Genomic DNA, 72089 nt, shown 5'->3' with positions numbered 1-72089 from the left:
ATTTAGATTTTCTGTTCCCGTCTCTGAAATGGGACTTGATCCACCGCAGTCAAATGTGGGAGAAATAACATTGGATCACCACTGGTGGATTATGGGTAGAACTAGTGGGAATGCTAGAGATGACAGGTGAGTCAAGGATATTATTTGAGGAGAGAGTTGGTGACGTCATTTTTGACAGGGAGCGATTAATAATGTCAGTTGGCATGGGGGCCAGGAGATTCACAGGTGGTCAAATGGGTATGAAGTGGGTCTCATATTAAAGGGGAAAGAAGGAAGCGCAGGGAAGAAGATGTCAAACTGAACCGGGGATTAGGGCTAGAGTGAGGGTCTAATGGGGAGGGGATTAGCACAGATCACAGATTATCTCAATCTCAGCAAAAGGCATATCTATGAGCACTCACAGTGTAGGTTCACATCTAACTAACATACACTAATACCAAGTACCACCTCTGCTGTCTCAGCGAAGTGCACAACTTCATATGTGAGGGAAGTCAACAAGCAATTCATCTGTAATAGGCATCGCAGTCAACTAAGATCCTTCCCTCATCAAATATCCATACAACTGTCTCCAGCTGTCACTGGGGAACCATTGGAACCAATAGCCCTGGCTGACTTGGTTCCATATTCAGTGAGACCAAATGTAGCCCTTCTACCCTTGCCCCAGATGCAGTGATCTGCCTTGGTTAGTACAGACTAGAAATGGGAACCAGGGGTCAAGGGCCAGAGACCTCCCTGGTCTGCTGAAAGACCATTTGCTGCAATGTTATTCATCTGATATTTTAAAATTATATGAATTTCTCCTTTTGTCAATCCCCCTTCTCCTTTATGGTTTATTTATTTTGTGACTCCTCCTCAATCCCACAGAGGGAACAAACTCCTCGAAACAAGCTTGTTGATCATCAGGTAGCAGGCAAATTCCCAATCCTACCCTGCCTCGCTTGAGGCTTGCTGAAGATGTCAGATTCTAACAGAACAAAGTTGGATGCCTTGACCAGAGGGGAGCTGTTTCTTCACATCTGCCTGGTGTCAATACTCTCAGAGGGAATCTCCACCCAACACAATGCGTTTAACACCAACACCGTAGATTATCTTTAAAGATAGACCTGTATGAAGATACTCACATGAGAGTTCCCCTCCAAACCACACACCATCCTGACTTGGAATTATGTCACCATTCCTTCACTGTCACTGGATCAAAACCCTGGAACTCCATTCCAAACATCACTCTGGGTGTACCTAAACCTCAGGAACTGCAGAGTTTCAAGAAGGTGGCTCACCACCACCTTCTCAAGGGCAATTAGGAATGGGCAATAAATGCTGGCCCAGCCAGCGACACCCACATCCCCTGAAAAAGATATGGGTCCTGACAATATTCCGGCGATAGTAGTGAAGACTTGTCCAGAATTTGCCATGCCCCTAGCCAAACTGTTCCAGTACAGCTACAATACTGGCATCCACCCGGCTATGTGGAAAATTGCCCAGGTATGTCCTGTACACAAAAATCCAATAATCACTCCATCAGTCTACTCTCAATCATCAGGAAAGTAATGGAAGGGGCCACCAACAGTGCTGTCAAGTGGCACTTGCTTAGCAATAACCTGCTCACTGATGCTCAGTTTGGGTTCCATCAGTGTCATCCAGCGCCTGACATCATTACAGCCTTGGTGCATACATGGACAAAATAGCTGAATTCCAGAGGTGAGGTGAGAGTGACTGCCCTTGACATCAAGGCAGCATTTGACCAAGTGTGGCATCAAGGAGGCCAAGCAAAACAGTAGTCAATGGGAATCAGGAGTAAAACTCTCCACTGGTTGGAGACATACCTAGAACAAAAGAAGATGGTTGTGGTTTTTGGAGGTCAATCATGTCAGTCCCAGGACATCACTGCAGCAGTTCCTCAGGGTAGTGTCCTCTGCCCAACCATCTTCAGCTGCTTCATTAATGACCTTCCTTCCATCACAAGTTCAGAAGTGGGGATGTTCGCTGATGATTGCACAATGTTCAGCACCATTTGTGACTCCTCAGTTACTGAAGCAGCCCACGTCCATATGCAGCAAGACCTGGACAATATCCAGGCTTGGGCTGACAAGTGGCAAGAAGCATTCATGCCACACAAGTGCCAGGCAATGACCATCTCCAACAAGAGAGAATCTAACCATCACTCCTTGACATTCCATTGTTGAATCTCCCACTATCAACATCCTGGGGGTTACCATTAACTGAACTGGACCAGCGATATAAATACTGTGGCTACAAGAACAGGTCAAAAACTGGGAATTCTGCACAGAGTAACTCACTTCCTGACTCCCCAAAGCCTCCACTATCTTTTTTATTATTCATTCATGGGATGTGGGCATCACTGCCCAGCATTAATTGCCCATCCCTAATTGCGCTTGTTCAGCAGGAATTTAAGAGTCAACCACATTGCTGTGGGTCTGAGTCACATGTAGGCCAGACCAGGTGAGGGCAGCAGATTTCCATCCCTAAAGGGCATTGGTGATGAGTTTTTGCAACAATCAGCAATGGTTTTAATTTTTACTGAATTCAAATTTCACCATCTGCTATGGTGGGATTCAAACCCGGGTCCCAAGAGCATTACCCTTGGTCTCTAGAATACTAGTCTAGTGACAATACCACTAAGCCACCACCTCCCCATCTACAAGTTACAAGTCAGGAGCGTAATGGAATACTCTCTACTTGCCTGGATGAGTGCAGCTCCAAAAACCCTCAAGAAGCTTGACACGATCCAGGACAAAGCAGCCCACTGATTGGCACCCCATTCACAAACATTCACTCCCTCCATCACCGACGCGCAGTAGCAGCAGTGTGTACTGTTGACTCTGTCTTTGAGTACAACTGATGTATGGACAAACAAGTCTTACTACCGGTGGTTCGTTTTAAGTCGACTTTATTATATCACACAGATTTACTTAAAAGCTTTTTACCAAAATAACTCTAAAAGCTTGCACAGTTTGGAATGTAATGATACTACCCGTTCAAGGAGAGGTGATCAGTTTCTGTGGCTTGGCGGTGGATCTTTTCGCTGAGTCCCTGACTCAGGGTCCACTTTGCGAGGGTTGTTCATGCAGGTCTTCACTGTCGATATCTCCGAGATTCTGTCTTTAATACAGTTGCACCCAGCATTGAGAATGTTCTTAATCACATACTCACATGAGTCGTCTGTTTACTTAGCGCTAAGTGTAAAACAGGTAACAATTGTTACATTATTCCGTGTGATTAAGTTAGTTTCTCATTTGTGTTGATTCATCCAATGGCGGGTGGTGGTGGGTAGTTACTTTCTGTTCCCTGCAATCAACCGCCCCTTCCCCTTTTGCTAATTGTACATATTCCATTCCTGTGCACTGCTTCTATGTTGACATCATTTACCATCATGCTCCACGAATGTTGCAGCTTGCTTAGCCTTTCTGGTTACTGGAAATGGATCACTTATATACACCTTCTCTGAATAGGCAGTATCATCACCCTCCACCCTGCATAGTACATGGATGGTTTACAACAGTTACATGATTCATGGCTATTTATCGATAGACCAGACATTTTCATTAATCAATTGCTCCCTTTTCAGCACATCTAATTACATATCTAACTTCTTTTCCATTTCAGTTTTCCACCGTTTGAGCATTAGTACAACATACATTAAGTATATCAACGTACAAAATATCAAGATTACAGCAATGTGAGAAACAATTCTTATCCATGGATGAATCTGTACATTTGTCTCCCAATCCCCAACATCATCCCACCAATTACTCTCCTTAATATTGCTATTGCCCTTAGCTATTCCTGCGTTATTTTGTTCAACTTCTAGGTAGGTCACAAAGGTTTTGTTAACTCCTCCTTTATTCTTGTCAAATGTTTGGGCAATAACATGATTTCAACTTCTTGTCTTTTGTGAATATCTACTAACTCTATCCTCCCTATTCTAGTTGGGACTTCCGGTTGCAAACAGAAGGTGGCCCCATTAATTGGGCATCTTAGGTGCCTATATTGAAATATTGTTTCTTTGGCGGTTACACAGTACACTCCTCTGCCCAAGTATCCTATTCGGATGGTACTACCTATTGTTCTTCTCACTTCCAAAGTGCAATTCACCATTCTCTTTGCTTTAAATCCACACTGGGCTCACTTATTTGGATGTATCAGGTAAGGACAAATGGTTGTTTTGTCTGTTTCCTCGGACCTAAATAACTCTGATCCCACTGTAGTTGCATTCATTTCTATCACATAGGCTTGTGTTGCTTCTTGTCCTATCCATACCCCATCTATGATGACTCCTATATTGTCCATGGTGAAGACTCGCTTCCCCTTCATATTTTTTGACACAATTGGAAATCCCAGCACTTTCAGTACTTCCTCTGCAATCTTCATCAAACCACACTTTGGTTAGTTCTCTTAACTCACAAGTCGTCAGGTTAGGATTAGATTCTCTGTTCGTTAAATTCTGCAATTGTTCATTACTTATCCACGATGGGACTCCTCCTTCATTAACTTGTTCCAAATTTTCTGTTAACTATTCTACCATCCAATTTCCGTAGATACCACAAAGAGTTCTGTTTTGGCCCCTATTGCTGATGTTTGCCTGTCCCATTATTAATTGGTTTATCGTCTCAGCATGTCCTTTTAGTGCTCTAATTATTCCTTCACTCGCCAATGTTTCTTTCTGTTCAGCCTGCGAACTTGTCCTCTGATTTTCATTTAACCTTTCCAATACCCCTTTCATTTGCCTAGTCAGCATTCTCAATTTAGTATCCAAATTTACTCAGTCAAGGGTGTTTACAGTTGACATCCCGGCACCATAGACTGATAGGCTGGTCTCTATTAGGCCTCGCCTCTTTCTGCTTTGTCCCTTCTCCGTTAAATTCTTGTCCTATTTCTTGGCCCAATAGTATTTTAGTCAATGACAGAAACAGTTTCCTCTCGGTGTCCGGACATCAGTCAGGCAGTTGGATAGCATTAATATTCAACACCACTGATATCAAATCATGATGTACATTATCATACAGCCTCTGTTCTGTTGCTCTTAACACAATACCACTGTAAGGTCCTGGGGGAAATTTGTCGGAGTGGCCCACCACATAAACTACCGCTGCTAATTCGGCATTCTGAGCACTCATGTTTTGCTGGCAGTTTTAAAGCTATCTCTGCTAGCGGTGTACCCTGCATTGATGCCACGTCCTGTTTTCCTAACTCCGACTTCTACCATGGAGGTTCCGTCAAAAAAAAAATTTCAGGGTCTGACAAGTAATATCGTCCCCAAGCCCAGGCTTTTTTGTTTTGGCACAAACGGTCCCTTGGGATCATTTGCTGTCAATACCTGACACTCATGAGGCTCCCCACTATAACTGAGATTGTCAGCGAGAAAGGTCGTTTGACTGCAATATCTCGACCCTGCAACATCAGAGTCCATTGGATTTTGTTGATTTGGTTTTCATTTAAAAGATTATCAGAGTCCATTGGGCTGTATGATTTTGGTTAACGGTACCGTCCTTGATGTGTCTGTCCAGCAACAGCTGGATGGGTTTAAGTTCCGTGAGGACTGTTAAGGGGTTCAGGCCAATTATGTAGGAGAAATGTTGTACCACCCAAAAGACTGCCAGAAGGTATCGTTCACAGACAGAAAACCCTTGGGTTAAGAGCCGGGATGCATGCGCAACTGGTCCGAGTCTCCCGTGGCGCTCCCTTTGCAAAGGAATAGACCAAACACCATTACTAATATCCAGAATGGTAAAATATCGGGCTGGTCGCCACCGTAGGCGCGGTCAGCGGGGGAGCCTTATTTAACTCCCGGTAGTTGATCGTTAGTCACCAAGAGCCGTCTGGCTTCCTAACTGGCCAGACTGGTGAGTTATTTGTTGATGCCACAGGGCACAACACTCCCTGTTGTAACAAGACTTTGGAATTTCACTTTCTGCTTGCTTGGGGAACCCGTATTGTTTCTGTGGTTTTGGACCGGGGCCATCTATGGCCCCCTCACTTATCATCCGACCGCAGTCGTGTTTATGGGTTGCAAAGGTGGACATATTCTTGCCAATAAGTTCCCCACCTTGGGATCATCAAACATGTCCGTAGGTTTAACCCAAACTTCCCCGGCTGTGCTAATTCCCTCGGGGTACACCCCAGTGGGGACTTCCACCGGCAGCTCCGTTACTTCGCCCATTTGCCAAATGCAGCAATTTTACTGGATCAAATGACAAATTAAACTTTCTCATTAGGTCAGAGCCGAGAACGTGGTCTGCTTCGGGGTGTAAATTCACTAATACTGCTGAGTGCTATAGGGCTAGTCTCGAATCCCTTCTGAGAGTGTCCGGTGAAACCACTCAAGATTATTGTTCTTTTAGTGCGCCACGAGAATTCTATTCCTTTGGATATGTTAAGGGTGGTGCGGGAGCCCCCGGTATCCCATAAAAATTTGGTGGGGCGGCTTCTTACCTCACCTTCCACCAGACGAGGTCCTACACCCTCCCACTTGGCCCTACATACTCATACTGGAGAGGCCACATGTCCGTCCTTGGCCTGCTGCATTGTTCCAGTGAAGCCCAACGCAAACTGGAAGAACATCCTCCGACTAGGCACTTTACAGCCTTCCGGACTGAAAATTGAATTCAACAACTTTAGGTCTTGAGCTCCCTCCTCCAACCCCACCCCCTTCCTTTTGTTTTTTTCCAATAAATTATATAGATTTTTCTTTTTCCCACCTATTTCCATTATTTTAAAATATTTTAAAATCTTTTATGCCCCCCCACCCCCACTAGAGCTATACCTTGAGTGCCCTACCAGCCATTCTTAATTAGCACATTCGTTTAGATAATATCACCAACTTCGACACCTATGTGTTCTTTTGTTCTGCTGTCTGTGACACCTTTTGATGATCTGCTTCTATCACTGCTTTTGCCTACAACCACACCAACCCCCTCCACTTCTCTCCCCCCACCCAACCCCACCGCCCCTTCTCTCCCCCCACCCAACCGCAACCCCACCCCCCCTTCTCTCCCCCCACCCAACCCCATCTTAAACCAGCTTATATTTCACCCTTTCCTGGGATTCGCCTAGTTCTGTCGAAGGGTCATGAGGACTCGAAACGTCAACTCTCTTCTTCTCTGCCGATGCTGCCAGACCTGCTGAGTTTTTGTTTTGGAGAGGCCTGACACCATCATGCGCTTGGACCTTGGTCTGGACACTGAGGGTATAGGTGATTGGTAGGCCAGTCTTCAGGGACCGTGTGCATTGGATCCCTCCCTTGGGGTCCTTCTAAGGGCAAGACCTGGTTCTGGCTAGGCCGCTGTGCGCTCCCCCCCACCCCCGGTCTCTGATGCGGGGCCCTGCATTCCCTTGCATAGTATCCAACCTGACAACAATTATAACACTGTCCCCGGCCGCTTTGATTTCCCTGTCCTCCTCCTCTACCTTGGTTCTGATCCTGACCGCGGCGGGGGGGTCCCCGAGAAGAGTTTCCTCTTCCCCTGCTCTTACCCCATCCTTCATTTCTCCGTATCGACCCTTGGCTTTGATTTTAACCGAGTTTTCATTCGCCCTTCTTTGTTCGTTTTTGATTTCCCGACCTCCTTTCCCCAGGTCCGCACATCCCAATACCCAGGTGTCTGTGTGCGTGGCCGTGTGGATGTCGGGTCAAATGCCTCACACGCCTTTTTGCTTCCCTCAGTGGAATGGGAAACTAGGATTCTGGTCCATCTAGTGGTGTGGGGTGCCTGCAAACCCTGACTATTCAATCCTGGTCCGTATGCTCCATAGGCGGCTGGCGAAAGCCGTCGGGGGCTCCCCTTTTGCCTACATTTATTTAGACTCTCAACTGGGTCCCCTTTGTCACTACCGACCGCTGCCAAAATGCCATTGTTCATTTGTGGGAGAGCCCCTCCCCCAGCGGCCTGAGGGTCTGGTAGCAGAGCGCACTGCAGGGCTCAGACACAGCAAGAGGACTTCTTGCTCTTCGGTGTCGGCCGGGCCGTGAAAGGCCCTCTGCTGATGTACGGGGTCGTAGAAATCGTGGGGGTCATCTGTACACCGGAACGGATTAATTTTCTTGGCTATTCCCGACAATTGAGCCACAGTGAAGGGCGGACTGTGGTTAATCGGCTCCTGTCCGGCAGCTGCTACTGGATCTCTTCGCTCCGTAGTGACTGGGTTCATGGGGATAGGCTCTGGTGGCGCCGAGGCTATCCGACCCTCTGTCCAGGGAGGTGGAGGTTCCCAATCCCATGAGCCTTCTCCCTCTCTAAACTACCCCAATCAGTGTCACCACGGCCCCATTGTTTCCGTCTGGCTCTATAGCTCCGAAGGCGCACATACCTTTCCGAGCTGAGAGTTGTGATTTTATTTGGTCGATTTCCCGCTGACCCTCGGTGTGGTCGGCAGTTTGGTGTCTATCCTCTCTGCCTGACTTACGTAGAACCTTTACAGCTGCCTGTAAACTAGCGCATTTTTCGGTCATTTCTGCAATCGCCCTATGGGCGGTGTCACAATCTCTGACGACCTGTTCCTTGTCCTGGTGTGCCTCTTCACACTGCGCTTGGAACTCAGTAACACATGGCTCTGATTTTTCTGTTTCTCATCCGACACTTCTTTCTGTAGCTCAACTACTGCTTGCTTTGCAGCTCCTAGTTCTTGTTTTAGCCTTGCGTTTTCTGTTTCCCTTTCACATAATTCTCTCATGCAACTGGCTATCGCTGTAGCCTTACTGAGCTTAGAGGTGCGTTTTGCCTGTCCCTCTCTAGCCTATTCCCAGTGCTTCTATCCAGCGCGACCCGGACCCTCCTCCAATGCCTGATCGGCATTTTCGACCCATTTGGGCCATTTGTGATTTAGGTATCTTCTCCCATTTTGGCATTTTCCCTCCATTTGTCCGCTACATCGGTGGTTCGAGCGCGGTTGTGACTTTAAGGCGATCACTTAACCGTCCCACCCAGGGACGCCAAAATGTTGACTCTGTCTTTGAGTACAACTGACGTACGGACAAACAAGTCTTACTACCGGTGGTTCGTTTTAAGTCGACTTTATTATATCACACAGATTTACTTAAAAGCGTTTTACCAAAATAACTCTAAAAGCTTGCACAGTTTGGAATACAATGATACTACCCGTTCAAGGAGAAGTGATCAGTCTCTGGCTTGGCGGTAGATCTTTTCGCTGAGTTCCTGACTCAGGGTCCACTTGGCGAGGGTTGTTCATGCAGGTCTTCACTGTCGATATCTCCGAGATTCCGTCTTTAATACAGTTGCACCCAGCATTGAGAATGTTCTTAATCACATACTCACACGAGTCGTCTGTTTACTTAGCGCTAAGTGTAAAACAGGTAACAATTGTTACATTATTCCTTGTGATTAAGTTAGTTTTTCATTTGTGTTGATTCATCCAATGGCGGGTGGTGGTGGTGGGGGGTGGTTACTTTCTGTTCCCTGCAATCAACCGCCCCTTCCCCTTTTGCTGATAGTGCACATTCCATTCCTGCGCACTGCTTCTATGTTGACATCCTTTACCATCATGCTCCACGAATGTTGCAGCTTGCTTAGCCTTTCCGGCTACAGTACCATCTACAAGATGCACTGCAGGAAGTAACCAAGGCTCCTTAGACAGCACCTTCCAAACCCACAACTGCTACCATTTAGAAAGACAAGGGCAACAGACACATGGGAACAACGCCACCTGGAAGTTCCCCTCCAAGTCACTCAGCATCCTGACTTGGAAATATATCGGCTGTTCTTTCACTGTCGCTGGGTCAAAATCCTGGAACTCCCTCCCTAACAGCACTGTGGGTGTACCTACACCACATGGACTGCAGCGGTTCAAAAAGGCAGCTCACCTCCACCTTCTCAAGGGCAATTAGGGATGGGCAATAAATACTGGCCCAGCCAGCGATGCCCACATCACATGAATGAATAAAAAAAATGTTTTTTTAAGTATGCGATTTGGAGGGGAACTTGCATGTGGTATGTTCCCATGCATCTGCTGCCCCTGTTCTTCTAGGTGGTCGAGGTTGTGACTTGGAAAGTGTTGCCGAAGGAGCCTTGGTGAGTTGCTGTGGTGCACCTTGTAGATGGTACACACTGCTGCCACTGTGCACTGCTGGTGCAGGGAGTGAATGTTTAAGATCGTGGATGGGGTATCGATTGTCCTGGATGGTGTGAAGCTTCTTGAATGTTGTTGGAACTGCACTCCTCCAGGATAGTGGAAAATTTTCCATCACTCTCCTGACTTGTGCCTTATAGATGAAGGACAGACTTTGAGGAGTCAGGAAGTAAGCCACTCGCTGCAGAATAATCAACTTCTGACATATTCTGTAACCACAGCATTCATGTGGCTCATCCAGTAGAATTACTGGTCAATGGCGTACATCAGGATGATAATGGTGGAGGATTTGGCCACGGTAATGCTGGCTCTCTCTTATAGGGTGCGATTGTTCCCTTCACTTACAAAAGCCTGGATGTTGCCCAGATCTAGCTGCATGTGGGCATGACACTTGGTACTCGGATGGGCGGTGGTGACACCACTTCCAAGTAGTAACTCTGTACCACAACATGGGGATTTGAAGCTGGATCTACAGGAAAGGAAATTGTCTTGTTTTGGAATTCTGCAAGATTGAATAGGTTACAGATTGATAGTGAATGTTAAGAGTTGGATTAAGGAAAGGGGAACCAGGAGTGCAGGGAGAGAGGGATTTGGGGCTGTTAAATGTTTCTGATGATTGGAGAATATAGTACAAAGATGTGATTTGAAGTGAATATAGATAAGCACCTCCTTGGGACTGACACTGATGTCAATAAATTGTAAATATTCTGGATGCATGATCAGGAAACACAACTCCTGGGTTCATCACTTTCTACATGAGTTCTCACTTAATGTGCCTGCTGGATGCATACACTTATGGACTGTGGGAAGCTATCAAACGTTCTGATTTCACAGCTGCCATGGAATGCAATAAAACCAGTTTGAAAATAAAATGCAAGCAAAGTGGGTGTGGTAGCTGCAGAATGTCAAAATCTGTGCCTGATTATTATTCTCTAGCCTCTGATGTCTGACAGAAATACTATAATAGACATTTGGGAGTAGTGCTATCAGGCAGTTAGTGACCATAAAACCGCACCCCAAGGAGTCGACATCATCATGAGAGGAAAAATATCCATTAAGGAGTTGACCATTTTGGACTGAGACGAGGAGAATATTTTTCACCCAGAGGGATGTGAACCTTTGGAATTTCTACCCCAAAGGCCTTTGGATGCTCAACCAATGAGTATGTTTAATGGGTATTTTGGGGCACTAAGGGGATCAGTGGAGATAAGGATAGGACAGGAAAGTGGAAGACCTTTATTCTTACAGGGGATATGGACATCACTGACAAGGCCAGCATTTGTTGCCTAAACCTCATTGCCTTTGAACTGCATGGTTTACTTGGCCCTTTCAGGGAGCAGTTAAGAGTTAACCACATTACTGTGGGCCTGGAATCACATGTAGGCCAGACCAAGAATGGCAGATTTCTTTCCCATTAGGAGATTAGCGAACGAGATGGTTTTTTTTTACAACAATTGATGATAGTTTGATGGTCACAATTACTGAGATTAACTTTATATTCCAGATTTATTAATTGAATTCAAATTCCACCAGCTGCCATGGTGGATTTGAAACCATATCCCAAAGCATTACCCCTGGCCTCTGGAAAACTCCTACATTATCGCTACACCACCCTCTCCCCTGATCATCCATGCTCTCATTGAATGGTGGAACAGACTCAGGAGGCTATATGGTGTACTCTTATTTCTTATGTTCCTATGATCTCTTACGCACCCCTTCACATTCCCTTCACCCCTGTGGTCCGGATCCTAAGCTCTGGAATTCCCTTCTGAAACCTCTCACCCTTTCCTCTCCTCCTTAAAACATATCTTTGTGCAAGACTTTAGTTGTCCTTCTTAATATGTCGACTTTTGGCTTTCTGTTCATTTTTTGTCTGGTTAAGCTTCTGCTAAGCGCCATGGTTCTATAGACACATACACTATAGAGCGTACTATAGACCCCCAAATAGCGAGAGGGAGATAGAAGAGCAAATATGCTGGCAAATTTCTGAGTGCAAAGACAATAGGGCAATAATAGTTGGAGACTTCAACTAACATAATATTAACTGGGATATGAACAGTGTAATAGGCACAGAGGACACAAAATTCTTGAAGTGCATTCAAGAGAGCTTTTCTAACCAGCATGTAACAAGCCCAATGAGAGGGAATGAAATTTTAGATTTAGTCTTAGGAAATGAAGGTGGGCAAGTGGATGAAGGTGCAATGGGTGACCATTTTGGAGATACTGACCAGAATGCAGTTAGGTTTAATATAACTAGGAAAAGGATAAAGATAGAATAGGAGTAAAAGTCCTAATTTGGGGAAAGAAAAATTTTACGAAGCTGAGAGGTGATCTGGCGAAAGTGGACTGGTTACAGCTACTTGAAGGGAAATCAGTGACAGACCAGTGGGAGGCATTCAAAATCAAGATTCTACAGGCATGTCCCCACAAATAAAAAAGGGTGGTTCTACCAAATCTAGAGCCCCCTGATTATTAGAAGCATACGGGTAAGATAAAGCAGAAAAAGAAAGCTTATGAGTCACAAAAAGCTTAATGCTGTAGAAAGGCTAGAGAAGTATAGAAAATACAGGGGTGAAGTAAAAAATGTAATTAGGAAATCAAAGAGAGGATATGAAAAAATATTGGCAAGTAAAATCAAAGAAAATGCAAATATGTTTTATCAGTACAGTAAGGACAAAAGGATAACTAAGGAAAGGGTAGGACCTATAAGGGATGCACATGGTAACTTGTGTGCTGATGCTGAAGATGTGGGCAGGGTTCTCAATGAGTACTTTGTCTCTGTCTTCACTAAGGGAAAAGGATGAAGCAGATATTCTATTTAAAGAGGAGGAGTGTGAAATATTAGGTACAATAAGCATTATGAGAGAGGAAGTTCTGGATGGACTGACATGCTTGAAGGTAGATAAATCACCAGATCGATTGTATTCTAGGCTGTTGAAGGAAGCTAGGGAGGGAATAACGGATGCTCTGAGGATCATTTTCCAATCCTCACTAGGTACAGTTGAGGTACCAGGGGATTGGAGGCCTGCAAATGGTGTACCATCATTTAAAAAGTGTGCAAGGGATTGACCAAATAATTATAGGCTGGTCAGTCTGACTTTGGTAATGAGTAAATTATTAGAATCAATTCTGAGAGATAGTATAAACTGTTATTTAGAAAGGCACAGATTGATCAGGGATAGGCAGCATGGTTTTGTTGGGGGAAAGTCACGTCTTACTAAATTAACTGAATTTTTTGAGGAAGTAACAAGGAGGATTGATGAGGGTAGTGCAGTGGATGTTGTTTACATGGATTTTAGTAAGGTATTTGACAAGGATCCACATGGCAGACTGATCAGAAAAGTAAAAGCCCATGGGATACAGGTGAGTTGGATTCAAAATTGGCTCAGCGACAGAAAACAAATGGTAATGGTTGATGCAAAAACAGAAAATGCTGGAAAAACTCAGCAGGTCTGACAGTATCCATGGAGAGAGAAAAACGTAGTAACGTTTTGAGTCCGTAGGACCCTTCTTCAGAGGGTAATGTTTGATGGATATTTTTGCAAATGGAAAACAGCTTCCAGTGGCATTCCACAGGGCTCAGTGTTGGGTCCCTTGCTGTTTGTTGTATATATGTTAATGATTTGGACTTAAATATGGGTAACCTGATTGGGACATTTGCAGATGACACAAAAGTTGGCCATATAATTTGCTGCCTGGTTTGGTAGTGGAGGCAGAAACCCTCAACTCTTTTGAAAGGTACCTGGATCTGCACCTAATGTTGTGTAACCTTTAATTTATTAATGGAATGTGGGTATCATTGGCTATCATTTATTGCCCATCCCTATTTGAGAGTCAACCACATTGCTATGGGTCTAGAGTTGCATGTAGGCCAGACCATGTAAAGATTGCAGATTTCCCTCCCTAAAGGACATTAGTGAACTAGATGGGTTTTTATTTTTAATTCCAGATTTTTTATTGGTCCCCTGGTCCCTGGAGCATTACCTTGGGTCTCTGGAATAATAGTCAGTGACAATACCACTATGCTACCACCCTCCCGAACCTGCAAGGCTACCAACTGGGTGCTGGAAGGTGGGATTAGAATGAGTGGCTAGTTTTTCATTTTCGGCAGGTGCAGACACGATGGCTGAATGGCCTCTTTTCGTACCGTAACTTTTCTATGATTCTCTGGGACATTTTCTACCTTAAAAACTTTGTATAAATGCAACCTGCGGTTCTGAAATCTGGCAGAACCAATATTTAAAAACGATTAGTATTAAACCAGCGTTGAGACAGGAATTGAAATGGTGCATTGCAAAAACCGCTCGTTTCTGACCTAGAAGCTAAACTGCAGCAGCCTCCCGCCTGCCCGGGACAGTGAGTTTGATTGACAGGAGCAGGAAATACACCTGAGCTCTCACTCAGGCCAGGTGTGGCTTCGCGCAGCCGCAGAGAGGAGACGAAGATAATTAACATAAAGGCGTGCCCCGCCCCTCCAGCATTGGATTGACGCCGGTCTGGACCAATCATTGTCCAGGATCGTCACCATCCCACCAATAAGTGGCAGAGGAAGGCAGTTCCAGCGGCAGCGGCGCGGCTTGCCGATGATTGACGAGGATCGAACCAATGAAAATTAGCGTGCGCGATTAGATTGACAGCAGCCTGATCCAATGGGTGTTTTCTCGGCGAAGGCTGGCCAATGGGCTGGTTTCGGGGGCGGGCTCTCAGCGGGTATCGCTTCCAGCGCCTCTTTGTTCTGGCAGAGGCGGCGGCCGGAGAGTGGAATTCGGGTGGAGATTGGCATCCGGAGCCGGAGCTCAGGGAAGGGACCGCGGGCAGCGCTCGGCAGGTAAGAGGCTCGGTGGCGGCTCCCGGCTCCCGGCTCCGCTCTCCCTCTGCGGGCTCGCCTTTGGCCAGCGAGCGGAGCCCGGACTCCGATACCTGTCAATCCAGGTTAATTCTGGACGTTCAGTTCGGATGTGCTCCGGGTGTTGACCCTTTCTCTCGGTGTCCGGTTCAGGCGCTGCGCTCAGCCGCTCGGTGTTTGCCCTGGGGCAGGGTCAGGGTCAGGGTCAGGGTCAGGGTCAGGGTCAGGGGGGTTTCCTGCTCGAATAGACTGTAGTTGGGTTGGGTGGGGTGGAGGGAGGGGAATATTATTCAGGATTCCCAATTCTGCCTCTAAAGAGTTTGCAGCTTTTAAAGTTTGGTTCTTTTCCTCTAGCGCCCGGCTGCCATTTCCTAAAGAACAGAGTTGGAGAAGTTTTTGTTGTGTTTTGCTCGGTTTGTGGCTCCTCAGTCCGTGTGTTTCCTGTGTTTGTTCTGTAGCATCTGGAGAGCTTTGTCCAGTTTGGGTGGGGACCTGTTTCTTCAGGTGATTGTGGAGAGCTCCGTCAGGGCAGGGAGGGGGAGAGACAGACTGACATTGGAGCTCTGTGACAGCCCAGTGATACCTACAGGGTGAAGTTCAGGTGGCTTTTATTAGTGTTCTGGATATTAAATTAAAGCCTTTTTGTGGTTCATAACCATCTGCTCTTGGCAAATGTTTTATTGGCTATGAAGAGCAAAGCTGGAATTGTCTTGCATTTTGCCAGAGTCGTGCTACAGGCTAATACTGTCTAGAATTTACTGCCTGAAGAGGCAGTGGGAACAGATTCAGGAGTAACTTTCAAAAGGGAATCTGATAAATACTTGAAGGGGAAAACACTGTAAGAACCACAGTTGATATCGTCTGGTGGTTTACATGAGAGTGTGGGGGAGGAGATCTGGAGGTAATTGCAATGTTGTTATCTCATCTACAGGTGAGTGTGATCTCATAAGCAGAACAATACTGAGTTCCTCTGACTTAGGATCATACAAGATACGGCCTGGAAGGAGTCATTCCCCATTGTGTATGTGTGTGTGTATGTGCGTGTTGGATCTTTGGTAAAATTGTACAATTATCCCAAAGCCCCTGCTCTTTCCTTATAGCCCTCAATATTTTTCTCCGAATAGGGATGTGGCTGTAGCCTCTCTAGCACCACAGGGTGCTATCCTGATTTTAATCTGTCACTGTGTTGCTGTACAATTTTATCAAATGAATGATGCTGATTGACGCTTTTTTTTGAAAATTTCTGGGGAAATAGTGGTTTCAATTGGAAATGTTTGTGGACAGTAACATTGCAATCAAGTTACGGATATGTGTAAAATGAATACCTGGAGGCTGTGGATTATGTAGCAGCACTATGTGAGTGAGGAGTATTGTTGAGTTTAATGTTGTAATTCACTGTAATCTCTGTTCTGGGTCCTTGATTCTGTCATGTTGTAAAGTGCTTTGGGCGCATCTTTGGTAAAAGGTACTGAAGGGATTTGGGGCAGGATGTGCAAAAGTGACTAGAACTATTTGTACATGTGTAGGGTAAATGCCAGTATATACTGGTTGGTTGCCTTCTGTTTATGTGCTGCCACTTTATGTTAACATTGGGGGAGGGAGGGATATTTAGGCGATGAAAAGTCACGAAAGGCAGGCTTTGCATGAAATCTTGTTGGTGAACGTATCAATGTTCAGTGGGCTGCTTTGTTCATGTTACAGTACCCAGCTGTTTACCTGTTTCATGGATTTAAAGATTTTGTGTAAATATCCCGTGTGTTTGGCAGTAATCTGCTTTGTTTGTCGTGCTATCCCCTGATTGCATTGTTTGTGGTGTCTGGATTTGGAGTAGGTCTGTGTGAGACAATTGGCCCTAGTATAACATCAGTGTAACTCTGCCATTGGATCTCTTTTTCAATCTGTATGATCCAGTTTGAGGCAGGTTGTTATGGATCTGTTGTGAAGTATTGATGGAACACAGCCTGTCAGTTATAAATGATTCATCACTTCCAAAGCTGTAGTTCATGGTTGGGAATCTCTTTTTGACAACACAGCCTTTTCTTACCTTATGAAGTCTGGGTGTAGGCAGAGTGTGTGCAGTGAGAAATTCAGCCTCAAAAACATCTGATTCTAAACTAGGCTCGGCTACATACATTTTCAGAATGCCTGTCTGGGTTCTCCCCCACATCTCTTTTACAAAGTACATGGAATGCATCTGATAAAGCTGCCCCTCCCCTGAGGTACACAGTGCCACCCACGCTTCAGTAAAGGCCAGGAGCATTGACATTTGAAGTCCCGTCTCTATTGCTGCTGCTGAGAAATGATGCCTGGAACAACAATCGTGCCCTTAGTTTTCTCTTTCCTCGGTATCTGGGGTTGGTGATTCTGACTGTGAGGCCCTAAGGCAGCACCGCTAAATGAGTCTTGAACCATCTTGTTGTGTGTCACTCAGTATCACTGACCGATTCATTCACCTATTGAAACTAGGTGGGGAGGTGTTGGAAGATGTTGATATTATGACTGCACAACCCTTTAAATAGGGATTTTGAGTAAAGCCCGTTGCCACCCAGAGCTTGTTGGTAAGGAGTTTGCAGAGAGTTCATGCTGTGCCACCTTTGGCTTGGTTTCCTGGGAGGGGCCAGTATTTTACTGCAGGCACAGACAACACAAGTGTTTTATGTCTGAGATTGTTTCAGGTTAGAGTGTAAGCAGAAAATAACCTTTGGATTGTTCCAACTCGTTGCGCTAATGCTGACTACAAAATTTCTCTCTTTGCTTACTTTGTTTCCTAAAAAATTTATTTGATAAATCCAGCTTCTCACATTTCTGTTGATCTTTAAATAATTTTTACTTGATCAAATGTAACCTGCCGTGGGATTTATCCCCACACTGCCCCCTTCCTATCAGTGACAGTGAATTGAATCATCTAACACCCTCTTTCCAAACACTTTCTCAACCCCCTCTACTTCTCACCACACTCAAAGCATCCTCTTAATTTACCTCAACATTGCATTTGGTCAGGTCCCTACATTTTGCTACTACTACCCACCACCACCACCACCACCCCCCCCCCCCCCCCCCAATGCCATCACACCACCACTTTGGTGGTTCCTCTATCATGAATGATATGTTGGTGTGTAAATTTAGGATTTTTTAAAACTCTTGACAACAACTCCCAGGGACTCACCTCAAACTATTTGAACCATCCGTACATACTGTACCTCTTGAGTGACAGCCCCAGATTATGCTGATGATAATATAGGTGCTTTCCTGCAGTTTTATGGCCTTTGATAGTTTCTATTTAAAAAGGGATCAACCCCTTGTGTTTACGCCAGTAATTGTAACCCTGCCTCTTCAGCTTGCATGTCCCCTCCCATACTGCAAATACATAAACTGCAGAATGTTTTATTTATATCTAAAAAGAATCTCAGTACCAATCAGACTCTGGGTTTATTGGAAGCTTTAAACTTATTTCAGAAAGAGTATATTGTATTCAAATTACTAACGAGATAAAGGGATATGTGGAAAGTGTGCGGAAAAGGGCATTGAAGTGGATGATTAGCTGTGATCATATTGAATGGTGGAGCAGGCTTGATTGGCTGAACAGCCTACTCCTCTTTCCATGTTTCTATTCTCCTTACCCTACAGTACTGGTATCTGCATTATTTACCATCTTTCTGTTCTGTTTCTCTCACTGTCCTTCCCGCAGTGGTCATGTCCTTTGCTAAGTTTATTTAGTCTTCTGCTATCTTGCATTTTTATGCAATACAGGATCTCCTTCACGAATCAGACTGCAGTGAAATGCTTGAGCATTGATGTTCAAAACAGCAGGTGTGGACTGAAGTCACATTGCCTGGAGCCAACTTGGAGACTAGTTGGTTGAGTCTCAGACATGGTTGAGTCTCAGACAACTTGATTCTGACCAACAGACCATTTAGATTTCTATCAGCTTGGTTCATTGCGTCCAAATGAGGAAACCCAGCCTGACTCCAGAGACTTAAACACTTAATCCAGGCTGTCGCGCTCAGTGCAGCACCGAGGGAGTGTTGCATTGTTAGACATGCCACCTTTCAGATGAGCTGCTGGATGCAAAAGTCCCATGGCACTAATTTTAGAAGGAGAGCAGGGAGTTCTGGCATGGCCTGGCCAACATTTATCCCTCAGTCAACACCTAAAAACAGATTATTGTTCATCAGATGAAGAGTCATACGGACTCGAAACGTTAACTATATTCCTCTCTGCGGATGCTGTCAGACCTGCTGAGTTTTTCCAGCTATTTTTGTTTTTGTAACTATAGATTATTGTTGATTGCAACACTGGCTGGACCAGGATCCAGCTGAGTGTCCCAGTTTCACTGAACCAGAGGAAGCAAAAGTTCAGTGAAACTGGGCAAATGACAAATAAAAGCAGAGTTATTGCATATTATCTCAATCACAGAATTGCTTAGCAGATGTGGCTGTGGAATGGCATGCAGCTCCTAGAGCTGTAGAATCAGTCTTGTCCATCAAATAACATCAGGCAACAGACGAGTAAATTTGCTGCTGTTTCACAAGTTGTAATTTGTGATGTTTGTTTATTTCTGATTGAGAACATTTGAAGACTTGTGACTGTGAGGTGCAGCCGAAGAAATGGCATCTGGCATAGTGAATGATTCATATAAAGGTGTCCACACACTCCTGGTATAACCTGCTGCTTTGTGATTCTGGGTGCAGGCTAAACTATGATTTAAGTTGCACTTTTAATGACTAATGAAGTACTTTTTGAAATGTAGTCACTTGTAATATAGAAAACACAGCAACCCATTAGCACACAGCAAGATCCTGCAGTTAATGCGGCAATGACCAGGTATCTGTTTTAGTGATTTTGGTAGAGGAATAGATATTGGCCAGAAGCCAGGAGAACTTCCCTGCTGTATTTCATAGTAGTGCAGGATCTTTTATGTTCAGCTGAGAGAGCAGATGGAACCTTTGACAGTGCAGCACTCCCTCAGTACTGCACTAAGGCCATCAGCCTGAATTCTTGTGCTCAAGTCTCTAGAGTGGGATTTGAACCCACAACCTTCTGAGTCAGGTGAGAGTATTACCCATTGACCTGTAAATGGGATTGGACAGGACTGGAAAAAGCCAGTGTAACTCCAGTGTTCACAAAATACCATCCCACGCCATCCTCTCTGGGTCATTATCCAACACACTCTCTTGATTTAATTCCCATTCTATATACTCTCCAACCTGAGTTAAATAGTTAAGTTGAAGCTGCCTTTCCCCTTCTCCCTCCATGTTTGAGAATGTTGTTGAATCTCTGACGGTAAGATGTATTGCTGTTTAGTTTTTCCTTGTAGGGTCTCAATTCTTCTTGGATAAGCCCCTAAGCCTTCTCTTCTCCAATGGAAACACTCTCAGAATATGGAGCACCGCTCCAAAACACTGGACTAATCCCGCGGTTTCATTGTCCTTTGCTGTGCTCTCTTCAATTTCCAGAGTTTAGACGGTTAAATTGAAGACTAGAATTGAATTCCTTTGAGTTTCGAAGATTAAAGGCTGATCTAATTGAGAGGTTTAGAATGGTAAAAGGAATCGATAGGGTCGAGAGAGAGAAAAGAACTATTCCCTCTGGTGGGGGAATCAACAAGAAGGGGGCTATTATCTTAAAATTAGAGCTAGGCTGTTCAGGGATGTCAGGAAGCACTTCTTTACACAAAGGGTCTTTCTTTCTTCTAAGGCAGTCCCTTGGGAATGAGGATGATTTGCTTCCACTCCAGCTTAATGGGTTCTGAGATGGCTGATAAGTCCAATATGTGATCTGCAGTTTCTGCCATGTGTGGGGTAGGTGGTCCTTGAAGAGATGGGTCGATGAGGGTTTGAATGAGCTCATATTCATAAAGGGTAGGTGGCCAATCAGGAGAGCATTACACCCATCAATTCTCGGCAACAAAGGCATGGGTGATTATTGAGCAGGAACCTTGGGTGATATCTTTTAACCCAATGTGATCCAGGGATATTGAGGCAAATTGTAATGTTAGCTAGCTGAGCTGGTCTCCTTGGCCTCTGTCTAGCCACAGTTTGAGTAGGGTAAAGAGGGGAAAACTCGAATTCAGGCTTTTTTAATGGATTTTCATTGAGAAAAATGAAACAGGAAGTAAACTGAAATGGTCCATAAAACAATCAGTGCTTGCTGGATGTGAAGTTAGGCCTAAAAAAAATTACATTTATGTAGCACCTTTCATGCCCTTAAAACATCGAAGAGAGCTTCACAGCTGATGAAGAGCTTTATTGAAATGTAGTTGACAAATTTCTTGAATTGCATCTGCTCACTGCTGGCTGTTGCAACTCGGAGTGAAGTATTTGGTGTTTGAGAAAATGTGAGAAAATGCGCTGAGTGCAGCAGATTGAGGTGATAACACGGTTACTGGATGAGGGGAAGACATCTCCATGTTTTTGTTGATTGTGTTTTGGCATTTCTGTTCCATTGTGGTAACATTTGATATTTTTTAAATTGAAGTGCATTCTATGTTTTGGCAGCTAAATTAGGGAGTCTCCACCTTGGCTTTTGCAGTTTATAGAATTGTTTTCCATTGTGCCCCATGTGACCCAAGAATGACAATACAAAGCACCGAGTGTAAGGAATCTACAGAAAGCTGCTCCCTATTTCGAGCCTTTCCCTGCACTGCACCAGAGTTTCAGGCTGAGCGTTTGCTCCTCTGTACAAGAGGGAGAGCTCACCCAGACTGTGTAGTCAGGACACCGTAACTGGGTAAAAGAAAAATATTGCAGATGCTGGAAATGTGAAAACAAAGTGCTGGGGAAAAACTCAGCAGGTCTGGCAGCGTCTGTACAGAGAGAAACAGAGTTAACGTTTCAAGTCCAAACTGACCCCTCTTGTGGGCACCTTTATGAGTCAGAATTGTTCTGGGCTCTCACTCCATTCCAGAGAGCTGAGCAAGAAATCCAGGCTGACACCTGTGCAGCACTGAGGGGAGCACTGCACTGTCAGAGGTGTCATCTTTCAGTTGACACATGAATCTGAGGCTCCATCTGCCCCCTCTGGTGGGCGTAAATGCTCTTGTTGAAGAAAAGCAGGACAACACGCTGGCCTCTGACTAATCATTTCTTGATTTTACTTCAGTGCAACCTGTCAGGGGGGAAAAAATACAGCAAAAGGAGACTCAAATGTATACACGCTGATAATATTACACATCCACCCCCGCAGTAATTACAAAACCATTTGCAATCACAGCTGACTAACAGCTTGTACTCTTGAGCTGTGAAGAATTGGCGCAGCTGGTTAGATCAGTGTGGCTGGGTCCAGCTATTTGCCTCTTTGAAACTTGGAGGCTGCCCTGAATGTGTAACTTTCTCAATTTCGCTCCATGGGTGAAACCCAATGTGTTCTCTAATTTATCTGTGTGTTTGCCCTGCGCGATACGTTCCCACGTAAATTAGGGGGAGCATTAGCGCTCCCTCCCTACTCACTCTCAATCCTGCAATTTCCTCCTGTGAATGGGAAGGAACAGCTGTCTTGTTAATGATTTCTAAACTAATATTGTAAAAGTTATCGACAACAACTGCAACTAGCATTTATACAGCTTTTTAATGTAGTAAAACATCTTGAGGTGCTTTACGGGAACCTAACAGACACAATTTGACATGAAATCAAGTAAGGAGACATCGGGGCAGATGGACCAAAAGCTGGGCTAAGGGGAAAGAGCAGGTGAGTGAGACTAATTGGCTAGCTCTTTCAAAGAGATGGCCCAGGCATGATGGGCTGAATGGTCTCCTCTGCTATTTCATTCTGTGACCCAGCTGAATTGAATGACGAAAGCTCATTGTGTGGAACATAACATTCATTGAAGACAAGAGGACAGTTCTCTTCCCCTCGTTTTTCGGAAGGACATTAAAGGCATAGAGCGTATCTGGTGATTCATCCCCAGGGGTGAGAAGCTATAGTAATGAGGAAAAAGCTCTGAAATTGGGAGTGTTTGCACTGCAGCAGAAAGAGCTGAGGAGCTTGGAGCTTTCAAAAACTATGAAGTGCTTTGATAGTCACTGACTGGTACCTTCTCAACCAGAGGAAACAATTTAAAATTCTCAGATTAGGAGAACAGCCTTTGCACGCAGGGTCTTTGGAATGTTTTGCTTTGTGGTGTAGCTTTGTGTCTTTCAAAGGAAAATTAGATAAATATTTGTAGTCGAGTGGCTCAGGATACTGGGCACTGAGATTTGTTTTGGATTGTTCTAGTGAAGAATCAGCACAAACATGATGGACTGAATGACCTGTAACCTGTGCTGGAAACATCGGTGTTGAAGTAAACCTAATGCCTACTCACCTACCCCACCCTTCAACCACACCCACCCCTACCTTCCTCCCCTTGGTGTGTCAGGTCATTCAGTTTCTGGGATGAGGCTTGGCACCTCTCAAATTCCCCATACTTTGACCTCATGAATGGTTTCCCTTGGGTGGGCTGCTTGAGCTGGTGGTTGCTCAGGGTAGAAGTGGTGCTCTAAGTGCATATTGACCTTTGTTTGCTCTCAAATATGATGCAAATACTGTGGGAGGGTTAAATTTTGAGTCACCTAATCACTGATTGGGTAAAAATGGAATGGTGTGCAGTTATTTTTGATAAAATGTGCAGATTGGATGAGTTAAGGGTCCTGGGGTTTGACTCTGATTCCTCCCCTGCTTGAATATCCCATTGTCAGCGTTCACCTGTGATGGGCAGTTACTTGGGGTGAAGTACTGGAGAATGTTTTGTACAAGGGCGCTGCTATCCCAGTAAAGTGCTGGCGTCGTAAGGGGATAACGTTGAGGTAGGAAAGGTAGTAACTCCTTCAGAAAGATCTGAATGATTCCATGAGGACTGCTGTGCTCGGGCTAGGAGCAGTAGAGAATGTAACTGAATATTTCATAGTTAGACTGAAGACATCAAGTTTAATCAGGCTACGTTCATCCTCAGTGAATGTTTGAGGACGTTTCGATCTTTCACTGGCAATCACTGTGACTACACGATATGAGTAACATAAATTTTTCAGAACGTACAGAAATAGCCCAGCTCAGCAGCCTGCCCCCATACTTTCCATGGTAGTCTGGCTGCTTCCATAGCCCAGTGTGCAACATTAATCAAATGTTGCATGGGACCCTGAGAGATTACTGTGGGGTCAGTGTCTCCTTCCTCACAGTTCCCTGCTCTCACCTCATTGTTGATTGCTCCAGCCCTGTTGAGACTTTGTACAAGTGGCTGATCTTCACCTGTTTACTGGGTGAGAATGGGCCGGTGGTTTGGCGGGAGAATCACCACAGCCTGGCCCTTCCCTGCACCAATGCCCAGAGATGCACAGCATTCACTGGGAGTCACTGGGAAGAGATCAGAAATGTGTGTTTAGTCTCTGCTGAACCTGAAATCCATAAAGACCAGGCACAGTGATGCTCAAAAGCAGGGGTGGAGGGGTGGGGAGCAGCATTGTACATTGTCTGATTAGAGTATGGACCCTCAGTGAGGTTGTAGAGTGCTTACTAAGGAGCCACACTAGTTCACAACCCTTGTTAATGTGACAATGTTGGAGAAGGGGCATGGGTGGGGGACTGTTGCTGATGTGGGAAGCAGTAAAAGTATCCAGAGACAATGCATAGGGTAGACAGCTGAGTGAAAAAAAACAAAAAAACTGCGGATGCTGGAAATCCAAAACAAAAACAGAATTACCTGGAAAAACTCAGCAGGTCTGGCAGCATCGGCGGAGAAGAAAAGAGTTGACGTTTGCTGTTCCTCCCTCCCCCTTGTCTCTCTGGTGTGTGTTCCCCTTCTGTTCTGTTTATGTTAACGTTTGTTGATCATGGTGCTTTGTTAGTGACCGTGTCCTTGTGCTGTTACATAATTGTGTTTTATCAAGCTCAGGCGAGGGTGGATTTGACCTCTTGTCTGCGAGTTACATTGGACAAGTGCTATTCCAGGAATGTGCATCTGGGATGTGCTGGAGATTGTGAATTCCAGGTTCATTGCTCTGTTTAAAATCAACTGTGCCTTTCGCAGCTGGATTCCATGGTTTGTTGCTTATCTGAGCCCCTCCACAAAAAGTTGCCAATCTCAAGTCTGCTGCCTCCTCCCCACTGAGCAAAGTGCTTATGCCCATGATAAAAGTCTGAGTTGAAAACATTGCATTGGAGCTTTTGTGTAATTGCAATTTATTCTCAATCCTCTTGCTCATGTCCCTTCCCTGTGTCAGGGCCCCTCCTTAACTCCTCCTTTTATTTCACAGTCTGTAATCCTTTGGGACCCAAGCACTGTTGTTTGAGAACTGACTCCTTGTGTAACCGTGGCATCGTTCCCATTTTTCTGTGCTTTGGTGTCCTGTCCTGAATTTGGCAGTTTCTGGCTTCTCAATCTAGAAAGAAATTGTCTAACAGAGCAGCAAAGTAAACCACCATCTCTAGACTTTTGGCTTTCCCGGACCAGTGAGAATGTTGCAAAGATAACCAGAAACCTGAGAAGCTGCTGCATACAACGCCCTTGTGCATAGCAAGCAAACAATTAAAAAATCTTTCCAGGGAGATTTTGAAGTGATAACTTTCATTTATTTGAGTTCCAATGTATGTAAGAGGCGTCGCCGTTTACAACCAATTGAATACTTTATGTAGTCACTGTTGTCATGTAGGAAACCCAGTAGCCATTTTGTGCGCAGCAAGCTCCCACAAACAGCAATGTGATAATGACTAGATAACCTGTTTTAATAATGTTGGTTGATGGATAAATATTGGCCAGGGCACCCAGAAGAACCCTCCTGCTCTTCAAAAATCATGCCTGTGGGGTATTTTTGGGATTGGATATGGCTTTGTTTCACGGTTCATCTGAAAGACTACACTGCCAACAATGGAGCACTCCCTCAGTACAGCACTGATAGTGTCGGCCTTGATTTTGTGCTCAAGTGGGATTTGAACCCGTGGCTTCCTGACGAAGGAGAGAGTGCTTCCCACTGAGTAATGCTCTCACAGCCTGATTTGAGGACATGAATGTTCTGTGCTGGGGTGGTTGCCTCTCCTTCCTATTCCCATTGGATTGACTTTCATAACCCATTTTTGAAAATAGCCTTCTCAGGATGAGGATGTTGCTGGCTAGGCCAGCATTTATTGCTCATCCCTAATTGCCCTTGAGAAGGTGGTGATCAGCCACCTTCTTGAACCACTGTAGTACATGCGGTGTAGGTGGGAGGGAGTTCCAGGATCTTGACCCACCGACAGTGAAGGAACGGCGATATATTTCCAAGTCAGGATGGTGAGTGACTTGGAGGGGAACTTGCAGGTGGTGGTGTTCCCATCTATCTGCTGCCCTTGTCCTTCTAGCTGGTAGAGGTCGCGGGTTTGGGCTGATACTTGTGTAATATTTATCAAGGAAATGGCAAGTCCAAATTTTGTATGTTGATGGTTTTTAATGTGAAGCTTTTAGCTCTGTTAATAGTTCCCAGGGTAGTGCTCATGATGGCTTTATTGCTGGGTGTGATACCGAGTTGCCCAAACACTGCAGGTTTTAACTTTTAATCTCTGAACTAAGATGGTGATTCAGTTTCTGTGTGGTGTAGATCCCCTCATTGGAGTTGGGGTGTAGTGTATATTCAGGTGGTTTGGTGTGGTGGTACATTGTACATTGAAGGAGTGAGGTACAGTGTATATTCCAGTGGTGCGGTGCAGAGTAAATTTTGGGCTGTGATGTGTATTCCAGGGTTGGGGTACAGCGTATATCCCAGGCATGTTATTTAGCAGAGCTCAGAACAGATTATCTGAATCTGTTGTCTGGGAGTGACATCATTTCCGCAGCTATTCATGAAGATCCTGAGGATTTCAATGTTTGGGGAAAAATGTCAGAATTATTTGTATTTCTGTGTTTGGAAATTGCAGCTCCTTTCTGTAGCTTGTCATGATGATATTAATGTATATAATGTTATCGGAAATTATTTTAAATTGGACTTTCAGCAGAGTCTGTGTCTGAGCGTGTGTGTGTCTTAATTGGATTAAAGCCAGCTAGTCTGGGTGCTTTGATGTATATTAGTTTTGAGATGTTAAACAGTAAGGTAGAGGGTACATTTGCATTTTGTTGAATGAACCATTCAAAGACTGGGGGTGAAATCCTGCATCTAGCTAGGAGACACCAAGCAATATGTTTATATTACTAATAAAATTGGTACTATGAAAGAGGTTTTATTGTTAGAAGAGGTGGAGTTCAAAGGGTCTGGTGATACAATGACAATTTACATTCAAAAGGAAGGCTAAGTATATTGAGAAGAGCTTTGTGTGTGTAAGTTAGAGGCATGAGAGATCTAAGCCTGTAAGCCCTACCACTGTCTGTGAAGGAACAAATTGAAAGGGACCTTATTTTGAATTTGAAAGGTAAAATGTGCTTTGCCTGGTGTCTGTTTAAGTTTATGGATTATTGTTGCCTTGGGGAAGATTGCCTGGGAGTGATTAATTTTGGGATTTGTTTAATAGTTATTATAGTAGTAATTTGTATGTGTATAATTTCATATTAAAATTAATGTTTGATTTAATTTATATAAAAAAAACTGGAGGCTTGATGGCTTGTTTCTGAATTTAGAGTTGCAGCTCAAATGTACCAACTGAAAATATAGGTTATGACAGTTGTTTAAAGTTTCCCTCTGGGATTTGAACTAACTCAGCTTTTAATAACTGCTGTGTCATAAACTGATTAGTGAATGGAGAAGGTGTCACTAGTTATCACCCTCCCTTTGCTCTGTCTTATTCTCTCTCCACCCCCACCAAACCCACCATCCTTTACTATGCTGTCAGTGGGTTTTAACACTGCTCTGTTTTGTGCACTTGGAAAATTTATCTACAAATACCACTGTTTGATTTTACTGGTGAGGTTACTGGTAACTAGTGCTTGTCTGTACTGCCTCCACATGGTGTGTGGTGATGACTGGTCCCTAAGACACAAGTGTCTGTCGGTGTGGGATTCTGTAGATCACAGTCTGAGAGAATTGAGTAGTTGAGGATGTATCACTAATTTAATTGGGCTAATTGGTGAGGAAATTTTCTCTCATTTAAAATACTTTACTCATACGGTGTATGATCTTTAACCTTTCTCATGAGTTTCTCGGTAAAATGATACGAGGGGAGTGGGTGTGTGGTTTGTGAATGTTGTGACTGCTTTACTTCCTTGTTTACTGAATTGCGGTAGATGTTTATTCATGGACATCCACATGTGAAACATGTTTACCTATATTGCATGAGGCACTTTCCACTAAAGTTAGTGCCTGTAGCTAATGCAGTCATTGCAGCCGCACCTGTCTTAATGATTCCTATTGGGCAATATTGTGTTAGACAGGAGTAATGGTAAATGCTGGAAATCTGAAACTAAAGTAGGAAGCTTATAAATACACAGCAGGTCAGAGAGAAGACTGGGTAATGTTTCGGATGGATACTAGCATAAACTACCGTGCATGTACCAAACCCTGGAATGGAAGACTTCCATTTCTATGCCACCTGTCACAACCTCAGATTGTCCCAAAGTGCATATATCCAACTAAGTACTTTTGAGATGTAATCACTAATGTAGGAAATGTGGTAGCTAGTTTACATTCACGAGGCTCCCGCAAACAACATTGATAATGACCTAATAATCTGTTCTGTAATGACCTAATAATCTGTTCTGTTTTATTGATGTTGATTGAGGGATAAATATTGGTCAGGATACCAGGAGAACTCCCCTGATCCTCAACATAATGGCCGTGGAATCTTTTATGTCCCCTTGAGGGGGCAGACAGGGCCTCTGTTTAATATTTCAACCAAGAGTGGGCACCTCTGGCGGTGCAGCACTGGAGTGTTAGGCTGGAGCTTAAGCTCAAGCCTCTGGGCTGTTGAGTTTATGGCTAAAGTGAGAGTGCTCCCCACTGAGCCTGATCACCCATAGAGTCAATTGTGCCTGTCATTCAGTGGAAAGAGGGAAGTGGTGGCATAGTGGTATTGTCACTGGACTGGTGTTCCAGAGACCCAGGTTAATGCTCTGGGGACCAAGGTTCGAATCCCACCAGGGTAGATGGTGAAATTTGAATTAAAAGTCTGGTGAAACCACAAAACCATTGCTGATTGTCGTAAAAACTCTGCTGTCCTTACCTGGTCTGGCCTCCATGTGATTCCAGAACCACAGCAATGTAGTTGACTCTTATTAGGAGATGAGCAATAAATGCTGGCCTAGCCAGCGACTTCCAGATCCCATGAAAGAATATTTTAAAAAAATCAAGGAATTCAAGTACAAGTTAAATTTCTATAATCTTTTGTTTAGCTGGTTTAGCACTGCCATTAAACTGACCAAGCTCCAGAGCAAATTAATCATCATGGCTTTGTGCCCATTTGTGGACCTTTGAGAGGGCACAGACACAAAGAGCCATATTTTAAAAGCTCCTAAAAATCTGCTCAGCAGGCTCTGATCTCCTCTGCTCCAACAAGTTGGACTACTCACTGGTGGTTGACTAGACATTGATTATTGCTTATTTTTGTGATTAAAAACCATTAGAGCAGGCTATAACTAGACCTGGTATTGTGCAACGAGATGGGATTAATTGATAGTGAAGGCACCTCTAGGTGACAGCGATCATAGTGTGATTGAATTTTACATTCAGTTTGAGGGAGAGAAGAGTGGATCTGAGACTAGTATTTTAAACTTAAATGGGGCAATTTTGAAGGCATGAAAGCAGAGCCAGCTAAAGTGAACTGGCAAATGAGGTTAAGGGGTAGGTCAATAGAGTTGGAGTGTCAGACTATTTATTAAAGGGATATTTCAGAACACACAGAATAGATTCATTCCAATGAGAAAAAACTTCAGAGGGGAGGACCCACCATCCTTGGTTAACTTTTTAAATTAAAGACAGTATCAAGTTTAAAGAAAAAGTATGTGATTGCGCAAAAACTGGTGGCAGGTCAGAAGATTGCACAGAAGATAAAGAACAGTAAAGAATGACAAAATGATAAGGAGGAAAAATTAGAATGAGAGGAAGCTAGCTAGAAATATAGATTGTAAGAATTTCTATAGATATTTAAATAAGAAGAGTTCACAAAGTGACTGGTGCTTTAGAAAGTGAGTCTGGGGAATTAATAATGGAAAATCAGGAGATGGCAGATGAATTGAACTGGTATTTTACATCAGTCTTCACTACAGAGGATACAAGTAACACTCCAGAAATAGCTGTAAATCAGGAAATGGAAGGGAGTGAGGAACTCAGGAAAATTACATCCTAGGGTCTTGAAAGAAGTGGCTGGTGAGATAGTTGATGCTTTGGTTTTAATTTTCCAAAATTCCCTTGATTTGGGGAAGGTTCCATTAGATTGGAAAATGGCAACTGTAACTCCTTTATTCAAAAGGGGAAGGGGACAGAAACTACAGGTCAGTTAGCCTAACGTCTGTTGTAGGGAAAATGTTAGAAGCTATTATTAAGGATGTTATAGCAGAACACTTAGAAAAATTCAAGGTAATGAGGTAGAGACATGGTTTTGTGAAAAGGAAATAATGTTTAACCAATTTATTGGAGTTCTTTGAAGGAGCCACGTGCAGTGGATAAAGGGTGGATGTACTGTACTTGGATTTACAGAAGGCAATTGATAAAGTGCCACATCAAAGGTTATTGTGGAAAATAAAAGCTCATGGTGTAGATGGTAATATATTGGCATGGATTCAAAATTGGCTAGCTAACAGGAAAAGGAAGGTAGCCATAAATGGGTCTCTTCCTGGTTGGCAGATGTGATGAGTGGTGTGCCACAGGGATCAGCGCTGGGGCCTCAACTTTTTATAATTTATATAAATGACTTGGATGAAGGGACCGAAGGAATGGTTGCTAAATTTGCTGATGACACAAAGATAGCTAGGAAAGTTAGTTGTGAAGAGGCCATAAGGAGGCTACAAAGTGACAGGTTAAGTGAGTGGGCAAAGATCTAGCAAATGGAATGTAATGTGGGAAAATGTGGAAAGGATGTTATGCCTTAGTTATATAGGGTGTTGGTGAGACTGTATCACAAATAACGTGTGCAGTTTTTGTCTCTGTTTAAGGAAGGATGTAAATGCATTGGAGGAGGTTTACTAGATTGATACCTGGAATGAGTGGGTTGTCTTATGAGGGTAGGTTGGACAGACTGGGCTTGTTTCCACTGGAGTTTAGAAGAGTGGGGGGTGACTTGGTTGAAGTATATAAGATCCTTAACGGTCTTGACATGTTGAATATGGAAAGAATGTTTCCTCTTCTGGGTGAGTCCAAAACTAGGGGGCACTGTTTTAAAATTAGGGACTGCCCTTTTAGGACTGAGATGAGGAGAAATTCTTTGAAGGGCTGTGCGACTTTGGAATTCTCTGCCTCAGAAGGTGGTGGAGGTGGGGTCACTGAGTATTTTTAAGGCAGAGGTAGATAGATTCCTGTTAGGCAAGGGAATCAAAGGTTATCGGGGTAGATGGGAATTTGGAACTTAACGCAAACAGATCAGCCATGATCTTATTGAATGGGACAGCTCAAGGGAGTGAATAGCCCACTTCCCTTATTTTGTATGTTTGTTTGATCAAAATTGCCTATTTTGGCAGGAAGAATACAAAAGAAGCATATTATCTTAATGGTGAGAGATTGCAGAGCTCTGAGATTCAGGGGGACCTGGGTGTCCTAGTGCATGAACCAAAAAAGGCTGGTATGCAGGTACAGCAAGTAATTAGGTAAGCTAATAGAATGTTATCATTTATTGTGAGGGGAATTAAATACAAAAGTAGAGGGGGGTTATGCTTCAATTGTACAGAACACTAGAGACCGCATCTGGAGTACTGTGTACAGTATTGGCCTCCTTATTTAAGGAAAGATATAAATGCGTTAGAAGCTGTTCAAAGAAGGTTTACTAGACTAGTACCAGGATTGGGTGGGTTGTCTTATGAGGAAAGGCTGGACACCTTGTATCCACTGGAATTTAGAAGACTAAGAGGTGACTTGATTGAAACCTTTAAAATGCTGAGGGGTCTTGACAGGGTGGAAGTGGAGAGGATGTTTCCTCTTGTGGAAGAATCTAGAACCAAGGGTCACTTGTTAAAAATAAGGAATTCCTCCCTTAAGACAGATGAGAATTTTTTCTTTTAAAGGGTCGTGAGTCTTTGAAACTCTCTTCCCCAAAAGGCAGTGGAAGCAGAGCCTTTGAATATTTTTAAGGCAGAAGTAGATAGATTCTTGGTAAACAAAGGGGTGAAAAGTTATCAAGGGTAGGTGGGAATGTGTTGTAGAGGTTGCAATCAGATCAGCCACGATCTTATTGAATGGCGGAGCAGGCTCGAGGGGCTGAGTGGCCTACTCCTCCTCATTCATATGTTCATATGTGTGACCCATACTTAACTTTAATCAAACGGCACCAGATTTCCCCCTTAAATACATCAAGGAATATTTTCAGTACAAATTTTGAAATTACTTTCTGAAATACATGATTGCATTGATTCGTGGAAGATTGAGATTGGTAATATGCAAATGAGTTTGAGTGGAAATTTTGAAGAAAAGAAAACTTTTTACACGGAGCTCAACGAGAACTCCCAAAGCTGAAACTCTTGGTCAGGGAATCTAACAGTTGAGCAAAATGTTTCCCACAAGAACTTCAAAGCTGAGGCATTTTTGCCTCCAGTCCAAGTGGAACAGCTGAGCCTTTGAGGAGTAGAGATTACTGTGGGTGAGCCTGTGTATAGCAGAGGAATAGTGAACTTTGAGCAAGTGAGGACAGTGGCCTGTGTGATTGAGTTCATCAGAACAGGAGGTAGGCTGTGTCTGGGACTAGCTGCTAAACACAGACCTTGGTTCCTCAATCAGCCTGGTTAGTATTTCACCATTGGCTTGGGTGTGGCTTGTTTTTTGGACACCTGTATGAGGGCCCTGAAGGCACCACTGTCGGTTCTAAAGCACGGATATAAGCTATTTAGTTCAAGTGGTCAGCATTGTGTTTATGCTTTACATAAGCTTCTTCCTACCTTACTTCATCCTGCTTTATCCTCCTATTTGTTTCTCCCTTGTGTTTGTCAACCTTCCCCTGAAATGTGTCTGTACCATTCACCTCTACCACTCCCTGTGGTCACGAGTTCCATATTCTCACCACCTCCAAGTTCCTGCTGAATTTCCTATTGATTTATTAGTGACTGTCTTATATTTATGCCTCCCCCATAAGTGGAACTATCTTTTTTACAACTCCCCTATTAAACCATAATCCTAAAGATCTCAATCAGGTCAGCACCCCCACCCCCGCCAACTTCTCTTTCTGGAGGAAATAGCCCCCAGCCTGTTCCTTTCCTGTTGGTAATAACTTGAGTTCCAGTATTATGAATGTAAATCTTTTTTGCACCATCTTCTGTGCCACTATGTTTATTATCCTGAATAACAACCCTCAGTGCCATTGCATAGCCTGGGCCATTGTTACCTTTCTGGGTGCAGTCTCAGTGCCTCCCTTTTTCTTTTCTCTCTCTCTTCCCCCCCCACCCCCTCCCCCTGCCTTCCAGGCTTTCAATAAAACTGCTCACTCCTTGCATTTCAGTATGAATCAGCCTCTCTTAACTTGCCTGGAATGTGTTAAGTGCTCTGTGGGAGGCTGCCTCCTGTATAAATTGTAACCGGTTCTGGTTAGTTACAGCTGAGCTCACTCTTCCTGTTGATCAGGTTATATAGGCAAGTTCCACTGTGTGATGTCACTTGTTTGTCCTGTCCTTCCAGCATTTGAAATAATCTGTAATGGGTCTTTTGCAGTCATGGTGAGGTTAGAATTTTATTACAATTCCTGCGGACTTACCATATAGAATCATAGAGGTCCACAGCACAGAAAAAGGCCCTTTGGCCCATCGAGCCTGCGCTGGTCAAACAAGTACCTAACTACTCTAAGATAAAAGCAAAAAACTGCGGATGCTGGAAATCCAAAACAAAAATAAAAATACCTGGAAAAACTCAGCAGGTCTGGCAGCATCTGCAGAGAAGAACACAGTTAACGTTTTGATTCTGTATGACTCTTCAACAGAACTATGTAAAAATAGAAAAGAAGTGAGATATAAGCTGTTTTAAGGGGGGGGGTGGGGGGTGGTGGTGATGGTGGGGGGGTTGGGGGTTGGGGGGGTGGGGTGGGTGGGCGGTGGGACAGTCCCACCTGTTAACTGTGTTCCTCTGAGTTTTTCCAGGTATTTTTATTTTTGTCCTAACTATTCTAATCCCATTTTTTAGCACTAGGCACATAGCCTTGTATGTCATGGCATCGCAAGTGCACATCCAAATACTTCTTAAATGTTGAGGGTTTCTGCCTCTACCACCCCTTCAGACATTGAGTTGCAGATTCCCTCTGGGTGAAAAATGTTTTTGTCACATCCCCTCTAAACCTCTCACCCCTTACCTTAAATCTATGCCTCCTGGTTATTGATCCCTCCACCAAGGGGAAAAGTTCCTTCCTGTCTACCCTATCTATGCCATTCATAATTTTATACACCTCAATCATGTCCCCCTCAATCTCCTCTGCTCCAGGGAAAATAACCCCAGTCTATCCAACCTCGCTTGATAACTAAACCTCACCAGCCCAGGCAACATCCTGGTAAATCTCCTCTGTACACACTCGCTAGTGCAATCACATCCTCCTCTCCCAATCAAGCATTTCTGAGGTGCAGATTGAGTTTCTGTCACTTCCCAATTCCCAAAGCAGTGATGTGTCCCCACCATCTGCTGGGTGTGTGTGCTTTGCTCGATGATGCACTGTTCTGAGATTTTTATCCCAGTCCAAGCTGCAATAGGACCATGAAGAAAGTTCACTTTCTGCAGCCAGCTGCTTCACTCTGGAGTTGCAGCAATTTTCTTGGTAAATAAGATGTGAGCAAAATAAAAGAAAAGCTTTGAAACAATTTTTAGCATTGAGGTTTTGTGACTGAAGCAGTCCATGTCCACATGCAGCAAGGCCTGGACAATATCCAGGCTTGGGCTGACAAGCGGCAAGTAACATTTGCACCACACAAGTGCCAGGCAATGACCATCTCCAACAAGGGAGAACCTAACCATTCGATGGGACTACCATCGCTGAATCCCCCACTATCAACATCCTGGGGGGGTTACCATTGACCAGAAACTGAACTGGATTAGCCATATAATGACTGTGGCTACAAGAGCAGGTCAGAGGCTGGGAATCCTGCGACGAGTAACTCACCACCTGACTCCCCAAAGCCTGTCCACCAACTACAAGCACAAGTCAGGAGTGTGATGGAATACTCTGCACTTGCCTGGATGAGTGCAGCTCCCACAACACCCCAGAAGCTTGACACCATCCAGGACAAAGCAGCCCCCTTGATTGGCACCCCATCCACAAACATTCATTCCCTCCACCACTGACGCACAATAGCAGCAGTGTGTACCATCTACAAGATGCACTGCAGGAATTCACCAAGGCTCCTTCGACAGCACCTTCCAAGCCCATGACCACTACCATCTAGAAGGACAAGGGCAGCAGACACATGGGAACACCACCACTGGAAGTTCCCGTCCAAGTCACTCACCATCCTTCACTGTCACTGGGTCAAAACCATGGAACTCCCTTCCTAACAGCACTGTGGGTGTACCTACACCACATGGACTGCAGCGATTCAAGAAGGCAGCTCAACAGCACCTACTCAAGGGCAACTAGGGATGGGTATTAAATGCTGACCCAGCCAGCGACACACACATCAGAGTTGTAAACTGTCATTCCACTTTCGGTTCAGTGCTAAGAGTGAACAGATTCTCATCCAGGCGCATTCCTGTTAAGACGAGATATGTAACTTGCACTTACTTGTTCATTTTCTCTTGTGAAGGCACGGATCGTCGGTAGAGAACAATTTGGCAATAGCCTTGATCCTGCAGAATCTCCAATTATCCATTCATCCCGTGAACCTAGGTGGTGAGTGTCCTTGACTATTCTCTCATGGGGCGTGTGCATGTTTCCCAGTAGTGGTCACTGGATGGTGATGAGGTGTGAGCACTCTGGCAAGTTTAATTTGCTTCCCCAATCAGATTGTTGCTTGTTGTGTATTGTGCATACTCTCAAATGGGCCTAGGGCTGCCACTTTCAGACCTTAAAATGTACCCAGGCTACACAACATTACCCTGGAAGGGTAAAGTATCTCAAAATTTTGAGCAACAAGTAAAGCTAGCTGTTTCACACTGCTATGCAGTAGCAGCACAAGTGGTATTTTCCACTAATAGGGTGCTGCCTTCAAGCCAAAAAGGCGTTCTGCCTATCACATGAGTAACATGGTATATGAATTTTTGCAGTTGTGATGCTGGCAGATCATATCAAGCAGCATGCCTTTCAGCTGTTCACAACCAGCAGAGCACTGACCATACTCAACCAACCTGTGCTTGCAAATCTAAGAACGTAATGTCTAACATTAGATGTGATTCCACGATTGGACAGCACTTGCCGAACAATCTCAAGTCTAATGGCCAATTTAATGTTATAAATCAGGCTCACAGTGTGGCTTGTTTATGCTTGCCAGAAGCTACATGCAAGGACCTGTCCTCTGCAGGGAAAAGGAACATATCCAGGCAGTCTGCCTTTTTTGAATTTTCAACAATGCCCAAGTTTCATTTTCTTCTTCTTCCTTAGCCCAGGGCACTGAGGCTAATCGTAAAGCCCTGCCCACATCAAATAAAAAAAATTAATGGAAACCAAGAACTGAGACACATTCTTGGTCCCTTCATGTAGTGTGGCTGCTCCGTCAATCATTTTATCTAGAAGGTGCTCAGTAGTTCGTGGTTCAGATGTGAGGTGCAAACCCAGTGGCATTCTACTTCATTAATGCGCCACTGGAGCCACAGGCCTTGTATTGTTGTCAGGGGTCCCAGTGTCACAGTATTGATGTACTGAAAGTGATCTCTGTTTCTGGTTTTTCCCAGTCTCCTTTTATCCTCAATATTTGTTGAATAGCCAGGGGACCAGTTGTGCTTTTAAAATATTAACAAATTAACAACTATTGGGAGGCTTGTGATGATGACTAATGTGTGTGTATGTGTGAAGCTAACAGGTAGTGTGGGAACAGCTGGGTGTTTGGCGTAGTGCCATCAGTGTGTGTGGGTAGAGGTGTGTAGGTGCTGCCTTTACCCTGTTATAAACATTGTCTTTTGGAATGATCCAGATGACTGCAGTGCAGTGAGATCTCCTTGTGCTGGTCTCCTCACTATCTGGAGCTGCATTTAAAAACAAGGTTTCCATTTCTATAGCATCTTTCATGACCCGGACTTCCCAGATTTCTTTACAGCTGCTGTAGTATTTTTGAAGTGTAGTCACTGGCTCATGTTTCCCATATTACAACGCTCTGCACAGCTATGTTAGCTTAGAGGTAAATATTGGCCAGGACATCGAGGAGAACTCACCTCTTTGAGTAATGCTATGGGATCTTTTACGTACAGCCACCCCACAGCACCTCTGACAGTGCAGGACTCTCCAAGTTCCTCTCTAAGCCACTCACCATCCTGACTTGGAAATATATTGCCGTTCCTTCACTGTCACTGGGTCAAAATCCTGGAACTCCCTCCCTAACAGTACTGTGGGTGTACCTACACCACATGGACTGCAGCGGTTCAAGAAGGCAGCTCACCACCACCTTCTCAAGGGCAACTAGGGATGGGCAATAAATGCTGGGCCAGCCAGTGAAGGCCACACCCCATGAATGAATAAAAAGACTCTCTGTAACTGCACCATGAGTGACAACCTGGTTTATGCGCTTAAGTCTCTAGAATGGATTTTAAACCCACAATCTTCTAACACACGAGTGGTACTGACAAAGCCAAGCTTAAATTGTTATACTTTTTAATAACAAAAACCATAGTTTTAAGATTGAAAATAAATAAATTTAGGCTCACGAGAATGATGGTCTTTTGCAATGTACATTTCCATTTTGCGTTAAGTCTGAAATTTTTAAACATAAGATTGCGATTGGACCCATTGGATAATGTTTCAGGAAACGGTTTTGTGTTCTGTTTCCAGTAGCTGCAGTTTCAACTCGTTTCCTTGACTTAACTTTTCATTTTGACTTGACAAACGTGCACAAATGCATCACCACACTGGACAGAATCCAACCTTTACTGAAAGATGCATTGATGGGATCTAGGAAGTGAGAGTCAGGAAAGCTGGCTAACTGTGAGCAGTGCGATGCAGTATTGAAAGTCGATGACTCTGCTCCACTTCTTCACCTCACTCAGTTATCACCTTGGAGCCAACTTGCAATTAGTTGCCCTTTACTTCTGTCTGTCCTTTCCTCCACCTCAAGGATCCCAGTCCCATGGGCGTCTGCCCCTTGAATAAGAGACATACTTTTATTTCCTGGGGGCTAGTGCCAGAAGGGGAAAGTTACAGCTTTAGTGATTCTTTTGTCCGGGGAGAAAGAAGTCGGACAGGCTTAAGGAGCTGAGTGGCCCTGCCATTTTTTCCCTTGTCCCTCTCTTATGTTTATCACATGGCGACCAGAATACACAGCATTCCAAATGTGGTCTGACCAAGACTCAGTAAAAGTTTCACATAACTCCTCTCTCCAATTCTAACCCTCCAGAAATAAATCCTAATGCTTTATTCATAATTTTGGCCTCAATCAGCTGCATTGCTACTTTTAGTGACTTGTGTGTTGTTAGTCCCAGACCCCTTTGCTCCTCTATGCCTTTTAGATTCCTATTTTCCAAGTAATGTGGCCTTTTTATATTTATTGCCAAAGTGAAATGCTTCTCACTTATCTGTGTCGCAATTCATTTGCCAATAATATGCAGATTCTGCATGTTCTACTGAATGCTACCCTAGGATCTTTAAGGTCTGCCTGGACCATCCAGTAAATGGGAGCTGAGTTAAAGATGTCAGATGAAAGAGCAGTCCTTTTGATCATACAGCACTCAGTCTCAAGTTGGGGATCTGAACCTGCATCCTCTGATTTGATAACAAGTGGGTTAAAATGTGGATATGCAGATTTCCACATTCCCCAAGGGGATCCAGTGTTATTTAAAAAGGCCATTCTGTGCTGAGCTCTAAAGTTTGCGCGTTGGCTGCTTAAAATATAAGGGACTCAGTGGGCCTCCAGCTGTTTCATTGCATGCTAGATGGAAGCAGAGGTGAGATGAATTGCAACTCCTAACGCTTTAATAGGAAATTTTCTGGCTGGTGAGGGGGCCGTTTGAGCGAGTTGAGTTTTGATTAGCTTCAGAAATTTCCATTCAATTGGGACGGCAAATAACAAATAATCTCATTCAATGTGAGGAGAAATTTCCTTTCTTGCAGCGGCTTTTTCAAAAGATTCCAAATGCTGTGTTCTTGCACTCCATCATGTTTTCAGTTCCCATTTTGTTTCTTTGGTCTGGATGCTGAGCAGCTGATGGCTCAGGTTTCAGTACCTGCTCCCTCCTTCCTCATAACATTTAACTTCTTGCAGTCAGATCTGACAGTGTGTGCCAACATGGCTAGGTTATACAACGAGCCAGAGACGTGGTGAAAGCAGAGACTGGCTCGGAAACTCAGGGCTTTTATTTAATACAACCATCACACACCTATGTGTTTGATTACTGCTGTCAGGACAGGTACAGCACGGGGTTAGAAACAGAGTAAAGCTCCCTCTACACCGTCCTCATCAAACGCTCTTAGGACAGGTACAGCATGGGGTTAGATACAGAGTAAATCTCCCCCTTCCCTGTCCCCATCAAACACTCCTAGGACAGGTACAGCACAGGGTTAGATACAGAGTAAATCTCCCCCTTCCCTGACCTCATCAAACACTCCCAGGACAGGTACGGCACGGGGTTAGATACAGAGTAAAGCTCCCTCTACATTGTCCCCATCAAACACTCCTAGGACAGGTACAGCACAGGGTTTGATACAGAGTAAAGCTCCCTCTACACAGTCCCAATAATATGCTTTAACACCAGGTTCAGGGGTGATTCTGAATTCTGCCAGTGTAAATTTTTCCTTTACAATGCTAAGCTTCACTTGTGGCTTATTTAAGTGCTACTTTTGTGAATGTTCGGGCTGGATGTGAAGTAGGCTGACTGCCTGCCCCTATTTCATCTATAGATAAGACGGTGGATGGACAAGATTGAAATCCATGTCCCACAGATGAATAGGTGTTGTGTAACCTGCTGCATCACTTAGTTCCCTATGTCTTTAATTATATTTTGACTTGAAGCTCAGATTTGGGTTCCTGCAAAACTGCTTTGTTACTTTAAGATGTCAGTCATGATTCAGTTGGCAGCACCAACTCATCTCTTAAGTCAATAGGCTGTGATTTCACTCCGGACACTTGAGGCCATACTCTAGGCTGAAATTCCTAGTGCCAGTACTGAAGGAGGGCTGCACTGTCTGAGGTTCTATTTTTTGGATGAAACATTAAACCAAAGCCTCGCCTGCCCTTCCAGATGCATGTGAAAGATCCTATGGCAGTATTTTTAAGAAGAATGTGGAAGCTCTCTGAAGTATCCTGTCCAATATTTATTCATCAACAATGTCACTAATACAGATTTAGATTGATTGTGTTTTGTTTGTGGGAGCCTGCTGTGCATAAATTGGCTGCAACGTTTCTTAATTGCAAGTGACCACTTTTAGTACTTGATTGGCTGTAAAGAATGTTATGACATCCTCTGGCTGTGAAAGGTGCTATAGAAATGTGAGTTTTTGTTCTCTTGGTTTCTTTATGATTGAAAGGAAAGCTTCACGGATTTTACATCCCAGCCTGTCCCAGGTGTTACAACCCACCCCCAGGTGAGGTTCCCCAAAGTTGTTGATACAGGCAAGACCCTAAAAAAAATCCCTTTCGCGGATACCTTTTTTCCAGACCCAATCGTTCTAGTTTTGAAGGAGCCAATTTGGTCAGACTTTGAGTTAAAGGTAAGAGTAAGTTTATTAACTACTAAAGGCAAGAAAGGATAAAACACATGCATACATAGTCATACAGGTTAAAAGTAAGAATTTAGCTTGAAGTAAGTGAATATAAAGGATGGTGTACAGAACAGTCCTTGACTCCTGGGGAATAGGTGATTGAACGTTGCAGCTGTTGTGATTCGAGATTCCAGTAGGGTTGACTTCAGTAGACAACTAGTTGGTTTTGAGGTTCTGGTGGTGTTGATTCCGGTAGAGAGGGACAGAGATCGGTGATTTGCAGGGGTACTGTGTGTGGCTGTTACTGGGTCAAACTTCCAGCACCTGCTTTCTCAGAACACCCACCAACAGACAAACACTGGGACAGCTTTTCAGCTCACTTTTAACCCCTTGTTGTATTTTCCAAGTGGGAAGCGAATTCACAAATTTGCCAGGGAATTGCTAACAGGATTTCTTGATGAGATCATACTCATCTCCCATTATGTCCTGTTGCCTCTACCAGAGGGAGCAATTAGTTTCTGGATGACTTTAGAAGTACCTAGTCTGGCAACAGGGTGAGGTTCCGTTATCTCTTGGGGAGTCACCCTACAGCATTCCCAGCCAGTGGCCTGTGTGAATTTTTAAAAACTCAGATCTTATCTTTGAAGTCCAATATTTCTGGGCACAATTCAGTGTTTTTCTTTCATTATCATGACACAGGACAGGCCACTGATAAAATCCGCTTTCGCTGTTTCTCAGATTGAGGTCTGAAGCTGGAACTGTTTGGGTGTCTGTGTGCAGTAAAGGGGAGCTTCAGTTATTCCAGAATATGGCGGAGTATGTTTAGTTTCCTGCGTTGGGAGTCGAGTTTCTGCATTGTCTCTTGTGATGTGGCAGGCTATCTCCCAAGGGAGTCAGTGCTACGTTGTCACTGTATCCTATCGTTGTTCCGTTAAGAACGTGTGCTCAGAAGAAAGGCCTTTGTGTTTTGCTGCTTCCGGTGACTGGCCCCAGTCCAACTGCAGTGGCTTCATTTTGAGCTGGTTTCTGGAGGTGACAGACTGACACCAGTGACTGTGACCATTGCTGGCAGGCTCTCATCTGTTATCAATCACTGGAGATTTTTTTTTTTAATAAGATGGAAGAGACTTGCAGAAAAAGCTTTGCTTTTACTTGGAGAGCGACAGCCTGTTAGGTTTCTGTAGAGAAGCAGCAAAAGAAGTGCAGTTTTGTATGTTTGCATGTAGGAAGATCCTACTGGACACAGATGTGACTAAAACCCTGACCTGCCATGCAGCTGAAACAGCAACGCCCAGGAGCCAGCAGTGGCTGGCAGGATATGTGCCTGTGCAGGACTGATATACCAGTTGATCTCATTTCCAAGGTGCAAAACTCAGCTTGGCTTCCCCCTTGTAATGAAGTGGGGTGTTTATTATCTGGCAATGACTTTGCTGAGGGCCATTTGACCATCACTGGATATCAGGCTTCCACAGTAGAATATTATTACACTAATGTCCCATTAGTTCCATTTTCCCTGGTGGGTTTAGAGATCCAAAGTTGCCTGCTCCCCATCAGAGCAATCTTTATTGGAGCCAATTCAACTGTGGCTCCATCACAACAAAACCGAATCTCTGCCGCTGAGGTGATTATTGGGCTGATTGGGAGGGATGAGGCTGTGATTTGCTTTAGTGCTCCAGAGTCTGGGAGGTCAGAAAATAAGGCAAGGCCCTCTGGTGTCACACTCCCTCAGTACTGGCCCCCTGGGGGTGTGGTGCCCCCCCTTGACGCTGGCCCCCTGGGGGTGCGGTGCCCCCCTTGGCGCTGGCCCCCTGGGGGTGCGGTGCCCCCACCCTAGCTTATGGGCTCAAGTCACTGAAGCCACAACCTTCTGATTTAAGAGTTGCTACTGATGAAGTTAATTTGACAAAAGAACGTATGATCAATTTAACTTCAGGACAGATGTCAGGGAACACCTCATGCAAAGAGTGGTAGGAGTGTGGAACTCCATGCCACAAAAAGCAGTGGATGCTGTCCCCATTACTAATTTTTAAATCTGTAATTTTCACTTGTCAGAAGTATCTAGAAATACGGAGCCAAAGTAGTTGGGTGAAGTTGGGATACAGATGTACCATGATCTCAATGAGTGACAGTATAGGCTTGAGGGGCTGAATGGCCCTGGTCTGCCTCGCATCATAACTCTCCCCCTCCCCACCCCCCCACCACCAACATAAAATTCTGCTGTCCATCTGTGTGTGTGTGTCTCTCTCTCTCTCCTCCCACGCCCCCCTCCCCTCCCCCTCCCTGCAATGGCAGCTTTGCTTTTCCCTTTCATGAAATTCTATTGAAGACCTTACACATTGCAACACAGAGCCTTGCCTCTGAGTTGAATCTATAAATACTGAAAATTGAACCCAATCTCTGTATGCTTTAAGGATCGTGCAGTGCAGACGTTGGGACGAGAGTCAAGGTGTCTGCCTCCTCCCAGAGTGTTTTCGGAGTCTTGCTGGTCTCTGCAGGTTGTAGCAGTTAATTAAAGGGTCAGCGAGTTGTACACTCTGCTTGTTAAGTGGCTGAAATGTGCTGCTGCTGACCAAGGATAATCAGTTGCATTCCTGCCCTGGGCAGTAAACAGCTAGGCAGCAGCTGTACACATCTACACACATCAAAAACATTTTGAGCAAATGGCCTGCAGAAGCACTTCAAAGCAAGATTTGATTGTTTGGTTAAATTTTAACCATCATTTTATTTTGCTATTGTGCTCTTCCTTACTCTCCCCCATTAAAATCATATCCTGTCAGATTTATTTAATTATTGCCATGTTTATTTGCTGCGTAGGCTGATGTTACTGTCAGTATAAATCAGTCTTCCCTCTGGTGTAGTACGGGCTTCTCGGACTTCATGACCTGAGAGTTTGGGAGGTTAGTGCTCCCTCAGTACTAAAGTGTCGGCCTGGATTTTGGCATTAGTCTCTGGATTGGCTTTGAACCGAAGGTCTTCTGACTTGGGAGAGTGCAATCACTGAGCTTTTAACTGGATTTAAGCAGTATTTAACAGAATGAGTCCCCTTGTCCTTTCTCTTATCTTCCTTGGAGGGAAGATTGCTTGAAGTGATTTGTTCGTGGTGCAATTGATGATGCTGATGGACAAATAGTTTAATATAGACTTGATCAGAAGACCAATTCTTACATAAATGACTGAAACTGAGGCTGATTAGCGAAGGCCACGTGTTGCTCCCATCGAAGGCCTTGACTTCATTCACAGGCTTTGATGCAGAAGGAACTGAATTTCCTAAAGTAAAATTAGCTAAATGACTGCGAAGGATTGTATATGGTCACCAAATTCCTGATCACTGTTTGCAGCAGCCAAGTTCTGAAGTGGAGCAATATGCTTTGGAAGGGAGAGAATGGATTTTCTGTATTTAATTGCATAAATTTGGAGTTTAATAACATAGCTTAGGCTGTTGGCTTTTATGCATGTCCTTTGAGCTCTGCACTTTGTTGTAATTGTTTTCATGATGCAAAGTGCATGTTGGAATGACACACACACAGCGAGCTTGGACATGCTCATCTGTACAGATCTTTGAAAAGCAACCTAATGGGCCTGGGATGGAGTTACAAAGCCCTGATTTTAATCAGGGTTCCGATTGTATAAACCACTGGTGACTCATAGGCAATAAAGCCTTTGGAGGCTTTCCAACATTGAGCCGACCTGACTGGGTATGATTATGACTCTGACTCTGCGTCATTATTTTAGTTTAAAACTGGTGGCTTTGTTTCTGGCCACTGAGCTCCAGTTTCTGTCATGATAATGCCGGTTGAGAGAGAGTGTTAAAGAATCATACAGCACATGAGGCCATTCATCCCACGGTACAGGTCACCCCACTATTTAAGAAGGCAGGGAGAGAGAAAAAAGGGAACTACAGACCTGTTAGCCTTTACATTAGTAGGGAAAATGCTAGAATCTATTGTAAAGGATGTGATAAATGGATAATGATCTGATTGGGCATAGTCAATATGGATTTATGACTGGGAAATCATATTTGACGAACCTCTTGGGAGTTTTTTGAGGATGTTACTAACAATTGAGAAAGGGGAGTTGGTGGACATAATATACGTGGATTTTCAGAAGGCTCTTGATAAAGTCCCCCACAGGAGGCTGGTTAGCAAAATTAAAGCACATAGGATAGGAGGGAATATACTGGCATGGATTAAGGATTGGTTAGCAGGCAGAAAACAGAAGGAATAAATGTGTCATTCTCACATTGGCAGCCTGTGACTAGTGGGGTACTGCAAGGATCAGTACTTGGGCCCAGCTGTTCACAATATATATCAATGATTTGGATGTGGGGACCAAATGTAATATTTCCAAGTTTGTGGATGACACACAGCTAGGTGGGAATGTGTGTTCTGAGGAAGATACGAAGTGGCTTCAAGAGGATTTGGGCAGGCTTAGTGAGTGGGCAAGAACATGGCGGATGGAACATAATGTGGAAAAATGTGAAGTTATCCACTTTGGTAGAAGGAACAGATGTACAGAATATTTCCTAAATGGTAAGAGATTAGAAAGTGTAGATGTACAAAGGGACCTGGGTGTCCTTGTCCACAAGCCACTGAAAGCTGACATGCAGGTGCAGCAAGCAATTAGGTAAAGATATGTTAACCTTTATTGTTGTGTACAGGAATAGTGAAATCTTGCTTCAATTTTATAGAACTTTGGTTAGAACACACCTGGTGTACTGTGTGCAGTTCTGGTCCCCTTATCTTAGGCAGGATATTATTGCCATAGAGGGAGTGCAAAGAAGGTTCACCAGACTTGTTCCCGGGATGGTGGGACTGTCTTATGAAGAGAGATTGGGGAAACTGGGCCTGTGTTCTCTAGAATTTCAAAGAATGAGAGGAGATCTCATTGAAACTGACAAAATGCTTAAAAGGATAGACAGGGTAGAAGCAGGTAAGATGTTTCCACTGGTTGAGAGTCTGGAACCAGGAGACACAATTTCAGAATAAGGGGGAAGCCATTTAGGACCATGATGAGGAGAATTTTTTTTTTACTCAGAGGATTGTGAATCTTTGGAATCCTCTACCCCAAAGGGCTGTGGGAGCTCAGTCTCTGAGTATGTTTAAAGCAGAGATTGTTATTTAGAAATCTCTCAATCATGTGAAGGGATATGGGGATAGCATGGGAAAAAGGCATTGAAGTAGATGATCAGCCATGATCGTATTGAATGGCAGGGCAAGCCTGACGGACTAAATGGCCCACTCTGTTCCTAGGTTCCCATACTCCTAGAATGGGCAATAAATGCCAGTGACTGTCACTTTCTGGGAATGAGTGAGGGTCAACTTGTGTTTATGCTGGGAGTGAATTCTGGGAATTAGTGAATGTTTATTTACACCAGTTGTGCTGGTCCATTGATTTCATGAAGGGCCCTGCACTGTGACAAGGCACATCAAGAATGGCAGCATTTTAATTAGGTTCCACAGGACTGTGTTGGGGTTGGAACTGGTTGTATGAGTATTTTTGTTCCTGGCTGTGCAAAGTCAGGAGGGTGTTTTTCAAAGGCTGAGAGACCGATGATTTTTAAAAAAATTCTTTGCTGACTTGTAAGTATAGATGCCCTTGCCCCCTCTTCTCTGCTGTTGGTGCTGAACTCATTCATCCTTCCCATACTGGTGACTCAGCTTTGATTCCTGGGATCTCCAGGGTGATCCTTGAGAATTGGCAATGCTTGGCACAGAGGGCATGGATCACAGGTTTCCTGGTCTCTTGGCATAGTCACAATTTCAAAGAAGAGGAGAGGAGTTCTCCCCAGTGTCATGGCCAAAATTCATCTCTCAAACAGCACTAAGTTTTTTGAAAATGAAGGCTATTTGATCATTATCGCATTTATATTTGTGGGATCTTGCTGTGTGTAAATTGGCTGTCCCGTTTCTGATATTACAATGGTCATTATGCTTCAAAAATACTTGATAGGCTGTAAAGTGCTTTGGGATGCTGTGAAATTATGGAGGATGCTAAATGCAATTTTATTCCTTCGGTTGCTGAAGCCTTGTGATAGTAGCAGTCTGGAACATTCTATAAATGTACTCTCTTCAATCTGTTCCCCTTCCTCCTGAAACCTCCAGTTAAAACCCCACGTGCTTGAGGTCACCATACCTCCCGATTTTTGTCTTGCTCAGCCCAGAATCTGTTTTACTTTCTGTATACTGCACCTGGGAGCCTTTGGTCCTTTCCCCATTTAAAAAAAAAAATCTTCTTCAGTGGCGTGGGATTGTACAGTCTCTCGGGCGGGATTTCTGTAGCAGTTGTTTGCAACCGTCGAGTGTGGGTGTGTATGTGTTTCAATTTTCGTTGTCATGGTCACCTGACTGCCGATTTTTCTCTTCCAGTTGAAACTTGCCTGTGAGGATTATCGTCAAAAGATCAATAGATTGTCTCTGCCAACACTAAAGGCTTTTTATTTGTTTTCATTATTCACAGCGTGAAAAATGGAGAGTTACGATTCTGAGGCCGTCAGCAAGGTAACTCAGTGGCAGAACAGCTACATTGACTCTGGCATTCACTCAGGCATGAATACCAATGCCCCCTCGCTAAGTGGCAAGGGCAATCCTGAAGATGATGAAACATGGAAGCAGGGAAGCTATACAGTCACAACCACCACCTACACAACCACTCAATTGCCAGGTACGTGAGGGGTTTGAACTGCCTTCATGTAAATAAGTGGGTTTGGGGAGAGGAAGATTGAGAACAAGAAGTACTTGTGATGGTGCCCTGCTTTAGAGATCTGATTAATTGGACAATATAGAGGGAGAGAGCACTCAGGGTGGGGACAATGTGACACCAAAGTCTATTGTAATATTTGGATTTGCTATTGTGAGGTCAGAACATCTTTTACTGGATGAGCATATGGTCCCAGGTGCTGACACTAGCTTTAATACAAGCTTTGTGAACAATCCAAATTCTCCGAAAGCTATTGTACTTGGTGAACTGCACATCATGGAGGAAATCCTGATCTTCAGTGTACTACCCATTAGGGACTTCTGTGGACATTAGCACTTGTAATTCTGACGTAGAATTAAAGATGCCTGTGGAGCAAATGGAGCTGTACCATGCCCCATTAGTATCAGTGTGTTCAATGTTACTAACGGTCCAATATGTGCCACCTCCTGTGAGGTGACTTGTGATTGTGGAGCTGATGTGGGGTTTGGATAAACTCAGATAAGTGGAATCATTGATACTATGGTGTGTAAAGGTGGGAGATGGCAGAATGCTGGGGTGTTTGATCATGCTATTGGGAAGAGAAGGATTGCAGAGAGCTCACACATTGCCCATATGCTGTGTTGTAACACAAGGAAGCAATGAAAATAAAATGGGTACAACCTATGGAGGAGACGTGATAGGAAGTTCACCTTGTTAAGTGATGAAACGTGTCCACTGTATTTATCTGGGTAATACCAGTAGTGCTTTGAGTTCAGCTGCACATCATTACTCTGCCCAATTCAATTCTTATGTTGGTTATTCCTCCATGGTCTTGCCACTGCCTCTCTCTCTATAACCTCATCCAGCCTTAAAACTCCTTGATCTCTGTGCTCCTCTAATTCTGTCATCTTGCGTGTTGCTGATTTTAATTGCTCCACATTGACATCTGTCCTTCAGCTGCCTGTGTCCTAAGCTCTGGGATTCTAACTGTAAACCTCTCCACCTATCCTCCTTTTAAAAGACACTCCTTACGCCTATCTTTTTGATCAAACTTTGGATCATCTATCCTAATAGCATCTTATGTGGCTTGGTGTCAGTTTTCTGACTGACTGATTGTACTTGGGTGACGAGCCTTGGGTTGTTTTGCTATGTCAAGAGCACTGACTAAATACAAAGAAGGGGATATTTGGACCTCTGTGTCCTGGGTAACTGAGGCAGGTACTTTCTTCATAATGTGACCTATTCTTTAAACCTACAGATATGGAAGAGCAACTGGCCTCTACCCGTGGGCAACGTGTGCGTGCAGCCATGTTCCCAGAAACCCTGGAGAGTGGCACCCGTATCCTGTCCACCCAGATCGATCCCGGCCAGGAGACAAATGTGCAGAAACTGTCGGAATCTTCACAAATGCTGAAAGCCGCCATTGTCCAGCTCATCAATTATCAGGATGATGCGGAACTCGCGACTCGCGCCATTCCTGAACTCACCAAACTACTCAACGATGAAGATCAGGTAGAGTGTCTTAACAATGTATATAGCAACAGGAAGAGACTGTTCAGCCCCTCGAGCCTGCTCTGCCATTCAATTAGACCTTGGCGGACTTTTTAAAATATATTAACTCCTTGTTTAACCTAGCAAAAATATATAAACGCCTGTTTTGAAATTTCCAGTTGACCCTCAACTACACCAGCTTTTGGAGGAGTTGTTGGGGGTGGTGGTGGTGTTAGAGATTTCAACTCTCCTTTGTGTGAAGAAGTGCTTCCTGACATCACCCCTGACTGGCCTGACTCTAATTTTAAGGCTATATCCCCTTGTTCTGGACTCCCCCAGCCCCAATCAGGGGAAATAGTTTCTATCTATCCATCAATTCCTTTAACCATCATCTCAATTACATCAGCCTAGTTTATGCCACCTGCCCTCATAATTTAACCCTTTCAGCCCCAGCATCATTCTGGTGAATCTGCATAACACCTCCTTTGGGACAGGTGCATCATTCCTCAAGTGTGGTGCCCAGACTGAATACAGTTACACCAGGTGGGAGCTAACAAGAGCTTTATATAATTGTAACATGTCTTCTGGAATATGAAGGGATGGAAGTTTTGTAATGAAGGCCAACATTTCAAAAGCCTTTTAGAATTCTTTGTACTTGCCCAGTAGTTTGTGACCTTTGTGTTTTGATCGATAGATTTCTGCTCCTGCAATCTTCTTACCATTAAGAAAATCCCTTTCTGAAATTCAAAGTGGATGACGTCCTCTTTTCCATATTGATTTCCATCTGCCACCATTTTTCCCACTCACTGAATTTACCAGTGTCCCTTTGTAACATTTTGCTCGTATCCACACTGTGCTACCAACTGCAATTCCTCCTCTAACACTTGGTATAATCACCCCCACCCCCTGCCTAATGTCACCTTATGTGACTCAATTGCTGTTTCTGTCTGACTTACACTCCCTGGCACAAACTGCTACGTGAAAGGAACTGTATAAACTGCAGTTGTTGAGTTACGTGTGTCTGTTCCACGCTGGACAAGGTCATTATCAGCTGAGGACACCTGACCCCACTTCAATAAACTGCTGTTGTTGCCAGCAAGCGAATATTAACCCTTGTTTCTCCACTTTATGGTGTAGGTTATAGTGAGCAAGGCGACCATGATAGTTAACCAGCTGTCAAAGAAAGATGCCTCATGCCGAGCTCTGGAGCAGTCGCCCCAGATGGTTGCGGCAGTTGTCCGCACTATGCAGAATAGCAGTGACTTGGAAACAGCACGGCACGCTGCGGGTATCTTACACAACTTTTCTCACCACCGCGATGGTATGCTCGCCATCTTCAAATCGGGTGGGATCCCTGCATTGGTCAGGATGCTGAGGTATGTTCCAGATGTAGCTAGTATCTCGCTTTTCTGACTCTGAATTTATTTCCTGTATTGCCGCTTCCCTCGCCACCAACCCCCCACCCCAGCGCAACCTCTGTTCTGCCTCTTAAAGCACTCACATTTGTACAGTTGACTCTCTTTAGATGTGAGACTAGACTGGTTGAGTGTGCGGGTGACTAGATAATGATCCTGCTATTTTTAACCAGCTCTGCACCATCAGTGGATCTATCACATGGACCTGTTTGTTTGTTTCAGTACCACCTCACTCCAGGCTTTGAGCTCCTGACACTGCCTGAGAGTGGGGAAGGGGACTTTATCGACATCCCCTGAAACATCTAATCCACAGGATTTTGTGATGGTGGGGAAGAGAGGGGTCAGTATATGGTGGGAGGGTTGTGTTGAGGGAGCTGATGGAACCCAACCTACCCCAACTCCCTCAGTCCTATTGTGTTTCCATTAGTTCCTGCAGCCTCTGCCCACAGCGGGAGTGTGGTTACCTTGATCCACCCAAATGTCCGTTTATGTAAATTTTGCAAAGTCCAGCATTAAAATCAGCTACCTGGAAAGGCGATTGAAATAACAGGAGGAGACTGATAACGTGAATGGACAGGGTGTTATCCCTCTTAAGTGTGCTACTCGCTTAGATTGTGGGAAGCAGCTTCAGAAACAAAGCCATGACTTGAATTATTTGTGCAGTATAATAGGAGTATTCTCTTGAGCTGCCAGTGTCTGTTCTCCGTACCCCCTCATTCCGAGCTGCCACACCAGTGTATGCACTTTACGTAGCGTTTACAGCCAGTGTTTATGGTCCAAACAAACCTCCTCCCCCTCCCCCCCCACCATCTGTCTTCATCTCCCCATCAGCATAACCTTCTATTCCTTTCCTTGTGTTTATCCAGCTTTCTTTTAAATGCATCTATACTATTTGTCTCTCCCAATCATATTGGTAGCGAGTTCTACATTTTTGCCACTCTCTGGGTAAAGAAGTTTCTCCTGGATTCCTGATTGGATTGCCGGAAAAGCTAGCACACCATTCCAGTTCTGATCGTGAATGAAGAGCTCCCTAGGCTGGTTGGTCAATCGCTCAACTACGTGTGAAACCTCTCTCTACGCTAAACACTGTGTTAGTTCTAGCCCCAGAGACTGATAGTGCCAAACTGTGGGCAGCTTTGTGTCTGGATTTGGACCTTCTCAATATCCAAACCATTTCAGTTGGGAGAGCCTTCAGAATAAGGAGGGATTCTTGGCTCGGAGGGAAAGAGTGTTAGTAGACTGTAGGAGCCAGGTTTCTTGTCCTGCTCTTTTTAATCAAATATAACCTGATTTCTTCTGCAATTTGCCTTTAATGTACATTGATCTTCAATTCAAGTTTGGAGGAATTTTCCAGCCTTATTTATTCAGTTGTCAATAATTCGCTCAACTCTAGTACCATAGATCTCAGTGTATAAGTAGACTCAGTGTATAAGATGACCTATTTTTCCCTGCCCCAAAAATCATGTTTTGCATGTACTCGGCAAATAATTTGACCTCCTTGGCATTTAAGTCTTTTCAATCACAGCATGTTATACTCGCAATAGTAGTCGGCCTCAGTTTTTCACCCCACAAATGGATGTTTTCCTTGTTGGTACCTTATAAATGGGCACAAGGGATGAAGCAGATGATATGGGATATGTTGCAAAGATGCGAGGAAGTTTTAGACATGCCCACGTGGAGCAGACCCCATGTGACGAATGACAAAAAGAAACGAGTCTTTCACGCGAAAGATGTGTGAAGTTGATTTCAAGCTAAAAATCATAACATTTTCTAACTCGTCAAATAACTGTGCTGCAGTGAAGGAATTTTGATGTGGGAATGGAAGGAGGAGGAATCGGCCTGAAAAAGATGCCCAAGACCAAAGTCACTAGAGAGCAGGAGCCAGCTACTGGCCTGATCTTGAGAAGCATGAATTGGAATGGGTCCTCAAATTGGTAAAATGGTTACAAGTCACCAGAAATGCAATGTGTATATATGCACTAACGTGGGCCACATCAAACCAAATCCACCCAAGTTTTCAGAGCAACAGCTAGTTGGAGTAGCCACTTTATGGAATGAAGATATCTATAATTGCGGCAGAAGACGAAGATCACTGAGTCTACCAAAAGACCTTGATGTCAAAGTTACCAGTTTCCAGTAAAGCATCAGACAGTGACAAAAACATATGCACCTATTATGCCACATTGGCATCATGGATGAACTGCCCATGAATTTTGATACGCCCAGCAACCAAACTCAAGTGGGAAGTTTGGAAAACAGTTCTGCTGAAAACTACAGGACATGAGAAGACAAGATTCATGGTGGTACCCCCTCTGCATAGCCAATAAAATGAAATTAAAGCTCATGGTAATTTTCAAATGTAAAACTGTGCTGACAATCAAGTTCCCTGTAGACGTTTTTGTGCATGTCCATGACAATGGTTGGATGAATGAGTAAAGCTGTGGATTGATGAGGTGCAGTGGCCTACACAATGCAACTTATTAGTGTGGGACATAATCAGATCCCATATGACCAAGATCAAGAAATACCTGTGAAGAAGCTAATATGGGTCTGCGGGCACAGGGTGATGGGTGTGCACAGATCCTAACTTTCCCTCTGAGTGAGTTCCTTCCAGTGCTCGGTGCATGATCAATACATGGAATTGGGCATTGCAGTGTTACATTTGACACTTGGAGCTTATTATTGGAATACATGAGGATGTGACTCCATGCACTTAAGGGATGAACCCATATACAAGTTGCAGCTCATTCAGAATGTATCCTCACCTTTCGTGTGATGTCCTCCTCCCGCCCCCCCCCCCCCCCCCCCCACCCCCCCCCCCCCCCCCCCCCCCCCCACCGCACACAACTCCCCCTTGCCCCCAGCCTTACTAAGCTCCTCTGTGCGCCAGTGAATTGAGTTCGAGATCCTTGTCCTTGTTTTTGAATCTTACTGCATTCCTTGCCCAGCCTGTAGCAGCTATCTGCAGCACAGTCTTGTAGTGACTCTGTTAACAGAGAGCGAGGTCAAATCCCACCAGTGCAATGAAAGAATTTAAATTCTTTTTTTTTTCTGCAGCTCTTGGAAGTGATTATGAAGCTGTCAGATTGCCCTTAATTTAAAAAAAATCTGGTTCACTGTGGTGTTCCCTGGTATCCAGAGTCAGCAACTTTGGGAGGGAATGGGAGATTTCATAGGATCATAAATGATGCAGCAAAGACTCTGTTCAGCCCATCGTGTCTCTGCCAGCTGTTTGGTAGAGCTATTCAATTAGCTTTCTCTGCTCTTTCCCTACAGACCTGTAAATGTTTTACTTTCAAATATTTTTCCAATTCTCTTTTAAAAGTTACTATTGAATTTGCTTCCAGTTCTCTCAGTTGTGTTCTCGTGTCACCACTGTTTTGCCAATCACTTCAAATCTGTGCCCCTCTGGTTACTGACTCTCCTTCATGATTTTGAACACCTCTTAAAGTCCTTTTAGTCTTCTCTGCTCTAAGAAGAACAATCCCAGTTTCTCCAGTCTCTCCACATTAACTGAAGCTCCTGATTCCTGGCACCATTCTAGTAAATCTCCTCTGCATCCTCTCCAAGGGCTTGACATCCCTCCTAACATATGAGGCCCAGGATGAAATGCAAAACTCCAGCTGAGGCCTGACCAATGTTTTATAAAAGGTTTAAAGTAACTTGCTTTGTATTCCATTCCTCTATTTATAAAGCCAAGGCTCCCCTATGCTTTTGTAACAGCTTTCTAAACTGTGTTTTCACCCATTTGTAGGCTTTGCTGTTTACTGATGTGTCTGTTTGTTTACCAGCTCTCCTGTCGAGTCCATCTTGTTCTATGCCATTACAACCCTCCACAACCTGCTGCTGCACCAGGAAGGAGCAAAGATGGCTGTCCGTTTGGCTGATGGGCTCCAGAAGATGGTTCCTCTGTTGAAAAAGAACAACGTGAAGTTCCTTGCCATCACCACAGATTGCCTACAGCTTTTGGCTTATGGGAATCAGGAGAGCAAGGTGAGAGAGCTCTGGAGATAGGTTGGGGGGTGTTCTACGTTGGACCTTGGGCAGGGGGCTGTGGAAAGAAGGTGGACTGGGGTGAGCGGTGAGCCCACCTGTTTTTCAGTGATGGGGTTGGACATGGAGAGCACTCTCCTATTGGGTGGTACTGTTCTCAAGGTCTGATCTTGCCAATGGTGCAGCAGTGTCAAGAATGTGCAAAGCGAACGGACAGTGTGATGTAACCCCGTTCATTGAGGTGTGAAGATGAAGTATGAATAAGTGGAAAAACTGCAAAGTGAGGTGATTTGTCACTCAGTGTCAGTGAAGGTTCAGTTGGATCATAGAATACAAACAGGAACAAGGATAATTGAAAGATTAAGAGACTTGCATTTGTGTAGTGCCTTTCACCTGTTCAGGTCAGTGTTTTAGACTGCCACCATGTGAGAGAGAGGGAGAGTCAAGCATGTGACTGCCCATGTCACTGATACTTCATTGTCTACACAACTTATTAGCATATCTATTATGTTACCCATTACACTACAGTCAAGTAAGTACATTATAAAGTATAGTCACTCTTGTAATGCAGGAAGCATAGCAACCAATTTGCGCACAGTAAGCTCCCGCAAACAGCAATGTGATGATGGCCAGAATCATTTTTAGTAGTGTTAGTTGACGGATGAATGCAGGCAGGGCTTCGGGGAGAACTCATTGATTTCTCTGAATAGTGACTAGTTTATGTCCGCCTGAGAGGGCAGATGGGGCCTGTCATGAAGAGATATTAATGTCTATAATGTTACTGGAAATTATTTTTAAATTGGACATGTGGATATGTGTGGCTTAATTGGATTAAAGCCAGCTAGTCTGGGTGCTTTGATGTATAGTAATTTTGAGATGTTAATTAGATAAACATTAGTTAAAAGATAAAGTGCAATTTGCACTTTTAAATAAGCGATCCAAAAGAATGGGTAAAATCTTGCAACCAGTTGGGAGACACCAGGCAATGTGTAATGTTACTAATAAAATTGGTGGAATGAAAAGATTATTGTTAGGAGAGGTAAAATTTAAAAAAAACTAGTAATATAATGGAAAATTTACATTCAAAGGGGAAGCAAGGTATAAACAAAGGAGTTTGTGAGAGAGTCAGGCATTTAAGATCTAACCAGCCTGTAAGCCTACAACTGTCTGCAAAGGAACCAAATTGCAAGGGACTTCATTTTGAAGTCGTAAGGTCAAATGTGCTTTGCCTGGTGTCTGTTTAAAGTCTATGGGTTATTGTTGACTTGAAGATTTATCTGAGAGTGATTAATTTGGGGATTTGTTTAAAAGTTATTACAGTAGTAATTTGTAGACATGTGTACGTGTTTAATTAGTTAAATTAATACATGTTTAATTTAGTTTTATATAACAATAAACTCTTGAGGCTTGGTGGTTTTATTCCTGAATTCGGAGCTGCATCTCAAACATTCCAATTGAAAATATAGGTCATTGTTCAAGTTTCCCTCTGGGATTTTTACAATTCAGCCTTTACCAACTGCTGTATCATAACAGGGCCTTGCTTTGAGGTCTCAAGCGAAAGATGGCACCTTCAACAGTGCAGCACTCCGTCAGTGTTGTCACTGGTTGTTGGCCTCAAGACTCTGGAGTGGAACCTGAACCCACGACCTCTGACTCCAAAGTGAGAGTGCTAATCACTGACCATGGCTGGCACTAAGCTGGAACCTCCATTTTAATTGGGGGGGGGGGTGGGCGGGTTCTGGTTGGGGGCAGTGGGTGTACACGTGTCCTGTGGATTTGACCATAAACTGTTATTTTGTGTCTGACCATTCTGATTTAGCTTATGGCTGTTAGTCTGAGAATTGTTGAGTGAAAATCTGTAACCAGAGGCTGTTTTTGTTTGTGTAGCTGATTATTCTGGCCAATGGAGGTCCTGATGCCCTTGTTCATATCATGAGGACCTACAATTACGAGAAGCTATTGTGGACCACAAGCCGTGTATTGAAAGTTCTGTCTGTCTGTCCCAGCAACAAGCCTGCAATCGTTGAAGCTGGTAACTGCACATCTCTGAAACTCATTCCTCCCTCCATCCCATCCTCTGTCCTGACCATTCTTTATCTCCTCCTGTTCTGTTCCCCGCCCTGTTCATTTCCTGATTTGAATTAACTGCTTTCAGGGACTGTACTTAACCTGCTTGGACATTGATGAAAAAAAAACCATGGGGATTTTCTTGTTTTTCTTTTCTGGTTGGATTTGTGACAAACTGCAAAATGCCCAAGATTAATGCGTCTCAACTACACGAGTGTTCTGTTAGAACTATGCAATAAATAGGGGTGTTTCTAGAGCTGAGGGGATTATGGGTATTTTGCCACCATTATTGCCACATTGGTCAGCCAATGGCAAGGCCGTTGGAATGAAGATGAAACATCCCAGAATACAGCATAACCAAAGTTGGTGACTCTTCCAAGTAGTACCACGTGACTTCCCCATATCCCCATCCGTACCTCTTCCATTCATAGAACCACAAAACCCTACAAAGGGTAAAGATGAAGGTTCTAAGGGTGTTGGCCACCCTCTGGTACTAAACCCAGGCCATTCTGTCAGGTTAATGAACCACTCGAGCATTATATCTCTCGTGCCTATACTTCCAGCATGGAACTTCTGGGTGGCTGTAATGAGCAGAGAGCAGGAATGACTTTCCTCATTGACTTTGACTCCTGCTTTGGCAAGTTTGGTTTGCATGGCTTGGTACCATATAGGCTGTGCATTACATTGCTGAGCCAGGGATCTCAGCTGATCCATTTTCCTCTTTGGGGGAGGGCAGTCTGGTTGTGACACTGAGTTCCAGTAATGGGTAATATACACTCTAGCCTATAGATCCTGGGACAACAGAAAGGGTTTGGTAGAGTAGATGTAGAGATGATATTTCCACTTCTGGGGGAATCCAGAATGAGGGTTCATCAGTATAAGATTGGTTTTATTAGTAACTATCAGGAATTCAGGAGAAAGTTCTTAACCCAGAGTGTGGTGAGAATGTGGAACTCATGACCAGAGAGGTGGTTGAGGCAAATAGCCTCGATGCATTAAAGGAGAAGCTAGATAACCACATGATGGAGAATGGAATAGAAGGATATGTTGATGAGATGACAATGGGTGGGAGGAGGCTCATGTGGAGTCTAAACACTAGCAGAAACAAGTTGGGCCAAATGGCTGTGCTGTAAATTCTATGTAATAATCTCTCTTGTGTTGACATTCTCTTGGAGAGGGATCTTGCACAGGGCAGCTGGTTTCCATGGCCACAGAAGATGAAGAGCTGTTCTGTGTTATGAGATGTCCTATTGGATCACTGAACAGATGTCAGGTTACACAAGTTCAGCTGATGCTGTCAGAGCTCCAAGCTTAGTGGTTAGATTTCCAGCGTGCAAACCTGTTTCACTGAATTGAATTTCTTTTCTTGGACAGGGGGGATGCAGGCACTGGGCTCTCACCTGGGCAGCTCCAGCCCCAGGCTGGTTCAGAACTGCCTCTGGACATTGAGGAATCTCTCTGATGCAGCAACAAAACAGGTGAGGCCCTCAAACTCTGCTACTAACCTGAGAAGTATTTTTGAGAAGTGTATCCACTGTTGTAACGTAGAGGATGTGACAGCCAATTAGTGTACAACAAGACCCCACTGATTTCATGAGTGGATAATGTGTCGTGGGCATTGAGGAATAAATGATGGTTGTGATTCTGGGACATTCTCAGCTCCTCCTCCCTCGAATAGTGCAGTGGGATCTTTTATGTCCAGCCAAAAGTGCGGCACTCCCTCGGTATTGCATTGAGTGTGTCAGCCTGCATTCCGTTCTCCAGCCTCTGCAGTGGGACTTGAACCTATAACCTTCTGATTCCGAGGTGAGTGCACTGCCCACTGAGCCACTGCTAACCCTTTCAGCCTGGATTATTTGCTCAAGTCTCTGGAATTAAGTAATAACTGCGTTTTTGTCCAGTGCTGTGTTCAGCATTTTAACCATTCCTTGGGGCTCCTCAAATCTGGGTCACATGCATTGTCTCTTGAGCAATTAGACCATTAAGGTTTCCAGCACAGTAAGTGGCCAGTCAGACCATCAATTATGTGCTGAACCTTTGTTAGAACAATTCAGAACTAATTCCACTGCCCTCCCCTCCTCATAGACTTGTATCTTCCTTCACCTCAAATGTTTAGTCAAATTTCTAATACATTTCTGTTGTCTCTGCCTCAACCACGTCCAGTGACAAAGCCCTTGTTCTGTGGCCCAGCAACCCTCTGACAGCATTATCTCAGTGATCCTTCATCACTGACTCCCCTATTCACTCTATTGAAAACCTTCATAGATTAAAATTCCTATCTAATCTTCTTGTAGCTTTCTCTTGCTTGAGTGGGGAGATGGTGGCATAATGGTCATGTCACTGGACCGGTAATCCAGAGTCCAGAGCTAATGTTCTGGGGACATAGTTCAAAATTCCACTCCAGCAGCTGGTTGAATTTAAATTCCATCATAAATCTGGAATATAAAGCTAGCCTCAGTAATGGTGACCATGGACTATCATAAATTGTTGTAAAAACCCATCTGGTTCAGTAACGTCCTATGAGGAAGGAGATCTGCCATTCTTATCCAGTCTGGCCTGCATGTGACTCCAGACCCACAGCAATGTGGTTGACTCTTAACTGCCCTCTGAAACGGCCCAGCGAGCCCCTCAGCTCAAGGGGCAGTTAGGGATGGGCAACAAATGCTGGCCTTGTCAGTGATACTCGCATCCCAAGAAAGAATAAAGGAGAAAGTACTTAAAGTGTCTCCAATCGATGATATTTGTCAGGTCACCATTACTGAGACTAGCTTTATACTTATTGCAGTCTATCCAAATCCATTTTTCCCATTAGTTCTTGTACTCTCTTTATGAATGCCTTTGGCCTTTTTATGGCTTTACCCACCTGTGTTCCCACTTTGAGGAATTTATATTTCATGTTGGGTCTCCGTTCACCCTCGCCATCTGTGTTTTTCCGTGTTTTCACTCTCCTGTTCTTTGCTAGAATTTGGGGATGAAACAGTGGGTGCAAAAGCATATTGGTTTCAGCAATGTTGTATTGGTGAAGATGCAGCTGTCCTGTGAAGGAGAAGAGGGGAGGGTGGATGAGCCATGGGATGACCGGGTGGAGGGGGCCGGTATGGTGGTAAACTTGGGGTTGACAGGGTATGAGTTCACAGCTGGGACTCCGTGCAAAGCAGTCTTTGTACTGCAATTGTGTAAATGAATGTTAACCTGAGTCCTGGAAAATTGGAGAATGCTTTCCTTGGGGGGGGGGGCATTGAGGCTGTTGTGTTTCTGAGTAGGTGCAGAGTGAGACTTCAAGTGGGAAGAGGAAATGGAAATACCTCCTCACCTTTTCCAGGTTCTGGTAGGACATTTGTGGGTGTTGTTGATATCTGTGCTCAGTGTGGGTGCGACTCTACTCGGACACTCAGATGTACAGGTGATCAGATAGAGCTTTTTATAATTATGAATGGATTGGACCGGATAGCTGTGGAGAAAACATTTCCAAAACTATGTGCCGTTAATACAAAGATGGTTATTAATAAATCCAGTAGGGAAATGAGAAATGTCTTTACCCAGAGAGAGGGTTAGAATGTGAACTCAGTACCACAGGAAGTAGTCAAGGTAATGAAAATAGCTTGGATGCTTTTCATAAGGAACTATTGAGGATATGAGAGAATAGGGAACAGGAAGGTAATCTAAACATAAGCAGGAACAAGAGTTGGCCGTACAGCCCATCGAACCTCCTCTGCTAATTAATCAAAGGCTGAGATGAGGTAGATGGAATGGGAACACCACAGAATGGTTCGGCTGAATGACCTGTTTTAATTCAATGGTTAAGTTTGATATTTTGCACATGTGAGTACCTGGTAGAACCGTTCATGAAGATGTGAATTGGATAATCACTAATCCAAGGTGTATTTTTGTCTGCAGGAAGGGCTAGATAACCTTCTCGCCACCCTGGTCCAGCTTCTGCCTTCAGATGACATTAATGTGTTGACGTGTGCCACTGGCATCCTCTCTAATCTCACCTGCAACAATGCAAGGAATAAGATGGTGGTGTGTCAGGTAGATGGTATCGAGGCCCTGGTCCACACAGTACTGAGAGCGGGCGAGAAGGAGGACATCACCGAGCCAGCAGTCTGTGCTCTCCGGCATCTCACCAGCAGACACCCAGAGGCTGAGATTGCCCAGAACAAAGTGCGCTTCAATTATGGCATTCCTGCCGTGGTCAAACTTCTCAATCAGCCCTTCCATTGGCCACTGATAAAGGTGAATAGGTGCTCAGAGCAATGGTAACCGTGATTTCAGCAGCGGTGGTTCTGATGCCAGGGGGCTGTTCTACATGGGGGTGGGGGTGGAACGTGATGCTCGCTTGGTGTAGGGCGGCATTGTGGCGGGGGTGGGGGGGAAATGTGCTGGGCAGATGGGGGGCCCAATCTGTTGCAGTGTTGAGCTGGGACTGTGGAACCCAGGCAGTTTATTCAGATGCAAATTTGTGTTTAATAATGGAGTGGGTTTGTACTGGACTATCAGTGGTTGAAGAGTTCACATCCCTTTGGGGTAGATTGAGGAACTGAATTGAATGAACCTGATAAATTATTATATAAGACACAAAATGTTTGCTAATGTCCTTGAGGGAAGGAAACCTGCCTTCCAGTGTCTGTCTGACTTGTGACTCCAGTCCCATATTGTTTTAAAATTCATTCTCGAGATGTGGGCATCGCTGGCTAGATCAGCATTTATTGCCCATCCCTAGTTGCCCTTGAGAAGGTGGTGGTGAGCTGCCTTCTTGAACCGCTGCAGTCCATGTGGTGTAGGTGCACCCACTGTGCTGTTAGGGAGGGAGTTCCAGGATTTTGACTCAGCGACAGTGAAGGAACAGCGACATTTTTGTTCCCTTGGCAAGATGGAGATGGGCAATAAATCCACCATCAGTCATGTCACCTCCCATCCTAAGAAGAAACATTTGATTTAAATGCCATGGTATGTGCAGGTGGTTAGAAGCCTGGACATACTCAGTGTGAATGTCCGTCAGAAGCTTTCGCCTGTTGTGCAGCTGTATAATCACCCACTGGGGAGGGGAGTGGGGAACTGGTAGGGATCGGAACTTGACCACATGACCAGCTGAGCCTCCACATCAACACAACGGAGGATCGGGTAAAAACACAAGAAATAGGAGCAGGAGTAGACCATGTGGCCCATTGAGTCTGCTCTGCCGTTCAGCACAATGGTGGCTGATCCTGGGCACCAACTCCACTTTCCCATCCGCTCCCCATTTCCCTTAATTCCTTGAGAGCAAAAATCGGTCTATCCCACCCTTAAATGTATTCAATGATGGAGCATCCACAACCCCCCTGGGGTAGAGAATGCCAAAGATTCAGAACCCTTTGAATGAAGTAATCCCCCTTAGCTCAATCCTAAATAATTGGCCCTCTATCCTGAGACTGCCCCCAAGTTTTGGATTCCCCCGACCGGTGGAAACAACCTCTGTGTCCACTCTATCAAAGCCCCTGAGAATCTTGTAGGTATTGGGCAGACCTGAGGCCGTTCCTTTTACAAGGTTGCAAACTTAAAAGAAGTGTCTGTTGTGCTGTTTCTGCATGTTCACCTTCAAAATGATGGAATCTGTAATTTAATTTCTGTTTTCTATTTCCCTTTCCACTACCCCCCCCCTGCCAGGCCACTGTTGGACTTGTCCGTAACTTGGCGCTGTGCCCAACTAATCACGCTCCTCTACGGGACAGTGGTGTCATTCCCCGACTTGTCCAGCTCCTGGTGAAAGCTCACCATGAAACACAGCGACAAGTGTCTGGAGGTGGCCAACAGCAATACATGGTATGTAAAAATTGATTCCAGGCACAATGTCTTTCCACCTACCCCTCACATCCCCTCCCTTATGTGGCTCACATGTGAGCCGTGTTTGTGCTTTACTTAAAAATTTTCAACTGTTTAAATTTTTTGCCGTGGTGTTTGCAGAGATTGGGCTCAGCTGTGATACCTTCAGTGGGTGAATAGCTGACTGTGGGTGCCTAGGCAACTAAATTGGCCCCCTTTGGGGGAGACCTTGAAGCTGCTGTTCTTGTTACCCAGAGTTATCAGCACTTTTACAGGTTGGGGGGAGAAAGTAGAAATAGACGACAGCGAAAAGCACTTTGTGTGCGTGATGGATGCCTGTGATTTGCAGCGTCTGTACTGACCTGTGACCTATGACCCACCAGGACGGAGTACGAATGGACGAGATCGTGGAAGGCTGCACGGGAGCGTTGCACATTCTTGCTCGGGATCACATCAACCGGGCTGAAATCACCCGGCTCAACACAATTCCACTATTTGTCCAGGTAAGCTGCGGGGTCTGGTAAATCAGAAGCCCCCCCACTCTTTCCTTTCGCACCTTCCACAATCCCCAAGTTCAAACAGGACGTGGAATGTGATTGAAAGAAAGAGTTTGCATTTATGTATTACCTTTCACATCCCAAAACAATTTATAGCCAGTAAAGCCTATCTGATGTGTGGTCAGGGACTGTACTGTCTCCCATCCTCTTAAGTGGCAATTCGCACAATTCTACATTCTGTGATTATATATTAAAATATACTCCCCATTGAGGAGAGTTCAATAGATTTATCCCTTATCATTAACTTTGTTTATCATTACTTAAATTATTTTTTGCATTCACCAGTAGTGTCTCTAATCATTAGATTTACTCTTGTAGAATATGAGTGCTCCTCTATCAAGTGAAACTTGGATTATAGCTTTGACTGGTATGGAGTAATATCAAATCAACCTTCATGCTTTCCTCTGAAACTGTTTTCCCCATATTGCTAGGTGATTTCAGTTCCTGTCTTTTAAGCTAATTGTCACTTCATCCTGAAACTGAGCATTGCTGCAAAGTTACTGACCCCACTGATAGTTTACACTGACTTATGTTTCCAGTTAAGCTGGAAGTTTAAAGATCCTGAGGGGCCTGAACAGGGTGGATTGGCGAGGATGTTTCCTCTTCTGGGAGAATCTAGAACTTGGGGGCCACTGTTTAAAAATTAAGGGGTTGCTTGTTTAGGACAGAGATGAGGAGAAATTTTTGGAACTCTCTTCAAAAGGCAGTGGAAGCAGAGTCCTTGAATGTTTTTAAGGCAGAGCTAGATAGATTCTTGATTAACAAGGGGGTGAAAGGTTATCCGGGGTAGGCAGGAATGTGGGGTTGAGGGGATATTCAGATCAGCCGTGAGCAGGCTCAAGGGGCAGAGTGGCCTACTCCTTCTAATTTGTACATTTATGTAGCAGTATAACATTAAATAATTAGATTAACCCTTTCTTTATACCTATTGTCAATTGTTTTCCAGCGAATCTCACTGGAAGCTCTGTGGGCATGGGTTGAAGACACAAAAATGGGCTTCCCATCTCCCCCTTCAACCCACGGTCAAACAAACTAGATACGTGTGGACTGGGGTGGGGTGGTAGGATGATTGGGTTCTATCAGGAGTGAAATGACCCCTTGAAAGTGTTAAATCGTTGTCTCTTAGCAAGGGAGTTTATATATGGATTTCCATGCTGTCTGGTGACTGAGCTGAATGTTCTTCTCCCTCCAGCTTCTGTACTCTCCTGTTGAAAACATCCAGCGTGTTGCCGCTGGTGTCCTGTGTGAGCTCGCGCAGGACCGGGAAGCAGCAGAGATAATCGACCAAGAGGGAGCCACAGCGCCCCTCACTGAGATGTTGCACTCCTTAAACGAGGGTATTGGTAAGTGATGTTCTCCCGGCGACACCCGTTGTCACCCCTGGGATATAAAGGGGCGGTTGTTAGGGGAGTGTTAGTCAGGGCAGCAGTGAGAGAGGGCATGAGAGGGACCACAACTGATCTCTCCGCCTTTGGACAGGACAAAAAAGTCAGCCAGGGCTTCTCACCACTGATCAGCTTTGAAATGCCTTGTTACAAAAGGAATTAAGCAAAGTCGAATGAGTTCTGAATGGGGCCCCATCTGAACCCCTGAACACTTTGATAAAAATGAGGGAGAAACAAACCAGTTATTCTGAGGGTTAAATGAAAGGGGGCAAGTGAAGTATGTGGAGTATAAACACTGATGTGAATCAGTTGTTTCGCTGCTGTACAGGCTATGAACCTGTGACCTGTTGTATGTCCGTGTCTTGTGTTCTTTCTGGGCATGCTCACGCTCTCGCTCTGAGGCTCGCTCTCACACGTTCTCTTGGGTGCCGTGGATTTCTTATTTCTCTATGTAAGCGCTGGTCAGGTGACTTGTTGGCCCTTTCTCTCTGCTCTGTAGCCACCTATGCTGCTGCTGTTCTGTTCCGGATATCGGAAGACAAGCCTCAGGATTACCGGAAGCGCCTGTCGGTTGAATTGACTAGCACGCTCTTTAGAAATGACCCAGAGGCCTGGGATGTGGTACGTACTCTAGATCAAACCCCACTCCCTGACACCACATAGTAGACTTGTTAGCAAGATTTAATCCCTAAAGGAGCAGCGGCTGCATGGATAAATTGCCTAGGAGACAGAGTGAATGATTCTTTATTTCAGATTGGGGAAAGTAAAAGGTTCGGCATTAGGACCGATATTCAAAACACAGGGTGGCTGGCGAGTGAATTCACTCTGAAAACTTCAAGTAGCCTAGGGAAAGTTAAAGACTGGGGCAAAAAATTCAAGATAGGTCATTCCAGCACAAAGTACCTTACATTGTGGTTCTCCCATAATCCAGATGGGGCTGAACAACTGCAGGTGTCTCGGTGAGAGTGGGAAGACGATGCAGTTTGATTGATGGAACAGCAAACGTGGGAGGGACAGAACCTGAGGGGCTACTTCCCCAGTCGGATATTTATTTTCCCCCCCTATGCTGGCCGCTCCAGCTCCTCCAATCACAGGTTCCCTCCCTCCTGCCCTTGTTGCTCCTCCAGAGACAGAATCTATGATTGGAGGAGCAACTTAGGGTGGGAGGGAAGGAGTCTGTGATTGGAGGAAGTGGAGCAATTATCCTGGCTGGACCTGGCTGCCGCCAGCACACCGGAGACTTTCGGCTGCACCGTCACCAATCGCGTCGAGAGGAGGCTGAGGAAAAGAAACCGAAAACAAAGAGGGAGGGAGGAAGGAGGCAGCCTGAAACTCAGCAATGAGGCCGGGAGCAGGGCCTGTGGGAGCCACTGCTCAGCCTGGCGCTAGCCCAGATCCGGCTGCCACCCACACAGGCGGCTGGGGCTCAGGACTGACCTTTCACCTTTTTTGCGGTGACAGTGACAGAGCACGGGTGAGTTTGTAGCCTGTCACTGTGAAGCAAGGTGAGAATTGGTGAAAATTCTCAGAAGGTGCTGGCTGATGGGAGGGTGGGGGTTTTGGGTCTGGGGGGATCCCTTAAAGTATCTGCCATCCAGTAAACACGGACTTAAACTTGCTGATGCTTCCTAAAGCTAATCCCACAAAAAAATCTCTGAAATGTGAACAGTAAAGCTTTTTGTAGAAAGGGAAAAAGTTGGTATTGACATAACGATATCAAAATGATAGCTTTATGATCACTTGGAAGTATGTTCTATTTGAATTCCTTTTGATTTTACTAAATATTGATTGTCCCCAAACAGCTCCACTTGAGTGTAAAACACCTGTCTTTAATTGTGATTCTTTGTCACATGTTAAAAATAATGTTCCTTTGGTCCATCCTATCTGCCTCATTGAAGTGTGGATGATCATGCGAGGAGGTACATTACCTTGGGATAAGTCACTGAAATAGCTCATTGCTGCAACATTAATTTGTGTGCAATCCCCTGGTTGCACAGTTGGACTTTTGGAAGTCAGTAACCTGATGTCGTCTTCAGCGCTCACTTTAAAAAAAATGTTGAGGGAACAGAAACTTGAAATTGACAGAACAAAACCAACAAATGTTGGAGAGCGCTAATTGCTTACAATTCATTTTGAAAAGGGGCTGCAGGTGTGAGACTCGTTCCCAATAAGCTACCTTCTGCCAAGGAGTTAGAGTTTACATTTTGGGAACAGAGTAGTGAGATTTATAACAAGTATATTAACGGAGACATTTGTAAAATGAGTTTATAGGAAACTGAATACCAGGACCTGGCTAACAGGTTCCAAGTTAAAAGATTTAATAATACATATTTATATGTACAGCCTTTGGTATTTGTGTTATCTATCTAAAACCTTTACCATTATATTTATGTTGAATTTTTTTAATGTTGCTACGTGGCTGCATCACCAAATAAAGGAGTCAGTGAAAATGAAAAGGGCGACCCTGAAAATCAAAAGATAACCCTCGAAAATCTCAAAATCCTGAAAAAATATTTTGACCCCCTGATTAGGACCATTTTTTAAAATATAACTGGACGGGGCATAATTTCAAAGTTTGCAAATGATGCAAAAGTCAAAAGTAGTAAAGAACGAAGAGGATACTGACGGGCTTCGGGAATATATTGACGGGCTGATAAAATGGGCTGAAGCGGTAAATTAAATTTGATGTCGAGAAGTGTGAAGTAATTCATTTTGGTCGGAAGAATAAAGAGAATCAATTTAAATGAAACGGCACAATGCTAAAGGGGGGTAGGAACAGAGACATTGAGTGTAAGTACACAACTTTTTGACGGGGTCAGGACAAGTTGAGAAGGCTGGTAATTATACGGGATCCTTGTCTTCACAATTAGGAAGTGCAGAGTAAAAATCGCAGGGAATTTATGGCAAATTACCTGGAGTGGGCGGGTTGTCTTCTGAGGAAAGGTTGGACTGGCTGGGCTTGTACCTCCTGGAGTTTAGCAGAGTAACAGGCGACGTGATTGAAACATGTAAGATCCTGAGGGGTCTTGACAGGGTGGATGTGGAGAGGATATTTCCTCTTGTGGAAGAATCTAGAACTAGGGGTCACTGTTTAAAAATAAGGGGTGGCCCATTTAGGGCAAAGATGAGAATTTTTTTTCTGAAGGCTGAGAGTCTTTGGAACTCTATTCCTCATAAGGTGGTGGAAGCAGTCAGTGTGTTTGAATATTTTTAAGGCAGAGCTAGATAGATTCTCTATTAAACAAGGGGGTGAAAGATTATAGAGGGTAGGCAGGAATGTGGAGTTGAGGTTACAATCAGATCAGCCATGATCTTGTTGAATGGAGGAGCAGGCTCGAGGGGCTAAGTGGCCTACTCCTTCTAGTTTGTATGTTCGTATGTAAGTCTTTATAAAACACTGGTCAGGGTTCAGTATTGTGTTCACTTCTGGGCACCGTAAGATGGCAGGACCTTGGAGAAGGTGCAGAGGAGATTTACTAGAATGGTACCAGGGATGCTGAATTTCAGTGACATGGAGAGACTGGAGAAGCTGGGATTGCTCTACTTAGAGCAGAGGAGGTTAAGAGGAGATCTGATAGATGTGTTGAAAACTATAATAAATTTTGATAGAGTAAATAACGAGAAGCTGTATTCACAGGCAGAAGGGTTCGTAACCAGAGGAGATGGTATGATGGGCTAAATGGCCTCCTTCTGTTATATAATTCTCTTCTTTTCCAGAAGCCATTCTTCTGGTAGGATCCTGGTTTGAGGGGTGGGGAAGAGAAGGGTACTGCTGAAAGGATAAGCATGCCTGGCACCACTTTGCTAATGAGACATGCTCATATGAAAGAAAAAACTTGCATTTCTATAATGCCTTCACAACCTTGATCTCCCATAGCACTTTAAAGACAGTGAGGTATTTTTGTTAATACAACCACTGTTATAATGTAGGGAATGTGGCAGCCAACTTGCATACCCTTTTGCCAGCACAATCAGCAATGCGATAAGGTCCAGATAACCTGTTTTTATTGATGTTTGAGGGATAAATACTGCTCAGGATACCAGGGGAAACTCACCCAACTCTTATTCAACAGTGGAGGCTGAGTCATTGAATATATTCAAGGCTGAGTTATATAGATCCTTGATCTACAAGAGAATCGAGGGTTCTGGTGAAGGGGGCTGGCAGGAAAGTGGCGTTAATACCACAATCAGATCAGGCATGATCCTATTGACTGGCAGAGCCAGCCTCGAGGGGCCGAATAGCTACTCCTGCTCCTATTTCTTATGTTCTTATTGTGCAATGGGGTCTTTTAAATACTGAGAGGGCAGGTAACGTCTCAGTTTCTCATTCCAAAGGTAGCATTCAGTCAGTACTGCATTAAAGTGTCAGCTTAGATTATGGGCTCAATTCTCTGGAGTGGGACTTGAACTCTCAATCTCCTGACTTAGTCAGGGGTGCTACTCACTGAGCTTTGGCAGTAAAAGTTAACCTGAAATCCTGTTGTGTAATGAGAGTTGAGCTTTCAGTGGAAGGATTGATGGAGGTGGTGGACTGTGGGGGGGGACAGTGGAGTGAAGGAGGATGCTGTCGGGAAGACATGGGTGTTCTGTCATAAGCTGCTCTTAACTGGACAACTTGAATTCTTGAATGTGGTGTTGAGAAGTTAAATTGCCAGAGCAGTGCTGCCTGGGGGTGGGAGTCAGAAGGGGATATGGAGGGAGCTGGAGGATAGGTTGGAGGGGATGAGGGAAGAGGTCGAGTAGGCACTCTTACTGGGCTCCTGCTAATACTTGCCCTTTATCCTCCCCAGGCTGAGCGACTGATGGCTGCAGATGCTTATCACGATGGTAAGTGTAAGGAGCGATGGACATATTTGATTGAAGAATCTCGCTTAAATGTTCCTGGTTCCCTATAGGATTATAGTCTGTGTCTGCCTGTTGGTATTATCTCACATCTTATGCATTAATATCTATTGATAGATATTGGCAGATAGATAAACAAATATACGTCGCAGGCAAGTTCGCAGCCCATTCTATTGTATCTCAGTAGAAAGGGGTGTGTACTTGGCTGTGTGTATCAGTGCCTGTGCATATGTGTAATATTTGTGTCTCAGTTTTAGGACTGACATTCAATAACTCATGTCCGGATGCCATGTGCGCACAGTGTGTGACCGGAGCTGCTTGGCACAGGGTGGGTGGATAGTTTGAGAATAGGTTGACCCTCCCCTTCCATGGAAGAGAGCATCTTGGGAACACACTATGCTGCAGAGCCTGAGAGTGACTGACATTTGTACTCAACTTGCCAGTCACGCTCCGTATTCAGTGCTCTGGAGTGGAGGTGTTTCTGGGACTTGAGTATTTTAGCAGCATGTAGAAAAGATCCTGAAAGAATTACAATTGAACAATCCCAGGACTTGTTAGCAGCCCCAGAATCCTTTGGAGCAAAAACATATTAATGGGAGAGAGATGAGGTTCCTGAATGTTGTTGGTTTGGCTCTGACAGCACTGATGGTATATTATTTGTTTGTACCTTTTTTTTTAACACATCTGACTTGAAAAGTACTTCTCCCTCCACCTGCTGAGTCCAGCGTGCATTATGGAAACCCAGAGGCTGAGCTGGACGTGGACCATGAGCTGATGAATGCTCCTGATGGGCTGTACTCAATGGGCAGACACGTGTCAGTACCAGATATGGATGAACACTTGTGTCGAAGGTAGACGTCACATGAATCATTCCACAAGGTATGAACAGCTTCTGGCGGAATTCTGGCAATTTTGCAAAAGCCAAACCTTATTTTGGCACCGAGTTGCCCATATTCATGAGAGTGGGACCAGTTGGATAACTCTTTCACAGCACAGGCATTATGACGGCCTCTTGTGCTGAAAAATCTAAGACATTTTGAGGGAATATAAATTTTCTGTAATAAAGTATACCAGACAACATCTCCCCTTAAGCCTGTATGGGATCAGAACCCGATTACTGTACTTCAAGTTTCCTAAACTTAAACACTGTAACTTTGGTGCTTTGGATTCTTCTCACTTGGAGAGGGTGACATCCACCTGCAGCTGGATGTGACATTTAGGATGAACACCAGATATTTATAGCATCTGTCATACCCTCACAACAGCCTCAAGCATTTTACAGGCAATGAAACATTTATGAAGTGTAGTGACTTCTGCAAGGTAGGAAACATGGCAGTCAATTTGCACAGAACAAGCTCTCACCAATATCAACTTAAATGCACAGGTAGTCTGTTTAGTGATGTTGGTTGAGAGATAAATATTGGCCAGGAGCTGTGAGGTGGGGGATTACCCCTACACGTCTTCAAAATCGTGACCATGGGATCTCAGTTGAATAGATGGGGTTTAATGCCTCATCTGAATTATGGTGGTGCCTCTGACAGAGCAGCATTCCCTCAGCACTGCCCCTGGGAGTGTAAGCCTCCGATTAGGGGTTCAGGGTTCTGGAGTGGGGCTTGAACCCATGGTTGCTTGAGGTAAGAGTACTCCACACTGAGCCTCGGTTAACATCACCCAACATTTAGTAAAGAACCCCAACTCTATTCTTTACCCCTGGTCTGGGAGTGGAGGGGTTGTCCTGATTTGCCTGTAAGACTCTGGATTAGGACAAAGGAGGCACCAACCGGAGTTTTGTGTTCTTCCACTAATGTGTACAGACCTCTAGCAAGTGTTTGTACCCATGCTGCACAAGGTCAGGTTCGGCCATGGCCACAATTCTCTTTACAGCCAAATAGCCTCAGCTTACACTTGATGAGACACCACCTTGTGTCCGTGGCGCCGCCATCCCTGCTGAAACTGTAGCCTAAAAACAGTCAATGCTTTCAGGGTTAGACAGGGGGAAAACTAAAAAGCCAGAAAATGAGATGGATGCATTACTCCTGCACTACAAACATCTGTGACTGTAGCTGGATGATTCCTTTGACTCTGCTGCTCAATGTGAAGATGACTGGCATGAGGAGTAATTGGGCCAGGAGCTGAGCATTCTCACTAATAGTTTTTTTTTTGAATGCTTTTTGTGTTGCTGATTCTGACTTTGATCTTTTGCCATTGACAGCCTTGAACTGCGGTTGAGGCTCAGGAGAGATCAGCGAAACTGCTTTTAACAGAGTGTTGGTGAGGCCAGAGACTGGGATGTTGAATAGAAGTGCCTAACGCATCAAGGAAAACCTGCGGGAAGCATTATCAGAAGCCTTTCAGTGTGGGACTAATTGAGGAAATTTTTGGTGTCAGGAAAAATTTCAGTGAGCAAACTCCAATCCGTCTAAAGGTTTCAGTTCTGTTTAACCAGCTTCTCTATAACATGATCTTCAAAGGAAAATATCCTTCTCTGGAAAACCCTTTTCTCAGCTGAGACAGCTACATTTTACCAAAGCATTTTTTTTTAACCAGCTTGATTCATGTTTTAGAAATGTTAGGGTTACATTTATGTAAACTGCTTTGACTCTTTCTTTCTAGTTAGCACAGATTAAGTGAGTGTCCTGTGAAGACAGCTGCTGCACGCTACTTGGTGAGCTTCTAATTCTTCTGTACCAGTCCCCAAGGGATTCGCTAAAAGCATCAAAAATAAACTTTCATTCTCAATCTGTAATTTACACTTGCCTTGCTAATGTTTCACTACTTGGAGATGAGAGGAAATTATTCTCCTGGGAGAGTGAGAATCAATAAGTGATGATCAGGAAGTTTCTTTTTGCTGAATTAATTAACTTAAATTTTGCAGATGAACCCAGTGGACATAGAATGTTAAATGAATAGAGAGGGGTTAAGAATCTCTCTGTGTCTCTGTCTCGCTCTCTGTGTCTCTGTCTCGCTCTCTGTGTCTCTGTCTCGCTCTCTGTGTCTCTGTCTCGCTCTCTGTGTCTCTGTCTCTCTCTCTGTGTCTCTGTCTCGCTCTCTGTGTCTCTGTCTCGCTCTCGCTCTGTGTCTCTGTCTCGCTCTCGCT

The 72089-nt window shown here is 44.4% G+C and overlaps 1 protein-coding gene across 3 annotated transcripts; it reads left to right on the top strand.

The window, feature by feature from the left end:
- The first annotated feature begins 14803 nt into the window (after positions 1-14803).
- On the top strand, positions 14804-71742 carry LOC121269153 (junction plakoglobin-like). Of its 3 annotated transcripts, none has more exons than XR_005941313.1 (16): positions 14804-14929; positions 35730-35815; positions 47222-47425; positions 48699-48952; positions 50069-50307; positions 54138-54339; positions 56227-56371; positions 57781-57884; positions 60304-60642; positions 62053-62208; positions 62592-62711; positions 63958-64108; positions 64650-64771; positions 68941-68977; positions 69718-69871; positions 71205-71742. XR_005941313.1 is itself a non-coding variant. In XM_041173664.1 (16 exons), the coding sequence occupies exons 3-15, from the start codon at positions 47230-47232 to the stop codon at positions 69845-69847; spliced, it is 2223 nt and encodes a 740-aa protein (XP_041029598.1). In that variant the 5' UTR covers positions 14804-14929; positions 35730-35815; positions 47222-47229; the 3' UTR covers positions 69848-69871; positions 71205-71742. The 3 variants fall into 3 exon arrangements, 2 of the variants coding, with proteins under 2 accessions (XP_041029598.1, XP_041029599.1); XM_041173664.1 differs by having other exon boundaries at positions 69690-69871; XM_041173665.1 differs by lacking the exon at positions 35730-35815 and having other exon boundaries at positions 14845-14929; positions 69690-69871.
- The last annotated feature ends 347 nt before the right edge of the window (positions 71743-72089 follow it).

Source organism: Carcharodon carcharias, chromosome 23 (genome assembly GCF_017639515.1).
Source record: "Carcharodon carcharias isolate sCarCar2 chromosome 23, sCarCar2.pri, whole genome shotgun sequence".
In the NCBI taxonomy this organism is placed as follows: Eukaryota; Metazoa; Chordata; class Chondrichthyes; order Lamniformes; family Lamnidae; genus Carcharodon; species Carcharodon carcharias.
This window is presented reverse-complemented; position numbering and strand designations above follow the sequence as displayed.

Excerpts from the sequence above, each read along its gene's own strand:
- LOC121269153 (XM_041173664.1), top strand. The coding sequence starts at position 47,230 with ATGGAGAGTTACGATTCTGAGGCCGTCAGCAAGGTAACTCAGTGGCAG. Across the intron at positions 56,372-57,780 it reads GCCTGCAATCGTTGAAGCTG|GGGGGATGCAGGCACTGGGC; the intron begins GTAACTGCACAT and ends TTTCTTGGACAG. Across the intron at positions 62,209-62,591 it reads GTGGCCAACAGCAATACATG|GACGGAGTACGAATGGACGA; the intron begins GTATGTAAAAAT and ends ATGACCCACCAG.